This window comes from Argentina silus (assembly GCF_951799395.1).
Source record: "Argentina silus genome assembly, chromosome: X".
NCBI lineage: Eukaryota > Metazoa > Chordata > Actinopteri > Argentiniformes > Argentinidae > Argentina > Argentina silus.
Window position 1 is genome coordinate 32,188,292 of NC_139653.1, and position 72,089 is coordinate 32,260,380.

Consider the following 72,089-nt stretch of genomic DNA (forward strand, 5'->3'; position numbering starts at 1 on the left):
AAGTCATTAAGAGGCTGAAGTATCAGACAAATCAATCAGTAACAACCAATACCTTAGACTTACTAAAATCAACAGTTTGTAGCATCATCAAAAAGAAAGAAAGCACTGGTGATCTCAGCAATCACAAATGGGCTAGTAGGCCAAGGAAGACTTCTACAGTGGATGACCAAAGAATGCTGACCATAATTAAGAAAAAACCCAAAACAACTGTCCAACAGATCAGGAACACTCTCCAGTAGGTAGGCATGAATGTGTCAGAGACTACCATCCACAGAATATATCACCAGCCAAACTACAGAGGCTTCACTTCAAGGTGCAAACCACTATTTATCCTGGTCAGTTTACAGTTTGCTAAAAAAGTACCTAAAAAGCCTGCAGAGATGTGGAACAATCTTGTGGACAGAGTGATGTACGAGAGTGATTGCAAGAGTAACGTTTGGAGAAAAAGGATCTGCCAAAGATGTACAGCATATCACCTCATCTGTGAAACATGGTGGACGGGCTACTATGGTTTGGGCATGTATAGCTGCAAAAACAACAGTCTAGCTTGTCTTAATTGATGATGTTACTGCTGAGAGCAGCAGCAGAATGTATTCTGAGGTGTACAGAAACATCTTTTCTGCTTGAGTACAAGCAAATATCTTCCAAATTTATTGAATGGTGATTCATCATACAGTAAGACAATGACCCTGTCATAGTAACTAAGGAAATTTTTTTCTGGGCCAAAAAGCGGAAAGTTCTTGACTGGCCAAATCAACCCACTGAATTGAATTAAAACTGAGAATCTCTACTTAATGACCCCATAGTAGTTGTTTGATTTCAAATCCAAATTGTTGGAGTATAGAGCTAAAAGAAGACCTCTTTCCAATACTTATGGAGCAACCGGCAGATACTCCCTGTATTTGTTATTGTAAATAAATTCTGATGCACTGGTACATTAGACCTTCCGAGCAAAGTGTCTGTGAACGAGATTAATATCAGAAGTACCCTTATTACAGCCGGCTACAAATTGGAGTTGGTGACTAATGTTCACTTAAATGTATCTAAATATTTTTACTTTGTTGAATAACACCAGGCCGTAGGTCAAAACTCTGAAGGTGTGCTGTAGACCAAGGAAACAAACACTATCATTGTCAACTAGGCATGAATGATAAACTGTCCATTAATTTTGAACCTCGCTGGCTGGATGCCCAACCGTAGTCCAGTCCAACAAAACATTTTTTTAAGAGTTTCTGTTAACCCTAACCCTAACACCAAATTAAATTGTAGTGTATTGTATCCACGGCTTCCACTGATCTACTATTAACCTTTTTGTATTCCACCATTGGGCTATGACCAATTGTTCAACAGAAACCAACCCTTTAATAATTACGGTGGAGCGTATGGCACAGATGATACTGTTGTCTAACGACAGACTATTCATTCATAGATTTGAACACACAAACAATACATAAACAATCCATACAATCACAGACCGAAATACCAGGGGAAAGGCAATTCCCTGTACACGCATCTTTAAAAAAGCCTTTGTTTATTCATTTATTTTGGGATCGCAAGAGGCCTTTATTCCTTTTACCTTGGAACGGCGTCCTGTGCATGCACTCTTAACCTAGGACTAAAGGTCCAGAATCTGAGCGGTCATAATAATAAAACAAATTCTATGAAGGATACCGTCTACCCTATCTCAGACCAGAGTCACAGAACCCAGGAAAACTCACCAATGACACTCTCAATTCACTATCTGAGTGCTAAGTCCCTTACCTTTAGTTTTTGGCACTCATGAAGAGTTTGTTGAAGGTTTTCCTGAAGCGAGGTTTACCATTTATTACAGATCTGCAGGAGAGAGTCAAAAACGTCTGTCTGCACAGAGAACAAACTCTCTGTCAGAGTGCACAATCTCTCTCTGTCTAAAACTCTCTCAGATGAGGTGTTTTCGAGCAAACATTTCATTGGGACAGAAACACATGCACAGTTCAGTAACAAGAGGTCACCCTTTTGGTCAGGGTGGCCTTGCACCTAAATCAACGCGTCCACCAACAGATAGAACCCAGGGGACATATATAACCGGTGCCATACTGACTGGCTGTCTTGATTCAGCCTCAGTATAGACGGTGTGAAGGTCCTCCCCTCCAGTGAGGTCCATAACCTTGGAGTGATACTGGACAGTTAATTAACCCTCAAGGCACACATCAAGAAAATCACCCAAGTTTATTTTTTCTCTGCTCACCCAACCTGCTGCCAAACGTCTCATCCACACCTTCATTTCATCCCGTCTGGACGACTGCAATGCCCTCCTTGTGGGGGCATCTGCCAAATGCATCAACCGGCTTGATAACAAATTATGTGAAGCAATAATGACAAGAAATAGAAGGGTAAATACATCCCAGATACAAGTTATTTGTTGATAATATTGGATATTACTGTCCCATCATTGCCTTTATGCAATGGCATCAGTGTTTGTTCATATCCATTCCTGGTCCTTCTGCTCCAATACTTCAATAAAATACAAAAGGCTCGAATTTCTGAGAATTAATATGTGCCGGATTGGTATTGGGTATTGTGCGTGTGTTACAGTAAGCCTATGTTTTTGACAAACGTAATTTTTGTGTGGGGCATGGCTGAAGTTGGGAGAAGGTCACCCGTGCCCTTATCTCCCTATGTCCTCCTAAATACTAGCCTATTAGTGAGACACTTCCAGGTCTGGTCCTCATAAAACAAACCTTCCTGCCCTGCTATTCTGCCTTTTTTGGTGCAATGTTATTTTTCACAATTCCGATGTGAGTTTTGATAGCATTATCATCAATGAAGAGAAACAGATCTGCGTTTGGAGGAAATGTTTTAATTACTTGGCAGTATGTTTGCATTCTATTTGTAATTTTGAAATTCTAACAATGCTAAAATGTAAAAAAAATCAAACAGGCAGGATAACTGCTCACCATTGTTCCACTCACCCTAGATGGAGGGGTCTTTACAGGTAGGTACAGGTAGTACAGATTTACAGGTAGGCTATACTATGTGACATAGAATGATTTCACCCCTCTGGAGAGGGTCTTTCACTGGGATTTACACTTGATAGAAAAGTAGTCTATATACAGTAGGACATGAGAAGATAGCAGAGATGCCTGTTAATCTTGCATTGTGCGCAAAACTGACATTTTTGTAGATGTTTAATTCCCCCTTCACCTTTACCCACCCATTTGTTAACAATGGCCATGCTGTGAAGTTTCTTGAATGAATGACCCACTTCAGGTTCACCCCTGGTTGGCAATGGCATTATGATAAAAAAAATGTGTGGACAAAACAAGAAACACATTATTTTATTTGTTCCTTGTTTTAACGAAAAATCTTGATTTAGCCTACTGGTGATAGTTGTTCTTTATGGCAACTGAGGCATACCTGTGTCATTACAACAGAGATCCGAGCAAAACAAATCTCAGTTTTGGCATGTGTCTATTCACTTCAGTCAAAGTCACGGCTGATGTATGTTGATGGGGAGGGCAATCTTTTTCATTGCAATGAGTGTGAGAGAAAGAGGGGGAGAAAGAGATACAAAACAGGGGTGCATTTTATGGTGTGTTGGTGCACTCCTCCCAAATAGGCTACATTTCATCATTGTTAGCCTAACCTTCCTCTTGTGTTCGGGTCAAATCTAACCGATTTACAACTTTTCCTAAATATGAATATTATGTTTTTCATCTGATTGCCTCAAGACTTTATGTTTTCCTCCACACTAGGCATTTGAGTATATATACAATTTCTGATCACCACTTTAATTGAATTTTGAGTGGATTAGTCCACTTTGTCACACCTGTGGGGTTCCGGGTCTAAAATGACCACCCTAGGAAATGAATGGGTAATGAAATGTAAAAAAAACATACATACAATATGAAAAAATACATTGAAATGTAGATACATTTTCAGTGTCTGTTCTTTGTATATTCACTGCAGTTACTCATGTTAACCACTAGCTGAATACATTGTTTCACAGCTTAAAAAGGTGTTAAACTAAATTTGGTAATGATTTATGTTTTTTGTGTTTATATAAGAGCAGTTAAAACAGACTGCCCAAATTTGGCCGCGAACACTATAATAAGGGGGGGGATAATGAACACAGGAGAAAGGCTAATATGCCCCCTACATCCAGCATTGTTTCAGCTAAACATGCCAGAATATTGGTGCATACATTTATCGTCATAATTTCGACGGAGGATCTGGGAGTCCTGCAGGAAAATGTGGTCTACTGTAACTGCATTTCATGCACTTCTACATTGTTTTCAGCATCACTTCTAATTAACAGTTCGTATTGCTACCGAGCCAAAACAATGGTGGAAAAAACCCACTGAAAGGTCCTGCACATATCAGTGTTTCCCCTAGATTTTTTTTAGGCGGGGCACCCTATAGCCTATTTTTGAAATGCGCAAAATCAACAGAGAAACATTATATCGCTATGAGTTAATTCATATGCAATTTCTGATTTTCTGCTGATTCAATGGTAGGGGAAACACTGCCACATATATTCCATGTTTGACATAATGTTATGAAGTATCCATGAAGACATGATTTGTTCAAAACAAAGGTTTATCCAAGAATATAATTTCACATTTCTCCGACCAGACAATAATTTGTCCTTTTCCAAAAGCTCACAGGCTACTCCTCACATAATTCTTCCATACTGCCATTATTTTAAATTCAGAATGAAAAAAAATTAATTACATTAATACAAATTACATGAAAATATACAATTAATATCAGCTCACAAATTGGGCAAGAGAAGATACAGATATGAGCTACTTTTTCACAACAAGCCCTTCCATTAGAATTACTCAATGATGCCCCCTGGTGGTTGCATTGCCAAGGTGAAATACCTCAAATAAACTGTGTGGAAAAGGCCAGTTTACTGTTGCAGTACCTCTGCGATACCATCACTCAACCATGAACCATTTAAACACTGACCTACTGTACATGTCTGTTTTTCGCAGGCTGGGTGTGTGCTATGCGGGTTTCACATGTAATTGTGTATTGAGTAAACAACTGTTATTGTCTGTCTGTCTATGTTGCTACTGTAATAGCCATTACGATCAAAATGGGTAAGCCATTCACAACTGTATGATCAGTTTCTAATCATCATGATGAGGGTAAAGCAACGGTAATGCAAACAGACCATTTTCTTTGGGAGCAGGTGTTAACCACGTCTCAAGATGTGACTTGTTGTTGGCCATCAAAAAAAGGTGTGATAGTCATGAAAATGCTCTCAACGTTTTTCTATGACTGATTTTTAAATTGTAACAATGCTATTATGCTAAAAACAGACATTAAGGAAATGTCAGGTCAGGAGGCGGACATGTTCTCACAACAGCAGTTATTTTATTAAAAAGCTAATAATAAAGTGTCACACACTTCCTGGCCATATTAAGACTTTGATGACATGGTCCCAACTTGCCAAATCTGTCAAATTGCTCTTGAACCTACCCTCTATATTTGAGTTACAGTAAAAACACACACAGTGTTCCTGCACAGGTTTGAAGTTAAGTGCTGAAACCCTGCTGCATATTTGAAGGTTAGCAATGTTATGCCAATATAAGGCCGATAGTCAATTCAATTATTCAATAATGCTTCCACCCCTAATTAATTTACATATTGAGTGTTATCAACAACATTAAGGATTCTTTGACCTTCTTTTACACTCAATACAAATAGCTTCTCCGGGAAATGACATGGCTAAATGCAGTCCTATTTCCCTCTTGCATTTGCATTACTGACTCCTTGGAGGTGGAAATTTGGCCCCAGGGCTAAACCAGGGTACTTAAGCATTCACTAAACATGTGTATCATCGTTTATGGAGGTTGTCTTAATCATGTATTCTCACCCTTCAGAGATGACAACATAATGTCATCCTATTTCATCCAGTTTGAATTCAACTACTGTTTTTTTGTGAAATAATTATCAAACTTCTAATCTAAACCAGTAGGAATTAAATGAAAGGAAAAGGAAACTCCTTTTTCTGAGCAGTTCTATGGAGTTTTAAAGAGCTGAATTTTGATTACAAAGAAAGATTACAGATACCACACTGCTGATTATTTGGATGGGAGAAACTCTCTTTTGACAATGCTTGTCATCTTCTCCAAAGGCGTTTGAGGCTTCAAAAGCAGCACGAGAGGAGAGGGGAATGGAATCTCCAGAGTGACTAGAGATGTTGGATTTGATGTGCTATATAGTCTGGATATCTATCTCCTTATTATTCCTGCAGGCCCATCATTATCCCAACCATTCTCCCTCTATGAAATACACTCCATATGGCACCTTTGGCAGTGGGCATTATTTTGTGTCTCAACAGGCGGTCATGGGGAGAGAGGGTGCAGATTTGCGTGTGAGAAATGTGCTGATGCTTCACGCCTTGTAACAGCAAAGAGTCGGGTGTTATGCAAAAACCTGTCCCCCCCGATTCATTTTATTACGACCTACACTCCTTCCCATGCTCTTAATTATTTAAGTTAATTTAAGTAATTAAACACCTCCTGTGACCAAAGGGGGGCCCTCAAACATAATGTGATGTGAGGCTGGAGCACTCGTTGCTTGCTGCAGTTGGTGGCGTGGTGCTGATGCCAGGCATCTCTACTCAGCACTGCACCACTATGGCTGGCAACAGGGTGTATTGACTGTGCAGTCACAAAAGTCTAAGCAGTCGCAGCCTGTCTGAGTGGCAACATGCAGAAGTGATATTGTGATAACAAGCATATTGCAATATGGAAGAAAACTGTAAATAAACAAATTGTTCTGAGGCCTCTGCATCAACCCACAGGCATTCCTTTTAGATGGCCCTGAAATGGAATGACACCCACAACAGAACCAGTCTGGGGGGGGGGTCAGCTTACTTACCATGATATACTGTATGGAGATACTAAGGCTGTAGTACACACAGCACTTATGCATATCTGTCTGAAAATGACCCCCCATGAATATGGTACATACATGAATAATTACAGACATTTGCATTCACTGGACCAAAAGTGCAAGACTTGGCCGCTCTATGAAATTAAGTATGATTGATCCACACGCCTTCAGTGGCATATAGAACCATTCAAAAACCTCAGGCAGAGTGCAGAAGTTGTAAAATAAGAGGTGGAAAAAGAGGAGGTGAAGCTGTTGGCTAAGTGCTGAGAAGCACTTATAAAGGTACAGGCCATTAAACCAAAGTAGCACGCATTGAACAGGAAACCACTCGATGACATCACACACTGGAGAGGGATGGCTTAATTAAAGTTTAATCCGACAAATATTCATGTGCATTTAATGATCCTGAATCACTTCATTCTGCATGAATTATGAATATTAATGAATGAGAGGAGGGATGAATTGAGCAGGAGGCAAAGTCAGAATGATGAGGCAAGCCACCAGTGTATCACCACATGGCCAAGTCATTTTCCTTAGAAGGGTCAAGAGGGAGTACTAATGTGGAGGAACAAAAACCACACATGACGTCAGACCAGATGGGTGGCCTAGTTCTGGGTTGGTCATCGTCGCATTTCAGTTCTTTTAACATACATTCACTTTCATATTGCCCCAGAGCAACATTCCTCTTTTGTCACTTTCTTCACTTCAGCCCAAATTATGGGAGCTTTACAGACTACAAGATGCAAGGCAGAGACAGAAGGCAATGTGCCAGAGTTCTCTAGCAAAAGGGCAATTTCAATTCTCTAGCAAAAGGGCAATGGCAACATTTAAATTTGATATTCAATACACTTAAAGGTCTTCTTTATGATTATTAACATATAAAGATGCATGGTGCTTGCTATATATTATATCCATAAGGTGAATGCTTACAAGACTAACATTACACAGCCACAGCTGGGGTAGTTTTACTTTACACCAGAATTAGTCGCTAGCAATGAAGCAGCTGGTTGTTGTTTTTTAGTTGTACAGTCATGTAGGAAAATTGTATGGTACAGCAATGTCTAAATCCAAACAGTGTTTAAATGTATTTGAAAGAATGTTGATTCACTGTCTTGTGCCAACCTTTGAGAGACTATGGAAAATAACAGTGGGTCAAAGTTAAAACCAAACCAAATGTCGTAACACCATCATACCATGTTGGTTTATGGTTGTTATTTGATGGTTATCATCCAACGTTGCTGCATTTTTTATCATGGGTGAAAACTGCAGGTTTTCTGAAATCTGCATTTGATAGTCATCACAAAACATTGATACTGTTATGCAATATACACTCATTGGCTACTTTATTAGGTTACCTTGCTAGTACCGGGTTGGACCCCCTTTTGCCTTCAGAACTGCCTTAATTCTTTATGGCATAGATTCAACAAGGTGTTGGAAACATTCCTCAGAGATTTTGGTCCATATTGACATGATATCAACAGTGCTGCAGATTTGTCGGCTGCACATCCATGATGCGAATCTCCCGTTCCACCACATCCCAAAGGTGCTCTATTGGATTGAGATCTGGTAACTGTGGAGGCCATAGAGTACAGTGAACTCATTGTCATGTTCAAGAAACCAGTTTGAGATGATGTGAGCTTTGTGACATGGCGCATTATCCTGCTGGAAGTAGCCATCAGAAGATGGGTACACTGTGGTCATAAAGGGATGGACATGGTCAGCAACAATACTCAGGTAGGCTGTGGCATTTAAACAATGCTCAATTGGTACTAAGGGGCCCAAAGTGTGCCAAGAAAATATCCCCCACACCATTAGATATTGCGTTAACGAGCAGTTGAACAGGTGTACCTAATAAAGTGGCCGGTGAGTGTATATTGGTTAGCTAGGTAAGCGGTCCCTAGCCATGATATTAGCATAGACTAGTGGAGTAATACTACTTTGAAGATGGCAGCGGCTTGAACTGGTTTGCCAGACCACTCCTGTACATACCTGACCAATAATTGGTTTCATATGTTCCATATGACCTAACACAGACAATAGTAGGACATTTTGAACATTTGTAAGAAAAAAAGGTTTTCTTGCTGTAAAAGCCTTTTCAGCATGGTCTGAACTTCATCCTCTTTTACTACTATCTGTTTTTAATAAACATTCTGTTTTTTTATGTTTTCTTTCTCATTCTGTTTTTAAACTCAAGTGCATAAGAGTATCTAGCATCCTTATATTATCCCATTATTGATATAGGCTATGTATCATGTTAATTTAACTTCTCAACATTTTTTATCCTAATGCAGGTGTACACTCACTGAATACTTTATTAGGAACACCTGTACACCTTCTCATGGTGGAGATGGTGTAATGGTGTGGGGAATGTTTTCTTGGCACACTTTGGGCCCGTTAATACCAATCAATCACCTATTTGAGTATTGTTGCTGACTGTGTGCATCCCTTCATGCCCACAATTTACCCATCTTCTAATGGCTAATTCCAGCATGATAATGCACCATGTCACAAAGCAAAAATCGTCTCAAACTGGTTTCATGAACATAACAATGTTATAACAATCAGTATTCTTCAGTGGCCTTCCCAGTCACCGGATCTGAATTCAATAGAACACCTTTGGGATGTGGTAGAACGGGAGATTCACAGATTGAAAGTGTACCTGAAAAATCTGCAGGAATTGTGTGATGCAATCATGTCATCATGGACCAGAAACTCAAAGGAATGTTTCCAACCCCTTGTGGAATAAATGCCACAAAGAATTGAGGCTGTTTTGAGAGCAAAGGGATTTTTCAGTATTAGTGTAGTGTTCCTAATAAAGTGTTTGGTGAGCGTATATCTGTAGTCAATTAAAACAATGGTTAGGGTGTCTAGATAATAGTTCTTAGGCCAGTTCTCAGGCCAATTTACAGCAAAGTGCAGATGTGTGGTCTTCCCAAAATGTAGTCATGTGGGTTTAGTTCAAGATCTGCACCTACCTGGTGGCACAGGACGTAAGGCAATGCAATGCAATGTCTAATAAGAGGTTATATGTTCAAATCCCACTACCTATCTTCTGCCATAGACTGAAGACCCATCTCTTCAGGCTATGCATCTTAACTGTCAGAATGCATCTTAACTGTCCCTCCTAAAGAACCCTTAATCCCCACTACCGCTCTGTACAGTTCCTCTACTGTTAATAATAATAATAATAATATATAATAATCCTTCCTTCTTCTAGCATTGTGACTGCCAATGGCAACTGGTCCTAGCATAGATTTTTGCTTATGATGACTGACGTACATTTGATTCACTTATTTTAGACAAATGTACTTCTTGTAAGTCGCTTTGGATGAAAGCATCTACTAGATCGCAAAAATATAAATGTAAATGTAGGTCAAGACACATCAAAAAGTAAGTGCAGTGAATTAATTAAAATGCAACATGTAATCCTGATTGTAAAATGCTAAATGTAATTCTGATTGTAAACGATGTCAACATATCAATGACACCATTACTGAAGAAATACGCAGGGGGGAAACTAAAGAATGAATAAAATGTTTAGCCTAAGTATCCATTTGGCTAGGAGGTTCACATTACATCAATATTAGTTCATTTTCAACCTATGTGCCATCCTGAAGCAACATTAGATGATGAGCATCATATGGTTGGTTTAACGTTGAAAATCACATTACAATGCCTAATAAACTGGCAATTCCAACCAACATGTGACTGAACAACAACTATCAAATAACAATGTCAATTTTCAACATTGCAAAAGCTCCAGAGCTCAAGTGTTTGCATTATGACGTTTAAAAAACTTCAGTTAGTTTTTGATTGTTGAACGGTAACTCAAAGAAATATTCCCATGGGGGAAGTGGAGGTTTGGTGATCACGAGCGATGTGAATGAACAGGAAGTCACAGACTCTGTTTAAATGAAATCTGATGGCACACCCATACCCATCCCATGTGGAGGCTGGGAGGCAGCAGTTGGATCGGGTGAATTTTACCAGCCACGGATTCTATAGACAAATAGGGAGGACTTGAGGAGGTGTTTAAAATGGAGGCAGGATTTCAACTAGATTTTTGTTTCTAAGAGATAACAAAAACATAAGTTCCAGAAGAAACTTTGTGGGCTTGCAAAGTGTTATTTTGGTAGTGAAAAAGGTTTAAAGATGTTTTGATAAATAGATAGATTTGCTGGGTAGTGAGAGTCTTATTATGGTGGCAGATAAATTAGAGATAGTTGGTTGGATGTATAGAACGTTAGATTGAATGTTAGATAGATAGATAGATAGATAGATAGATAGATAGATAGATAGATAGATAGATAGATAGATAGATAGATAGATAGATAGGATGAAACAGGGGTACTTCAGTGGAATGGGTAGAGAGTTGGTTGGTTAACTGAATGAGAGTTTTTGGAGTTACAAAAAGCTTAATAGTTGTAAAGGTTTAATGGGTATCAGAAAGTTTTTATCAGGGTTGATGATGATTTTCTGGGTAGTTTAAAGAAAGTGAGAAAGGTTGGTTAATTTGATGGAGGAATGGATAGATGAAAGAGAGGATGGATAAATGAGAGAGGGGAGGTATAGAAAGATCAAAACAATTAAGAGGTTAATCAGTATAGGTTATACTGAGTCAAGGATGATGTCCAGGTAGTTGAAAGGTTAGATAGATATAAAGTTGGAAAGATAGAACGTTAGATAGATAGTATGTTTGAAGGGAGAACAATTCTGCCCCCCTTCCCCAGCTGGGACAGTTGGCTGTAATCTCTCTATGCTCTGGAAGGTGTCAAAATTGTGGTGTCATTTGTATATAATTGATAGGATGAATTCTGATTGGTCTCCTTGCAAACAGCTCCTAATTCAAATACTGTGGTTGTAGAGGGATATAAAAGCAGTATGTACGGCAAAGCTCTGTCTCTTTTCTTTGTCCTGTTGTGAGGTTCTCATCTGAGCTGAGAGTACAGTTGATAGACCATGTAGCCTGTCTTTTTCTTTCTCTACTCTCTCTCTCTATCATTTACCATTGAGTTGATTGTTTGAGTGGTTGAGAGTGGTACAGTTGGTTGGTGGAGTGGCTGAGAGTGGTTTTACTGGGGTAGAACTGGTAGCCAAGAGAATGCATTGTTGTGTAAGCATTCTAAGACTGTGTTCTGCAGGTCTCCTGCTGTTTTCATTCAAGAGTTGTGAAAGTTCCATAGCAGTTGCAGTAACAATGGGGCTCTCACACTGTTGGCCTAAATCAACATTAGACTATGTTAAAAGATATGAGTTTTTGAGTTACAAAAAACTGAAGTATTAATGAGTGTGAAAAATATAAATGTAAGCAGCTCAAGTTAGACCTCTCTGCACGTTTTAAAGTTTGGTTGGTGTGAATAGCTTAAAGGATGTAGGAGGAGTAGCATACCAAAAAATATAAATAATTGGAATAATAATAATAAGAAGAAGAAGAAGAAGAAGAAGAAGAAGAAGAAGAAGAAGAAGAAGTATGAGCAATAACAATAGTTGGACTTGCTGAAACAAGCCCACTAATAAGAAGAATAAATATGAGCAATAACAAAAGTTGGACTTGAAGCAAGCCCACTAATTAAATGCACACTGCTCACCTGCGAAAAGCCAGCATCGAAAAGAGGAGGATCGTCATGGGCGACATAGGTGGAGCAACAGCAAAAGGTTTAGAGGGCAACTCCTCTCCCCTCTTTTTAATTCCTTCGCCCCCAAAATCTCAAACGAGAAATTAGATATTGGCCGTGTCTGAAGGCTCATACTGGACTAAAAGTCCCTACTACATACTAACCATACATGTATGCGTTAAGCGACACATTTCAACATAATACACCTCATTCATACTGAGAAATCTGTAGCTCTGTGAGTTTCCACCTGTTATCTCGCACCTCCGAGTTCTGCGTATTCAAGTCGTTTTTACAACTCTCCAAAACTCAAATCTCATTCAAGAAAACAAACGACAGTGTGTATTCAACAGCTTAGATTTGTGTATTCAACATATTTCCACTTCACTTAGCGTAAGCTTCTGCCATGCTCGCGGTTACTTGTTGACATGACGTCAGAGAACTACAAGTCGGAAACTCTGAGCTCGAGGATGATACCCGAGTTTCCACTACGAATTGGAGGGCCGTTCAAATGGATTTCGTATGGAATCTTGTATTTCCGAATTTCTGACTTGAAATTAAATTCTGGGTGCAGTCAGTGAGGGTAAACCTCAAAAGTGCATCTGCCTCTTTCCATTGAAGTCTGTGCTCTTCATAAGTATACAGTCAGCATTCTCAGTCTCTGGGAAGAAAATCAGCAGATCAACACTGCCATCTACTGCTATACTTCAAAGAAGCAATGGGTGAACTCCCCTATTTATACTACTATATGCCATAACCTTGAATAATACTAACCCTAATCCTAATTATTTATATTATACTTTTTCAATTGGAATTATGACAATATTTATATTTATATGACGGTTCAATCAGAGACTCAAATTGTGGTACATGTATCATTCCTTAATGCAATAAAGGTCTTGTAGTGAACATAATAATCATTTATGTTAGTATGAAATAAAAATGCACAGGGCAGCCCTCTATTTATTTTTTCCTCTGAGCTTTTCTTTAAGTATCTCAATGGATTTACTGCTCTGTCTCACACACAAGCTCAGCAGGACTAGTACAGTATCTGTTTTGTTCTCCACTTTCCTTAATTTTCCACCTCCTTTACCTCGTTTCCACTGTGAGCAGGCTACATTGGTTCTGTGGTGCTCTCCTGAATTCCATCCAATGTTATAAAAAGGAAAAGGCATCAGGGAGATATATGGGCTAATGGCTATCCTGGGACCAAAAATAGATTCAAGTGCCTTAGTCATCAAAGACTATTGCACAGGTGGGGGTTTTATGTTTTACATTTTGTATTGCTGCCAAATGACAAAATAAACTAAATATAATATGTATAATAAATGTTTTGTGTGAAAGTGCCAATACATCAGGTGTTACTTACCATAAGCAAATGTGCATGTGATTCCCATAAAATGACAAACTGTAAGTTTTAGTTTTAAACTATAGATTTTATTGGTTCATTATGAATGATGACAATAGGATGCTGCCTTGTGAAAATTGCAGATTACAAGAAATGCGTATGTAATTCTTTCAGGACATTTGGATCAAAAGAGTCTCAATGACACCTTGGTACTCCAGGTAGGCTAAAGCAAACAAAAAAAAGTATTTAAAAGATTTCAAAACAGTACTTGAAACCAGGTCTGGACATAATACAAGCAGAACCACTTCTTAATTGATTATCAGAAATACATTATTATTCTCAGAAATCAGTACCAAAATGTACAGATCAGTACCACCAATAATCATCTGTTTGTACCCTGGGGAACAGAAATGTACCTTAACCGTCTGTACCCCCTTTTGTTAGGCTCCAGTTTGGGCCCAATAGGCTGACATGGCTACAATATGTGGGTGTTCTCCAAGGATGAAGGGCAAATCGTTAGACTTTTAATTAATCTAATTTATATAGCATGCAAGCCATCTGATTTCAGTGGAGGTCAAGCTTTTCGCACAGCTTGTTTGACCTCAACACTCAATGATGTTGCCATCACCAGGGGCACTTGAGTCAGTGATACAATCTCATGCACTGGGGCAAGTACTTGTCCAGGAAATTCTTATCAGCATGCACTGTCAAACTTCTAGGGGATGAGGGGACCTATGCACACAGTAGCCTCTGCGCAGCCAGTCGATCTGATTCATCAGCCCCTCTCCTCTAGAGCAGTAAGGGTATTTGCTACAGGAAATGTCACAGGTCCCCATAGAGGGAGTTATCACCAGCCAAGGCATTGGTTTCACACCATGCCCACTGGCAAGTCAGAGCAGGGAACAGTTATTTCTCACAGCATCAGGGAGGCTCACCTCAGGGAACCTTACATATCACAGTAGTAGGGCTAATTCTACCAATGAGGAAAGATGAAGATAGTAGACAGTAGGCCTAAAATAAAAATATTGCTCCTCATTGACCAATAGCCAAGTTGTTGAATAATTCAGGTTCTCAGTAATAATTGTCACTGTAGGATTTTAAGTCATTGGCCGTGTCTGAATGCTCCTACTGCAACCTATTTAGTAGGCGTTTGCAGAATACAAGTTTAGAATTAGATTAGTTGAGTATGTATAAAATGCCAAGATGTCATACTACATTTGCCTTTGAATGTATTATGAATTAACTGCACAATATTCAGGAAGTCCTTTCCAATTTTAGTCCTAGTAAATTCAATAAAGAGCCTCCAATATGATGCACATGCGATGAATACAAAGATTTGACTGTTCAAAACTGTTATTAATGCCATGTCAACCCTACAGGACAGCAAGCAAGGATATCATTTTTTCGTAAAAATGTTAACAGGAGACGTCATCACTGAACCTGAGGTGTTACTTTTTATAACGTAAAATAATTTGATTCCGGCCTAAAATAGCAATACAATGTTATTATTATAAATATTACAAATAAAGTAATATTAATTTGTAATAGTGTTGAGTTATATTCGTAATTTTGAACACGAGTGTTGAATATGTCACCACTTTCAGCCGCTAGTCGTCGCTGTTTTACACCTGTCATTCAACATATCCACTGTTATCAGCCTATCCACAATAAATGGGAGAAAAGAGAAGTCGGTGTCCTGAGCCTTCACTCCTGTACGGCTGGATGTATGCAGCTGATCACAACTTAATATTTTGGCCATGATTAAGCATGTTGGAGAGAGGGATGATGAACAAGTGGTAGTGCGTGCGGAGACAAATTTGGTCTTGCTATGTCACTCACGTACCCGAGTATGCATATTCAAAAAGATTATGCAGCTATGTTAAACACATTTCTGTAGTCTGCAATTAAGTGGTAGTTTTCGTTTTGTCTGCGCCTATTATGATGAGTCAAAGGAGACCAGGTTAAATATGGTAATTAAGCTGTAATTGTATATGTATTCCTTTTGACCAACAACTTATGTAGGTTATTTTCATATTTGTCATAAACGATATAAGGGGTCTTGAAATATATTGTAAGCCAAGTTCGCTTTTTTTATTTTATTTTTTAGCATTAATACGGTTATAGCTATATTACAGCAATATCTATGCAAACCGTAACCGAGTACTGCGTGAATTTTGATTGGGTGGAGATCAAACTACATACTAGCCCGTATCCTCAGCGCGAAAACTTGATGAGTCTGTATAGCTCGGATCATGTTAGTAGCGTGAATTCATAAAAGGAAATAGCAGTCCTCAGTTTATGCTATGAAGAAATAGCTGGCGCGAGCTCATGCTTTGCTGAATCTCCCGTGTCACAATGCCTCTCTGGTGGACTGAATTGCTGCTCTGATGGTGTTTGGAGGCGGTTATCTCAAAAGTCAATTAATTGATTTCCGTTCAAATATATCTAATGGATGCAGGAGAACTCTAAACTAATGTAATATTGGACGGTTTCTTTGGACCAATCAAAATATAACCCCAAAAAACTGACTATGGTGAATATCCTTCATAGAATCTTGGAAAAGTTCATTGGTTCTAATGGGAAAAAAACACAAATGCATGACATTTAAAGCTATTTATTAATAAATAAATAAATGAATGAATAAAAAAGCATTGTTTTAGCAGCACATAATTTTAAAGAAGACAAACTCTACTTTCCAATGAAAGCGTGTGAGGATAGCGTACTCTGTTAATCTCAATGGAAATAAACGCTGCAAAACCTTTGAACTGAATCCATATGCATTTTCTTGATATGCACGTTTTAGCTCAACTACAAGTAAGAAGGGGCTGTCTGTGTACTCTCAAATGATAGTGATAGGTCTTTAGTAGCTTCTGATAACATCCCGTCACTTTAAACAATAAAAGCAAGAGTGCCGAGATTGTTCGGTGCCACCAAGTGAAATGGAATTCTAAGTAACGTGAGGTATCAGAGGCTGCAGTGCGAGTTCTAATCAGTTAATTTGCTATTGACTCGCGATAGTGTTCTGACCTACTGCTGCGTTCCGTGGCAGTTGACCACCTGAGACCAAAATATAGGCAATATATTATATTGTCCTGCCTATAAATTGTTCATTAGAGCTCTTCGCTGGTTACTAACTCCAAACTTTTTTGTTGTACACTTCACACGTTCACACATATGTTGTCAGACTTGACTGTTCAGGACACAACACGTTATATTGGCCGGGGAGCATGCTTTGAACCAATCATTATAATACAGGTAAGAAATCCAGCTAAAGAGGAACAGAGAACAGAGACATGCACTACTGGTACCAAAAAATAAAAGAGGCGGAGCCGACTTTGGCTCTCTATGGAGCAGGTAAGGGCAACAGCATGGTTGAGTTACAGATGACGATCAGCTTTGGTATGATGTAGTATGTTAAAATGTGTCTGCTGCATACACGTTTAATAAACAGTATGGCCTAAATAGCACGTAATACGGTTATTATGCACTATATACTTTTAGTAAGTAGGCAGTATGAGCATTCAGACACTGCCCAATATAAGCAAAGGTAGGTATGTCCTATTTTTTCATAAACTGAAGGACATGTCGCAACACATAATGTTTACGACTCCAGCTGACTGTTCACGGCAAAACATTGCTTTGCGGTAGTCTCACGGGACATCTCTATAAGAACCGCAGGTTTAGTTTTTGTTAACAATACATTAAGTGTTTTACCGGTGTATCTTCAATTTGAACGAAATGGGAATAGCGGATGAAGCAGATCGGACTCTCTTTGTTGGAAATTTGGATCCAAAAGTAACAGAGGAACTATTGTTTGAGCTATTTTTACAGGTATGAATACTAGCTGGTTAACCTAGCTAGCTAGCTTGCTAGCTAATGACACATGCAACACACCAATCAATAATGGCAAGGGATGCGTGAAATGTCCACAGTTCAGTGTCAATAGCTATGCATATCAATGTATACCTAACGTTTCCTCATGCAGTGCTAGCTTGCTGTGTTACGCATCCAATACGACTCTCGCCACAAGTAGCTTCTTCGATAATAGCGCAGCGGACCCAGGCCAAACATCAAATTGATTATCAATATCATATATCATATATCAATATATATTATCAGTAGCTTGACACAGCTAGCTAGCCAACGTTATCATTATCATGACACAGCGGACTTTCTTCACAGATGTGATTGTTGTCTCTGTGTGATACAGGCAGGACCTCTTATCAGAGTGAAAATACCGAAGGACAATGATGGAAAACAGAAAGCCTTTGGGTTTATCTGTTTTAAGCATGAGGCGTCCGTACCTTATGGCATGAACCTCCTCAACGGGACAACACTGTTCGGAAGAACTCTCAAAGTACAGTTCAGAGCAGGTAACAGTTGGGAACAATACAACTAGCCTTACCTTAGCCCGATAGCATCTCCTCCATGTGGACAGATGGAGTCGGAGACTTTGTCATGTATCGAAATAAAAATGGCCCCGCCAAGCCACAGTTTGTAATACAGTCCTTCGTTCACCCACTCTGATTGTTCCTCTGGTGGTTTTGTTCTTTGACGGGTATAAAGCTTACTAAATGTGCCTTCCAAAAAAATAAATAAACGCACTTTTCAACTACTCGAGCGGTTTACGGAAGCGAGCTAAGGGAGTTAGCGTTAGGTCAAACTCGGAATTTGTTAGCTCGTCCCTTTACTTGCTGTTAAATTAGTTTACAAACTTTGGCTTGGCGGGGTAATTTTTATTTCTATACATGACAAAGTCTCTGACTATCTGTTCATATAGGACTGTATAGGGAAGGATGCTATCCGACTAGCCTTACCATTAGCCTTATCATTACCGTCAGAAAGATGTCATCAGTTAACTCGGTCTAGGACTTAACTTTTCATCCCCATTGATTTATTTTTCAGGAAGCAGTCACATAAACAGTACAGGGAACTCCCAGAATCCAAGCCCTGTGAATACTCCCAATCCACATGGGGGCAGGTAAAATGGCTCATTCAATTATATAGCTAGCTAAACTCCATGCCTAATTCTTAGAAAGAATGATTGACTTGTTACAATTCCTGCTTTAGCTTCCATGATGAAATAGTGAATGGGACTTATGTTATGTTCTTGTGATGTGTCAAGATGTTGCTCATTTGTCAGATTGCATCAATAGCTGCTTCATTCATTTGTAACTGACATGGAATGTATTGTCTCCTATATTTCCAGGTATGACAAGACACCAGACCAGATGGGATCTCCATCATTTTCACCCCCTCAGCACCTCCAGAGGTCCTTCTCCTCTCCTGATAGTCTGCAGAGACAAGCCTTGGTGAGCTTTCTGCCATCCACTCACAGAATCTTTTGCACCCCTTTCTGTTATCTAATAGTGACATGTATGCACATGGAAACATTATCAATGACTGTGGTAAGACATGACCATGCTATGTTGTTCAGTATTGGTAATGCACTTTTGTCCTCACAGATGAACAACATGTGGCAGCTCCAGGTCCAGCAGCTGCAGCAGCTTCAGCAGATGAGCGGAGGCTTGCCCATCGGACTCCAGCAGCAACCACCACGTGGAGGTGGAGGTGGAGGCCGTGGTGGCGGCTCCTGGCAGCAGGACAGTTTATCACAGAGGGGCCACAGGGAGGTTAACCAGCAGGACAGCAGCCACCACAGCAGGGACCAGCGCTACTCCGGTTCTGATGACTCAGGCTCCAACCGCCACCATCGTGGCCAGCGAGGTGACTATTATCACCATGACGACAAGAGTGGCGGCCGTAGCAGAGACCAATCTGACCGGTGGAAGGACGGTTCCAGAGATGGCCGATGGAGAAGATACTGAATCACTATGGGAATTTAAGAATACTTTTCACTTTTAAAAAAAAAAATATATATATATATAAATTGTTCAGTTCTTTTTTTTTTTTTATTCAGGATTTTCCACCAACCCATTGTGTAAACCCAGCTCTGAACAGATTTATCAGTTATGCTAGGAAAAGAAAACTATTAAATGCTCAGGAGATGTCTTTTTTTAAACACAACCAGTTAAACATTTGCAAAGGATGATACTCGTAATAATATTCTGGGCTGTGTCAGCATGACAAAGCTTTGATTACTTTTATAAATGTTTGGTATGGATTTGAAAAAGATTCAAGGCGTTTAAGAAATTAACACATTCATGTCAAGGATTGTTGCTCTACTATGCTAATTTCTTTTCTTATGGTATGGTGCTCCAATTTTTTTAGTGTTTGATTCCTCAGGTATTTTCAGTAAAAAAAAAAAGAAAAAAAAAGATAACTCAGTTATACTGATTGTTCAGGGATGACTGAATCCCACCAGCAACATTTCCTCTATAGGGCGACATGTCTATTTTCAGATTATTGTTACAGTGCTGAAAATTAGGAATATGATGATTTTTACATACTGTGTTTTTTTATTACAAATAATTTGAGAATGCCATACAATTGTAAGATATCTAACCAATTCCATGTACCTGTTGAATTACTACTTCCACATTACATAATTGCATAATTGTAGTTTTTGTGTCTGTTTGCATATATAGGGGGAAGCTTTATTGTCGCAATATAATTTAGTGACATTTTCAGATGCAGCATAGCACACACAATTGTTGCTTTTTGTAATACAGTTTTAGGGGTGAGACCAGTTCACATAGTATTGATTGCCCAGGGGATGGGAGTCTCAACTCGGCTTGACAGTGTATGATGTTCCACTGTGTACAATGGGCTTTCACACCGTGCCAAAATATTAGTCACAAAATATTGTCAAAACTGAAACCAATGAGAGTAGGATGTCCTCGACCACATTAGTTTTATTGATGCATTTTTTGCTTTTCCAAACAGACTTACTTCAGTATTCTTAGCAAGAGTGATAGCCTTCAAGCCTCAGTGTGTTCCGAGTGGTTATAAATGAACTGAGTACAATGTGCTTGAGCCCGCCGCTATATAAACGATCTCCCCATACACATCTTTACGGTTCCATCGCAAGACACTCCAGATGTCAATCATTCTCTCTCTCTCCATCTACCTTTCTAAAAATGGACCATGTGTAACCAATATGCATGTGGAGTGGGTTATGAGGTAATCTGCAGGTGGCGCCACACACACACCCCTTTATTTAATCAATTAAGAAGACAAAGATAACCAAGCCTGCTGCCTGCAGCATTATGTCCGTTTAAAATGTCTATATATGAGATACTTATCTATCACCACCTTTTACATCACACAACAGGGCTTTAAAGTTGAGCTCTTCACAATAAAGGCTTGGACAAACTTAGCCTAATCATGTAATTATAGATTTGGATATTTAGATAAACTTTACTAAAGCCTTATGTAGATTGTGATACAATGTTATTCTCAGAAATGTTACTTTTTCAGTAAGGACAGCAACAGAGTTAAATGTTATGTACGTAGTACAAACTGAAGAATGTAGGGTTGAACAGTTCAAAATATTGGTCACTTTTGGATATGATTATGAACCATTGATCAGCCATAGAATTAGTAACACTGGTTGTATTTCAACCCATGCATAGTATCCCATGTTACAATTAGCGCTGCTGCTGTGATGCTCCTTTGTCGTCTGTCCAGAGGGTTGATTACAACAAAGTTACTGCCGAAATCCCTTCATGTCCACATTGAGGTCATAATCTACCCTTCCGAAAGTGCTTAGGCCGCTAACAACGGCTCCCGTTATGTATCAACATGTACATCCCCAATAAAGCTCCGGGTTCTAAAAGTGGAGGTGCATTTGCACCCACTCCACTAAACCCTTTGTCTTGCTTTTAATCTAGCAAGTGTCAGATTCCATCCTGATGCTTGGAAGTGCTTCTAATGAAGAGTATCCTCGGTTCTATGTCAAAAGCCAGTACTGGGAAGGCTGTTATTACCCACCCTGGCTGTGGCATAACTGTTTTAATTGATTGATCTGCTTGGCGTCTCAGGCCCTAGAGCGGGTGGATTAGAGGGCCACTCAGTGGCTGCTCCTGTGTGGACTTATATAGAAGCATGTCCATAAAATGATCCACCAAACCCCCCCTTCCTTTCACCCCCTCTAGCCCAAGAGCCTGCTTCCATCAGACCCAGATCCTTGCACTCAGGTTGCAGGGTTCACTGGTGCCAGAGTACTCCCCCCCTCCCCTCTTTCATCCCTCTCCCATCAACCCCACACCCCCAACTCTGTTACACAGACAGCAGCAGCCTTTCACAGTTGTTTTCATCTTCTCTCTTTGATCAAGCCATCAAACTCAAAAGAGCCCATGCAAAAGAGCTTTCCCATGCAGAGCTACATATTTCCTCCCCATAATCCTTCACACTTTGAACATGGTGGCTGTAATCTACAACAGGGTCTCCAGTGAGTTATATTTACCTCTACTGCTTGGAAAAACAATTATCATTTCTGTACAGGCTGCCATTTCAAAGTGTAAACTTGACACTATGCTGTTTGAGGTTACCTCAGTGGTCTCTCAAAAATGAGCCATCTGAAATTAACAAATGATTATTTTAGGAGTGTGTTGGGAAAGCAATCCTAGAAATTAATTGGTACATGTTTTTATTCTAATTTTCATCTGTGAAAAATATTTCATATCATAGCCCAAAAAATGTGTAAATTAGAACCTGCACAAATCGAAAGGGATGACAAAAAAAATTGGTTAATTAAACTCTCTGTAGGAAGAAATACCTTGTTCAAATGAATAGAAAATGTGGAGCACAGCGGATGGTTCCCTGCCCAACCAAAACTAAGTCCCTGAAAGTGGAAAATACATGGAAAATATACAACCTGACACCAATGGGAGTTGCACTTGCCAACTGATGAGTGTGAGTGATCACTTAAATTTTCTGTATCTGCAACTGTTCTTTAAAATAAGGACTTACAATGGACTTTAAGATGTTCAATGTTAGCGCCTCCGGTCATTAGCATGATTATGTTGATTGTTGCGAAGCGTTTTGTTGAAGATGGATGACCATGAACTCTATTAACAAAATAGTAAAACTAGTCTGTTTAATTTGTACAATTTGTATCATGGAAATATGAATTATTTTTAGACAAGTTCTTACCAGTCCCCACAATTTCGGATTAAACCCGTTGTAGACTTATTATCTTGCATTTCTAGTTTAAATGTTTTCCCTCATAATTGGAAGTGTTGTGCTTGTGTATCCCAGACCGCTTTTATGCTTTCTAATTTGCTTTCGATGCATTTGTATTTGATTAATATAGGCCTATATGTGTTTTCCCACAGGCGGCACCAATGAAACAATTCCGATTGTTTAAGACTGTTTGATTAAAAGTTGAAACTCGAATAATTAAATGATATAATACAACTTAAAGTAGTTAAGTATTTTTGTGTTAAATTACCAACAAGTATTATGTTCTTTGTTTTAAGTAGTCATATGGACCTTGATGCCTATGCATTATTTTGGTTAGAGAATTGTAATTTTTGGCCAAATGTTAACTTTAGAATGACTTGGACGGAATGCAGCCTAATTTGCGTCGTTCTCACTCCGAAATTGAGATGGCACGCGCTTTTAGGTGGTTTTATTTTACGGTAGCCAGCAGGTATTTGACAACAGTTGGTTGTAATAAAGCCAGAAGAAAAATCGCGGGTTAATAATACATCTTTGAATGACGTCAGTTTCCTTGGCAAGTGAAAAGGAACATACTTAAACCGCATGGTGATGTTTGAAATACCGGGTAACGTTTAAAACATTTTAGGCTACTGGCATTGTAACCTAAATAATTCGATAACGGATAGGCCGTTTAGACCTATGTCAACAACCGCCAAGATAATAGGTCTAGTACAATAATAATAATAATAATAATAATAATAATAATAATAATAATAATAATAATAATAATAATAATAATAATAATAGCCTAACTGCAATAATAATAATAATGATCATAATGATCATAATGATCATAATAATAATAATAATAATAATAATAATAATCTCTGTGAATTACATTTACAAACATTGCATGACGCTGTGGTTTGTGTTGGTTAAAGCGATTTAGTCATCAAAATCAAAACAATGAATAACAAATTAAAAACAAACGTTCGTTTTTCAATTGAATTAATTCTTAATCCTTAATACTACCGAACAAAATGGATCCACCACTGAAAAGTAACAAATGCAAGGTGGCCTGATTGCAAAGTCTATACTCTATATTCACTGATTATCACAGTTAGTTCATGTAGCCTTAGGCCTACTTGAAGGCTACTCTCTCCCAACACAATCAATTAAGGTGAATGTGAATGCAGTAAAATGAATGTACTTATGCAAGCATGTTTACACCCAAACACAAAGAGAAAAACGCCACATGCCATGTAATTGTTATGAACATTTAAACTAAAAGAGAAGGCAAGTAATTCGCTAAACCACATAGCCTCTTGCATATTGTTGTATGGCGTGTAGGCAGGCTATGGGTCCAAATGAATCTCCCCATGGGATGATCAAGTTGACTAACTAGAACAGTCCTTATACAGTAGTAATAATACACGTGAATGATTATATAATATAATATATGTATAAAAACATAACCCCATCAGGATATTCTATTCTAGAAGATGTAACATATGATTATTACTTAGACTGGTTTAATATTAATTACACTGGTTAAACTTTATGAACTCCTTGTGCAACTATCACGAGGAAGGAAAAAGAGAGAGACCGGTTCCGGAGAAAGAAAGAGAGAGAGAGAGAGAGATGTTCACCACTAATCACCATAACTCTGTTTTGGCTATATTTATTAAAATATATGTCATGCGAATAAAGTTAATTGAATTGAAGAGAGAGAGAGCGAGAGAGCGAGAGAGCGAAAGAGAGAGAGAGAGAGAGAGAGAGAGAGAGAGTAAGAGAGAGAGAGAGAGAGAGAGAGAGAGAGAGAAGATGATTGACATCTGGAGTGTCCTGGGATGGAACCGTAAAGATGTGTATGGGGAGATCGTTTATATAGCGGCGGGCTCAAGCACATTGTACTCAGTTCATTTATAACCACTCGGAACACACTGAGGCTTGAAGGCTATCGCTCTTGCTAAGAATACTAAATAAGTCCGTTCGGAAAAGAAAAAAATGCATCAATAAAACGAATGTGGTCGAAGACATCCTACTCTCACTGGTTTCAGTTTTGACGATATCTTGTGACGAATATTTTGGCACGGTGTGAAAGCCCATTGTACACAGCGGAACATCATGCACTGTCAAGCCGAGTTGAGACTCTCTTCCCCCGGGCAGCTGAAAGCAGCCAGGCGGCGCTACAAAACTTTTATGATTGACGAAATACTTTCAAAGGAAACTTGTGATTACTTCGAGAAACTTTCTCTGTACTCAGTGTGCCCTTCTCTTGTCGTTCGGCCGAAACCTCTGCACTCATGTTCGGGTAAGTGAAAACACTAGATTGCAGATGAATATTCTCATGTATACATGTGACATGTTCATCGTAAGCCTATCATCTCCTATCATTGTATCAACAACATATCATTATCATTAAAGGATACAAGTTCATTTTTGTGCTTTTACACATGGACATTGGCCGTATTTTGGGAGGACTGCCATTGTTTGTATGCTCAGGTTCTGACTTGGACGTAATATGCATCCGTTACATGCCAATTATGTGTAGATTCAACGTGTCATTTGCTTTGATTGGGCATATTGAGGGAATTTAGTCGCTGATGACGATGCGTTGACACTTTAAATAAATTAGGTGCATTTGGGTCACATCGACAAGCTAATTGCATAGGAGTCATAATGATGTATTTACATATCCGCAATACCGATTAAAACTATAGGCCTATTACCAATCTATGTACCCACCTGAACTTCTATATTCATGATGCACCTGCATGATACTGTAGATATAGCAGTAGGGCAAGTGGTTAGCAGATTGAAATCTATTTTAATCATTATATATACATTCATGCTATACTACTAACACATAATTGAACAGACAATCTTTCATTCCAAATAAAACATCATACTCCAACTCTAACTACACTCATTATATATCACCATAGATTAATTAATTAATGTTCTCACAAGTTATCAGCAAATCCTTGCAACTAAGTTGATAGTTTTAAATAATAGTACATTCTTCAGTCATTACTGCCTACTATGTCATTATGATGATCTTTTCCGAATTTCTCTGAAAGTGTTGTGAATGGACTGAGCCCCAGAGTGATGCTTAAGGCCATTTGTGAGAGATGAAACATGACTCCTTATTAATTTACATTGACATGTCAAGTAAACATGCTCTCCCCTGACAAAAGAAACATAAACTCAGAAACACTTTCAGCAGCCCACACCTAGGCCCTGCACTCACTTCAAACAGCAGGCTTTTGGTTCCTAATAGAGCCGTAACCACTAGTCCACTTGTCCTCATTCATGAGGATTAATGTGGCCACTGTGCTAAACCCATAGGCCTTCCCTAATGAGTTTTGCTGCTGCTACACTACATTTGCTGATGCATAGGCAATGTCCTCTAGCTGAGACAGATGCTATGGGTGTATTCATTGAGGGTAACACAGCAGACAAAATGTGGACAGTCCCATGGTTTGGTTTGGATGAGAGCAAAGGTACGATAGTGAAGGGCATGGCCTGTTGCTCCATGCCAAGACATCCACAGTGACTGATATGTATACTATTATAAGTATTTGTTCTTTATTTGAAAGTGCTGTTCATATTATTTACTTATGAATCAAGCCTGGGCTTGATGCAAACTATACTTTTTCATCAATACACATTCATCAATGTGTATTGATGGCGGCGGGGACGACGACTGAGCATGCCTTTTCCTTATTCAAGGTCTGTTGATACCATCATTGGTTGTTTGGTTATTTGTCTGCCTGAGAATACAGTAGACTGAGAATAGGCATGTCAGTGGTGACAAGGCATGTCAGGCCCCTATGATGATGACCTACAGTACACCCAGAAATGTTTGTTTCTTAATATATTTATTGAAATTAGGATTTTGGGGTCAATGAGCACATTTTATTGCATCACTAATTAATTTCCTGTAAATTTGGGAAAAATGCTATTGATTTCAGTAATTAATAATCAAACCAAATGCATTTTGACAGAAACCATGCTTCCTTAACTGCATAATAAATTTTAAAACACATTTCCCAATCATTATTATCAATCTCAATGTAATTATAAATGCATAATTAATTTAACCTGAACCTAAATAACTGCTCATAATCTTTAAAGAAGCTTTAGATTGATAAATAAATATTAGGTGCAAAGACCATTGTGTTGCTGTTTTTTTTTTTTGCCAAAACATTGGTTAAATCAATTAATAGCATCGGAGCAAGAGTGTGCAGCTCTCTTTCTATCTTTGTAGTTGAGCAGGTATAACATTCTTCCCAAACATCTTGTTTTCATCTCTAAGATATCAACTCCTTTTTATTCCCATTAGAATGATCATGGTTTACTCTCTGTTATTAAGTCTTAAGTAATGTAGCATTTCTAAATCGATTCTTCATTGGGATGCCAATGAGTCCAACCAACATGACTACTGCACTCTCAAGTAATCATTATTATAATTGTCTAAACTTTTTGAAATAATACCCGCTGCAATTTGATGATGACAGTGATGAAGGTATATAAATAGATGGAGCGATTCCCTCGTCTCTCTGATGTGGGGCTTGGTGCGGACTAGAGGGCACTGTGAGGGTTTTGACAGCCCCGTGACGGATGGATAGAGTAACCACCCCACATATCAGTACCCACTGCCCACCACTTATTTGTAGCTGAGGGGGTGTGAGACACAGTATATTCCTGCACTTCAATGGCTTGTAACGCTCAATATAGAAGCTGGCAGGCTTATAGGCCCAGAGCCAGTGAAAGGCCATTGGCCTGTGGTCTCCATCAGTGAAAGTTGAGTCCCCGTTCTCACACTGTGGAGCTGCTTCGCCCAGCATGTACCAGTAGAGGCTGCTGTAGGATAGTGGGCTGGGGGGGGGGGGATACCACTCAAATATATCTCTCTGATCTGTTTGGTCTTGCACTAGGCTCGATCACTATACATGGTGATCTTCCTTCTCTAGTATCATCTATCTACTCACTCCCTAGATTTCACAACTGTCAATTTACCAATTCCTGCGCAACACCAAATGCCCTCATGACGGTGTGTGCAGTAAACCCAGTTGATGCTCCCTCTTTTTCTTTCCCCTGTAAAATTGAAGCAGCTATAGAGACAGACCTGACCTGGTGCAGATCATTACCTTGCTTAGGAGCAGTGAACAGTGTAATGGCAGGTTACAATATTTCATTTGGAGTCTCATCTCTCAGCAGCACCCAGGCCAAGGCTTTTAGTGACATTTCTGGAAGGAGGTGGAAGATAAAGATCAACTGTGGCGTAATCGTACATGACAGCATGATGAAAAATGGCTAAATAGGAGGGAGCACAACCCCAGGGGTACTGCAGCCCAGTCCTTCGCCACCGCTGAAGGCTTAGAGAATAAAGCAGCAAGAGCAAAGGGTTTTCATCCCATTTTAAGAGCTGATCCGCTTATAGACATTAAGACCTGCCATTGAGGACTATGATCATGTGTTACTGTTTGCACATACTGTATAGCTATTACACACAGAGTGGCCCTCCCTTGGGAAGAATTGGTCCTTCGTCGTGGATCGGCATTGTGCGAGACTTTCCCACCTGATGGGGCTAGGCTTCGGTGTGGACTGAGATTGTGCGTACCCCCCAGACAAAAACAGGACAATGATAAGGAGGAGGAGAGCAGGGTGGGAGTGGGATGCAAGAATTGGGAGATACAATGACTTGAGGTTGAGTGCTGTTTATATACTTTGTGGTGCTGATTATTTGACCATGTGCAAGTGTGCAGGGCTAATAAGATAAGCAGGTGCAGGTGCGTGGGGCGTTGCCTGAGTGCGTCATCTCATCATTCATAACTCTTCTTCCAAACCTTTGCTATAAACTCCATTTCACAGAACTGTGTTTCATGTAAAATACTTACTTAGTAACACTTAGTAATGTAATGACTTTGGATAGTCATACAGGTACAGGAAGTGTTGACTGCCAATAACTATGGGAAAAATCGTACCACAACAACTATACCTCAAGTAACCCAATCTGGGAACTATTCAGAACTGTCATGAGCAGGTGAATGACACCAATTAAAGGAGTGAGAGTTGAAGCAGTTTAAGAAGAAGCGTACCCTGTTGCCCATCCCATCCCTGCAGTCTTTCACTTGGGCTGGCTGAGCATGATGTCTGTTGAGTGAAAAAAAATATACATGTCTAATTAAACGCTTCTCAACCTGTCACCACATGATAAACCCAAAACAAAGCATATCACCTTAGGTTCATGTACAAATCAAGTGCCAAGACTTGAGTCATCATTTTTTAATCCAATTACACAATGAAAAAAGCTGCACAAATTTGAGTAAATATCAACGAGTCCAACAACGTGTTGCTGAAGACACCTGATTCATTTTCCATAGTAGCCAAGGTGCCATGATAAAATAAATTGTGCACTTCTAATTGTAACTATTTTATCAATGATGACAATAATGATTCCATCATCAATACCATTTGCTAAAAAGGCATGTGTAGCAAATGCTAAAAGTCTATTCTTGATCTATTCTTAGCAAATATTTCTTCTGTAATGACTACCATAAGCACTTGTGCCAGTCAGAACATTCCGATTGTGCTTGTCAAGAGTATCACTGTGCTTTAGTATGGACAGTGTTGCACTCCCCTGCTACACAAATGGTTTATTTGTAGACTATTGGCGGGACATTGGCACTTGTCAACAATGTGTCAGATCTCAGCTCAGAAAGCCGGGTCAGTTGTCAGTGGAAAATCACCATCAGGTCTGATGTTTCCTTTCTGACAACCATCCAAAAAACACGGCTGTCAGAACTCTCAAGACAACCTCAAGCTCTGCATTGACAGGAGATTTCCTGATGAATGTAAGAAAGACAGAGATGTTTTCTTATCTATCTCCTGATTCAACAAGACAAGATGCAGAATTACTGCCCTCTATATGTTCTGCCCTTAATTGTATATTTATAATTTTGCAATATGCTGAAATACCTCTCCATAAAGATTTACCCAAAAACATAGTTCCTGTTATATTGTAAAAACAATGCAACAACCCAAAAGCTTAAAGGAGATAGGAATTCAATCAGTCTAGAAAAATCACTTTCAATAGAGAACACAGAATTGAAGACAGACTAACTGTTAGAGAGAGAAAAAGAGAGGGAGAGAGAGAGAAGGGGGGGTGGGGGGAGAGGGGTGGGGGATGCATCATGTCCAGGCTCGTTGTGGTAGCAGCAGCAGTTCTTCTTAGAGGTGGAAGATTAGTGATGAGCTCAGCACTCTGCAATGATGTCATGCACATGGACGGGCCCAAGGCTGTGTCTGAGGGGGGAGAAGGGGTGGGAGGAGGGCGATATAATAAGGGCAGGCTGTAGCGTGCAGCCGCCTTCACGTACTCCCTCCATATTTTCCCCCCCTTATGCCTGAACACTTGCTCAGTTTCCTCCTAGCACAACCAACCAACCTGATCTCATGCCCATACATAAGAATGTTCCGATTGTTCATGCCTCAGATGGCGATTAGGTAGTATTAGGCATTAACTTCAAGTGGTTAAGGTTAGGGTAAGTTCTCAGGGGTAGGCATTAGCAAATATTAGCATAAGCAACAAGTTGTGTCCCAAGTGTGATTCAAACCAGGAATGTTCGGGCTGCAAGTCGAGCGGTTCAGATCTACCACAGTCAGTGAGGAACACACATAGTGTGTCTTGCATGCAAAGTGATGGCCGAATGTTCTCTCTACACTGTCATTGACTTTTATCACTCTCTTTATATTCTTCCTCTGCTCTCTCCTCTTTTCTGTCTGCTCTCTCCTGCTCCTCATCAGTCACTGCATTGGTGTCTATGTCATTCGTAGTTACTCGTAAATGATGATATGGGATCTGTTTTATATTCAAACCATAAGGTTTTTTTCCTCATAAGATATTATGTTCATGCTGGAGCGTCGTCCTTCTTCTTGGCTCCAGCATGTGGCCCCCCAGACAAGTGTTACTTTTTATTGATTCTGGCGTCTTGTTGCTTCTGTCTGCAATGATAAAGAGAGAGAGAGAGAGAGAGAGAGAGAGGATAGAGAAAGAGGAAGCAAGGGGGAGAAAGTTAAATGGGTAAAGGGCATAGTCACTTGTTTTTTTGGATTTACAGCCTTGTGTGTATAGTGTGTGTGTGTGTGTGTGTGTGTGTGTGTGTGTGTGTGTGTGCGTGTGTTTGGGATGGCTGCGAGACATCGTTTATCTGCCCCAGAAAAAAATAATTATTCAATTGGAGGGTTCAAAGGAGCAGAGTAAAACACACACTGCATCATCAGGATCTTGACCCTCATACATCACAGAGGTCAAAAGCAAAACACTTTTCAATGTCATAAAAAATAGCAATTAAACCCATTCTAAGCGATTATTATAGGGCGATAAAGCTACCATCCAAGGTGGTGAATAAAACCTCTACTAAAAATTAGTGTATTGTGAGGTGCAATTGTTTTTATTGCTTTATTGCTCCTCTGACTTTATCTTTGTTCCTCCAGGGTCCTCCTCACTGCGTGCCTACCCACTCCTCTCAGTCATCACACGGCAACCACCAAACCTGCCCCCTCACCTCGCCCAGCCCTCATCACCAGGTCGGGTGCCCCACCTGCTCTCCCCCCATCACCCCAGAACCTCCGAGCCCTCCCCCACTGAGACGCCAGTCAGCATCAGCAGCGAATCAGAGACGGAACATAGTGCCCCCCGGCTGAAGAAGCCCCGGCGCAGCCGTACCATCTTCACCGAGCTACAGCTCATGGGCCTGGAGAAGAAGTTCCAGAAGCAGAAGTACCTCTCCACCCCTGATAGGTCAGTAAATTAGATTATCTCCCTTGATAGGTCAGCATATTTGTAAATCTTGTCCTCTGATCGGTTACCAGGAAATAGCTTTACTTCTGACTTATAGGACTGCCTGTCACACTTCATGTTGTATTTCATCACACAAGTTTGTGAAAGTAACATGCAATTAAATTAACCAAAATGAAAACAAAACAAAGCAAAACAACAACAATAGCAACCACAAAAACAACATCAAAACAAATGCAAATGCTAACTAAAAGGTTGACTCAACGTTGTAACATTTTGATTTGTGTCCTCGGGAATGTCTCATGTAAGGTTAAGTTCCCTAAGCCAGGGCATTACCTCAACATTCTAGTTGAGACAAGAGTAACGTTTTAACTTTAAGCTCTTCAATAGTAAAAAGCCTCAACAAAGAAACACTGCTCTATTCAAGAAACCAGGGACATCTGCCAACACAAGCAATAGCAATGTATCACATTGATTTACTGCCAATTATGTAATATACAGTGCATTCGGAAAGTATTCAGACCCCTTCACTTTTTCCACATTTTGTTATGCTACAGCCTTATTCTAAAATGGATTAAATTCATTTTTTTCCTCATCAATCTACACACAATAGCCCATAATGACAAAGCCAAAACAGGTTTTTAGAAATGTTTGCTAATATATTAAAAATAAAAAACTGAAATATCACATTTACATAAGTATTCAGACCCTTTACTCAGTACTTTGTTGAAGCACCTTTGGCAGCAATTACAGCCTCAAGTCTTCTTGAGAATGATGCTACAAGCTCACCTGTATTTGGGGAGTTTCTCCCATTCTTCTCTGCAGATCCTCTCAAGCTTTGTCAGGTTAGATGTGGAGTGTTGGTGCACAGCTATTTTCAGGACTCTCCAGAGATGTTCGATCGGTTCAAGTCCGGGCTCTGGCTGGGCCACTCAAGGACATTCAGAGACTGGTCCTGAAGCCATTCCTGCGTTGGCTGTGTGCTTAGGGTCATTGTCCTGTTGGAAGGTGAATCTTCGCCCCAGTCTGAGGTCCTGAGCGCTCTGAAACAGGTTTTCATCAAGGATCTCTCAATACTTTGCTCCATTCATCTTTCCCTCAATCCCGACTAGTCTCCCAGTCCCTGCCGCTGAAAAACATCCCCACAGCATGATGCTGCCACCACCATACTTCACCGTAGGGATGGTATTGGCCAGGTGATGAGCGGTGCCTGGTTTCCTCCAGATGTGACGCTTGGTATTCAGGCCAAAGAGTTTCATCAGACCAGAGAATCTTGTTTCTCATGGTCTGAGAGTCCTTTAGGTGCCCTTTGGCAAACTCCAAGCGGGCTGTCATGTGCTTTTTTACTGAGGAGTGGCTTCCGTCTGGCCACTGTACCATAAAGGCCTGATTGGTGTAGTGTCCTTCTGGAAGGTTCTCCCATCTCCACAGAGGAACTCTGGAGCTCTGTTAGAATAACCATTGGGTTCTTGGTCACTTCCCTGGCCCTTCTCCCCCTATTGCTCAGTTTGGCCGGGTGGCCAGCTCTAGGAAGAGTCTTGGTAGTTCCAAACTTCTTCCATTTAAGAATGATGGAAGCTACTGTGCTCTTGGGGACCTTCAATACTGCAGAAATATTTTTGTACCCTTCCCCAGATCTGTGCCTCGACACAATCCTGTCTTGGAGGTGTACGGACAATTCCTTCGACCTCATGGCCTGGTTTTTGCTCAGACATGCACTGTCAACTGTGGGACCTTATATAGACAGGTGTGTGGCGTTCCAAATCATGTCCAATCAATTGAATTTACCACAGGTGGATTCCAATCAAGTTGTAGAAACATCTCAAGGGTGATCAATGGAAACAGGATGCACCTGAGCTCAATTTCGATTGTCATAACAAAGGGTCTGGATACTTGTAAATGTGATATTTCAGTTTTTTATTTTTAACAAATTAGCAAACATTTCTAAAAACCTGTTTTCACTTTGTCATTATGGGGTATTGTGTGTAGATTGATGAGGAAAACAATGAATTGAATCCATTTTAGAATAACAAAATGTGGAAAAGGTTAAGGGGTCTGAATACTTTCCGAATGCACTGTATGTGCAGGTGTACATAAATACATTTAGCCTTGTACAATGAGATGAGGTAATATCCATGTTAATATGTCTTAGGTTCCAGTCCCTGGGTCATTTTTGGGACCAGACTCCACTAGATTTGGCCTGTTGGCCATATTTCCATTATGACCCAAATTAATATTGAGCTGTAAACCTCAAACTTTCCCTCATTCGAACAACAAGGTTCGCAAACGGCTTTTACACCTCTGCATCAAATGATGAAACAACTTGTTCAGAATGAGTGGGTTGTAAAACCATTAATTATCACAAACTGTTTCAAACAGTAAAACATTTGTTCTGACTAGCATCACAGATAGTATTTCAGAAAATGCCTGCTTGCTGTCCCTTTCTTTACCCCTGAATAATCTCCAATAAAATAAAATAAAATAAAAACTTTATCACATGTCGGCCCGTTCAGGCCCTTCTAGCCATCAGCACCAAATACTGTATCATGTCAAAAATCGCATTCCGACACTCAGTTATGAACTAATTAAACAGAGAAAATCCCCTTTCAAACCCCACATCAAATGAGTGGCTCCCCAGTTTGGTTTGTTATGATGCAAATATAACTCAGTGTTTCCTTTTTTCTATCTTTGAGACACTGTGGTCTTTGACTGAGACAGTGTTTGAAGACTAGAGGTACAGTTCATAATAGCCCCAGAAAACCACAGTACAGACTGTAATGGATTCAATCATCAAGCAATAATGTTTTTATTAACTTAAGATTATTATAATCATGGCTGGAATTAATCATCATCATTATCATCAACAATTGAGCTGCGGCTAAATTCCCAACCTGATGCATGTTAGACTTGATCAGCAAAACAGAGGACCTTCAATAGACTCCAGCAGAGTCAATCATACTACATGGCTGTTGGTGTAAGTGTGTGGTTTCCCTCCATTGAAGACTAATGACCATAAATAACTGGGGTGCTTTCCTCTCCTGTAATTACTTTCCTTGCCTCCAGTCCTTGTACTGGGCGGCTTTGACAGTCAAGGATGATGGACAACTTGATTGCCTGTATTTCTGGCATAGTTATTTCAAAGTATGCATACACACACTGTCCCTCTTGCTCTCAATCACTGATCTACGGCTGTGTGGACTAAGGTTCTTCCATATAGTACTCCAGACTGTGGACAGATAGAGATAGTGAGAGGAGTGAAAAGGAGAGGAGAAAAAAGGAGGATGAAAGGACTGGATGATAGGGAAAGATCAGAGAGCGAGACCCCCCCCCCCCACACACACACACCCTCTATCTCTTGTTCTCTCTCTCCCCATCAAATGCAATTCTGTTCCTCTGGTTTGATGCAGGGGGGAGGTGGAAAATTCACTAATTTGAGTGTGAAAGACTTTAAAGGGAGATGTGGCGGAAATCTCATTTCAAAAACCTTATAAAGCCTCCTCCCTCTGCAGGCTGATCCCACTTTCACTTATCCCCCTTCCTTGGGTATCACATTACATGCCAACCAATAGCCTTATTAGTCATGGATAAGCACACATGTGGTGGAAAGGTCCAGGACTCCTCACCCCCTGAACATCCAGCTATGAATGCTATGATTAGATTACTGACCTCTGTAGTCCATACAGATGCTCAATATCGGCTCTTCCTCTGCAGGTGTGCAGTTTCTGTCTGAATAATGAAGGTCATGTCAAAGAGATTACTTTGATACACAATGCCAGAGTTGGGGTATTAAGTCATAATTAGCCATGATGGTAGCCTCCACACCACATTATGCATTTAGCTAATAAATTCAAACATTTATAACAGATTAGTCTATAGGTGATTGGGAATGCAGTGTATGCAATAGATGTACTGCTACATTACATTTTCTTTGAATAGTCCAGCTAAATCTATTTATTGACATTTCATTGTCTATATCCAAATGCTGTTTGCCCTGAATTCTGATCTGCTGAATGGTCAAACACGTATACTGAAATGGAGTGTGTATGTCTCTGTCTCCCTGCAGGCTAGACCTGGCCCAGTCTCTTGGCCTCACACAACTTCAGGTGAAGACATGGTACCAGAACAGACGCATGAAGTGGAAAAAAATGGTAAGAGCATGCGAGGAACAACGTGGACCCCAGGGAAACTATAGGTTAGGGTGATGGGAGGGGGACTGAGCTGGGGTTTGACTGATGATGACGAGGGCTGGGACCCCAAGCGCTAGTCAGGTCAACAGAGAACAAAAAGGCTCAAACCATTAAGTCGAAAGATTAATGAGTACAGGCAGCGCCACAGTCATATGTCTTCCCTTAATTACTATAATAACCAGTGTTGACTGTGAACAGCATTTATCACAAGTCCACTAAGCCTCTGTGCTTGTGTGTGTCCACTCCTTCAGGTGCTGAAGGGAGGGCAGGAGGCCCCCACCAAGCCCAAGGGCAGGCCCAAGAAGAATTCCATCCCCACCACTGAGGAGATTGAAGCGGAGGAACGGCTGGCCAGGCTGGCTGAGGAGGAGAGGATGAGGAGGGCTACTGAAGAAGCGCTGGCTCACATAGAAGCTCCCCAGTCGGAACCTCAGGACCTCACCACGGTTGGCTGGACAACAGAGACCCACAATCCCACAGTTGGTGCTGAGGATGCTTCTCGAGAGCAGCCACTTCCAATGCAATCAGAGCCTCAGACAGCCAGCTAAATAAGACAGCTGACATAATGTTATGAAACAACCGAAGACTGGTGCCGACTGGAAAACAGAAGCACTTAGTGCCTCAGGATCACTGAAAAAACCTGTGGTATTAATTAGAGTCTTGTCTTTTGATTGGAGTTGATAGGTACAGTAGCTTAGACATTTTCCCCATATCACTTTTGACATAATGCTAGAATAAAACTGTGTTTAGAGAGAGCTTACACGAAGTGTCAGGCACACAGAAAACACACTGTACACAAACCAGGAGGATACATAACCAAGTGGATTCTATCCAAGTGAGAGTTTATTTTGTGTCCCTTCTGTGAGGGACGATGTCACCTTGCCACCCTCAGACAAGGGGATTTGTTTGGTCACATGATATCCAGTTTGCCTGAGAATTGTAGCGATATATGTAAATCAATACTGTACTAAAATATCCAAACATGATCTCACTGTTATGGTGCCTTTATTTTGTCCCAGAGGGTATAACAAGCTTTAAACAGTCTTGAGACACCATGGTGAATATATATCAAATGCAAGTGTTCATTTATAGTGTTTTACTTTTGTTAAATACATATTTGCTTTGATAACATATTAATTAAGCATTGGTAAACAATTACCTTTTGCTGAATTACATTTGTCTTGGCAGTTGGAACTATTTTGTCTAACTGTAGAATAGTTTTACAGTGTTGTCTCTTTTATTTGGTGTGGGGGTCAATGAACTTTGTTGTGTTGTGTTCACAATAACTATCTTTCCATAACAGGATATTTCAATTAAATTCATATTTGGAAACATTGATAACATAAAGTAATGCACTGTAACTTACTGGAGTAATATTCTGTAAGGCAAAATCTATGTTCGATATTTGTAATATGTAAATTGTTCTATTTTTATTTTGAGAAAATAGAGTTTATCTAATCCATTATTATTCCTTGTTCCATTCTATTTTGACATGGGGAGGATGGGGGGTGGGGGGTATGGAGATAGATTACTGCCAATATTATTGTAAATAAATAGAATACAACTCATAAATGTGTATCATGATCAACAACAAAAAAGCACAAATATAATTTACAATCCACACACAAACACCTCTTGATTTGTATTTGTAAACCATTATTTTAATAAATGCAAAACGATTTGTAAATATGGCTAAATATTTGTGAATTAATGCTCTTACATTTGCAAACAAATGTCACAATATGTGAATAAAAACAAAAGCAGTGACAAACATCTTTCCAAAGTTAAAAGTATTGCTTTGTGTAGATATCCATTAACTTCAATACAACACTTTAGAACTGTCAAATATGCATTTGTGGATCAAATTACTGTGGATTTGATTTAATTTGTTTTATTTTGGCACTAACATTCCGCGTGTTAATAGAGAAATAATTCACAAATACATCTCAGTTGGCTATCTCCATTCAACTATGAACTATTTTCTCAACCCTGTTATTGCATCTGTTGTCATGGTTACATGACAACGACACACCAGTCATAGAAGATGCAGTTAGTTCGAAAATACTCAAATTCCCAAATTTTATTTCATCACATTCAAAATGTAAGTTTAGACATTTTCCGTGTTTAATTCGTGTTAAGCTGTTACCTTGTAAAAGTTCACTGTGGACTAATTTTATTGTACTGAATAAAGCTTTGCTTAGTCAAACATTTGTCAATTATCATCATTTCAAGCTAGCCACTTGTTGGCAATGCTGTAGAGCAATGGGAACTTACAATTTCGAAAGACAAACAAACATCTTTGTTAAAATGCCAGCTAGATTAATACCGCTCTTTTATCAACAATTTCTAGTCGATAAACAGGTATGTTTAGGTTGGAATAGAGCAGGAAAAGGGTAAATGAGGCAGCCTCATCACGTTTATTCATGCCTTGCACAATACACCGTGTTGCATGGTTATGTAAATGGTTAAGGTTTTAGGGTCTTTCCAAGGATCCTACTTGGCATCTACCTGTTGCATAGCTGTAGTTCTGTGTTTATGCATTTCACAAACAATGACAATGACCAAAATTGATGTTGCGCAAAAATGGAATGTTCATGATATCTTTGCAATTTGTGTCAAACAACAGCCGCCCTCTGAGTATAAACTGTAACACGAATCTATGGTATAAACCAGGTCAACAAGACAGGATGTTTTGCAGAAGCCTTTACGGCCTACAGCTTCCGCCAAGATGTTCTAGTTAAATGGAGATAGTCAACTAAGATAAAGCCAATGCATTTGTGGATCATTTCTCATAAAAAACAAAAGAAATATGTAAAAATGATGTAAACAAATGAAAACAAATCCACAATCCAGATGTAATTCATCCACAAATGCAGATTAGACAGTTAAAGTGTTATATTGATATGATTGGATACCTACACAAATCAATGCTTCTATTCATAACTTTGGAAAGCTGTTTGTCACTGCTTTTATTTTTATTCACACATTGTAACATTTGTTTACAATTGTAAGAGCATTTATTCACAAATTGTAATCCATATTTACAAATAATTTTGCTTGTATTAAAATAATGGTGCACAAATCCAAATCAAGATGTGTTTGTGTGTGCATAGAAAATTATATTTTTGCTTTCTGTTTTTTGTTTACGGATCATGGTACACATTAGTGAGCGGTACTATATTTATTTACAATAATATTGGCAGTAATCTATATGCAATGGGGGAGGGCTGATTTCACTGCCACGAGGGAAGCCTCTTAAGATGTCACAGGTTCTAGAAATGAATAAATCACAACCTGTGCCAAAGAAATGAGGAAACTGCCAAACATTTAAAATCTTTTAGAGATGATTTCAGCCCGCAGGCCCTTGCATGAGCACCTCATGCCTCATACTGTCTTCCACATAAAACTGTCTGCAACTGCTTGTCAACACTTAGATTTTCCACTTTGGACTTTTAAAGATTTATATATGCATAGACTTTGTAAAAAAAAGAAAAAAAAAAGAAAAGCTGAAAGCAATTTTTGTTTCATATAAAGTAGTACAGTATTGTTTTGGATGTAAATACTGCTTGTTTGGTAAGCTACTGAATTGTGTTAACACAAGGTCTGCTAATTGTTTTGTATTTAGTTTCACATTATATTATTTCTATCATATACAAGTGTGTGGTTTGTGTATTTAAGTACATTTAATAAAATGGAAATCATTTTCATAAGCATGTTCAGAGCCTTTGATTATTAAATGCTGTAGGGTTTCGCCAGAATGCTGCTCAAGTCAGACTTTAGAATCTAGTTACCACCCCTCCATGAGGAGCTCTCAGGATGGCCTACAAGAAACTTATACAAACTGGTCACCTCATGATGTCGCACAGAGAGGTACAGGAGATGACCGATACCCTATCTGGTCAGACCCATGTCATATAAAAAGCAATGACATTTCTAGTATTTGGAAATTGTGTTATTTATTGAACCACTCAAAGTTAATGCCTAATACTGCCTAATCAACATGCAATTCAAAGTTATTATTGATTAACTTCTTAAGTAAGTCACACAAATTCACTTACCCTCACATAGCATATCTCAGAGTCTTTTTTACATATCGTCCAAAAATCTCTCTAATGCCTCAACCAGGAGATGCAATTGGGAATGCGTACTATCGTGTATAGGTGCACAATTTTATTAGGAGACTTGTTTTTATTTTATTGTAACAGCACATTATTTCAGAGTTTTTAAGGTAAATTATTTTCAAGAACCTGTAATATTGCTGAAAGACCAATAAACAAACTTTTTCCAGACACAGATTAAATCCTACTTTAATACTACATTACATTTTAATCCAGACTGATGGTATGACTTCATAGACCTAATTTTAATTTTTTCTTGCCTGCGGCACATTTTTGTTAAAAACATTTGAGTAACCAGACCAGAACAAACCAGAATCATGTACTGGTAATCTAAGTACACTGCAATTTGAGGTGAGCAAAAACACAACTTAGTTATGAGTAGATTCTAATTATCCAGGGCATCTTCACCTCTAAATCATTGGGCAGTTGACTGGCATCGAAATATGATTCAGAGTTATACTCTATCATCTTTTCATTCCTTGGCTAAGAATGATGACTCCCCAGAACAATGACTACTGCATAGTTTGGCTCTGGTTGTAGATATACAGCCTTATTTTACACTCCATGTCCTGGCCCAAACAAAATGAGCTGCCATTAGTTATCTCTCCGACAATGGTTGTTAATATTGACAGTTGTGTCATAATTCTGAACATTCACCCCATGCCTACCCACCCCAGTCCATTAATTAGACTCATATTTTTGTAGCTTCAATACAGTGTATATACTAGAGTTCAGTAATGGATGCCCCCTCCTATTGCCTTTCACCTTGACCTTCCTTAGACTTGCACACCCACACAGACCAAAATCTCACCCCCTTCCTCAACTTCCTGTCTTTAGGGCTCCACTGACAGTCCAAGAAAAGGCCTAGAGGTTTCTGCCTCTTAACACACACTCATAGAAAGCATCCTCAGTATGTTTACACAAGGTGTTTGAGCACATTGCACCTCACTCAGTACTAACCTGCACTGTTTGTTTTAGAAATCATCCGGTATCATACACTACAAATACTCTTTACACTGTAACTTCCTTTCTTGGGGTCACAGAGGAGTCTTTTGGTGCACTATAAGGCCAACATTGGTTTGCGGAAAAGATAAAGATGATAAGTGCCACAACACAGAGTGTGTAAATGCTTTGTTCTCTGAGAATGATTTATTTTGAACTGAAGTGAACTGTTCAAACGAATATTTGGTTAACCTCCTTGTGAAACAAACTATTAAACCATATTACAGTACCTATTATTGCATATAGACAAACTAAAATAAAGTAAAACTCATGATGAAATGCAGCATTAAGCATTTTTAACAGCATGGTTTATTTGCTTAAAGTAATGTACACAATTGTTTCATCCAGGTGATGAATACTGTAGTGTGCATGCATTGTGTATGCATTGCCTCCCGGCCTCACCTTCTGGTGTATGCAAGGGATCTGTCAAACCTATGACAAGTCTTTTGTGTCAACTCAGCTGTAGCCTTTTGCTCCATGTTAGCTGAAGGTTTCATGTCAATGTAGATGCATTCCATATCAGAATTCATAAGATTCCTTGTAAATTGTAAATCTCTGATCACAAAGACTAAGTCGGTTTCATAGATGCAGATTGTCACAATAGTGACAAAGTGACAATAGATAGTGTACATTGTCATTTGTTTTGCCATATATCTATCTATTATTACGAATTTGCCATGCTACTCACCAGGTTGATGTTGAATGAGACACAACCAACCCACATGGTTAAATGAAGGCTAGAAAAATAAAGCTGTTGGACCAGGCACAGTGTATCAGCTTTAATTGCAGGACAGAGGGCAAATGTCCCTATTAAAGCCTTGTGAAAACAGAGTCTCTGGTTGGCAGGCCTGTTGATATTGTATGAGCTGTGAGCGGCAGGTCTGCACAGGCACCAAGCACCTCTGGGTAATTGTTGTGTGGCGAGGTAAGGGAGGGTTACAGAAACAGCCTGCAGTAAAACACCAGTGGTCTAATTGGAGAGCCTGTAATTTTCTTACAGGTCCAAGTTCAGATGCAGGTCACAGCAGAGGAGTAACGTCAATCCCCCTCCCCCCCACCCAGTAAAACATCCATCGCACACCTTCACCTGTCAGCTTAACTCACTCTCAAGCAATTAGCATGGTAGATGCGGAAGGGGGGAGCTGCTCTCAGTATTTTACCCCTTCTCTGTTATGACAGGGGAAGCAATTTCTAAATACCAAGAGTAGGAGCCACAGGAGACTTACTAATGTCAATAAAGGGAGATCCTCCCCACAACATGCACAATGCCCCTATTGTTTTCAACCGCAGTAGAGGAGGACTGTCATTACTGTGAACATGAACGTAAACGTTCATACAGATAGCATTGTACAATGGTCCACCTCACATTGCAATGTTTATGTGTGTTGTGGATGTAATTGTCCCTTAAACTTATATCATACTGTATTCCATATGATGAATGCCTTGATAAAAAAGATGCCAGATAGATATGCTGTTATACACTTTTGCATGCAATCTACATTATCCCGTCATCATGTTAAGTATTATTATGACCAGTTCCAATTGGCTCAATTGGCTTGGTTAGGATATTTTTTTTAATTTGCATAATATATGTCCTGTCTTCATCATTTGAACCCAAAAATCTAAAGAGACATTCATGTTGATTTGAGGAGAACCAATGAATTTGATTGTCTTTGCATCCCTTCCTGTCATTAACCAATCAGCTTTCATCAATGAGGATCAGCCTCTTTACAACAACACCTTGGTAAGGGCAAATCTAATATCCCGCCATCCTCACAGCCTGACTTGATGGTCTCTTGTTCAGCTAATGTATTTACTGTGCTAATCACAGGGCTGTCTGCCTCTCTGTCGTCTTGTGCTAGCTAATGCCCTGGTCAACATTTACTGTCTGTGAGACAGCACTGCCTTCCTCTTTCAGACTCTCAAGCTCATAAATCAGCTTGTTTTCACTGCATGGATATCAAAGGGCTTGTTAGGGAAGTCCATGATAACCGGCTTGGGGGTATCCGCCAAGGCAAGGGTAATAGATCTGTCGGCTCTATAGTAACTAGTGTCCCAATTGTTCCACTCACCCCCATTTCCCCCTGGCCAGCCACAACGTTAATGACTCGCATATCAAACATATGGCAACCTGCAACATGAAGACAAACAATCATGATACAGTGGTGAACCTACTGTAGAACAACACTATAAGGGTACAGGGGCTAAAATGGAGTACATTGAATACAGTCAATGTCCTCTGGTACATTCACATAAAATCCACTATCCATCCCTGTGCATCTTTTTTGACCATGGCCTGGTCTGGCCTTTCGGAACTCCCCTCATTGGCTGGTTTATTCAGGAGTGTTTTCCCTTCCATAATATAGGAAGCTCAAATAGAGCAAGGGGGAGATGGCTTTCATGACAATACTTAGCTCCATCAACATGGGCTGTGCATGTCAGACCATGCCAACATACACTGACTGCAGAGGCTTTGCCCCAACCCTCTCACTCCTCATTCCTCTCTCCCTTTCTTCCCACCACCTCCTTCCCTTTGCCAGGCTTTCACTCAGGGTTTTCCCTAATGATAAAGAGCAGCTCCTAATGCACTTAATTTAGACAACATGAAAACCAAGCTCAATAGGCTTGTAATCCACATTTTACACTGAATCTTGGGTTTATAAGGGAAGCTGTGCTCAAAGCCAAGGAAATGTCTCAGCGAGAGGGGAAAAAGTGCAACACCCTTGACTGTGTAATGCAGGATCAACTAAGTTTCAGGATTGCTGTGCAATTACGTATGTTGAAAGCCCATTTCATAGTTCCTGTGCCCAATAGAAATGAAATGTGCAGATTTTTCATGTGCCTTGCTGGTTTGAAGATGACGTACCATTCAAATGGCTGCCTTCACATTCAATCACTTTTAATCTGGCTCTGTTTGTTTGCTTCTCAGAGGGAGCAAAGATAACTTCCCCAAAAAAAACAGTTTCCTTTCCGTCAATTTCTTTAAACAAGCTCTTCTTTATTTTCAGACATGAATCTTGTGCTAGGACACTTTCCTGTGTTGACAGAATATATTTCCCCCTGCTAGGGGTGGACTTTCCACAGGGAAATGTGTGTATAAAAGGACTTAATGTCAGCCGGCATGTGTTGTGTTGGGCATTAATGAGCTCAGGTGAGCGATGTGCCTTCTCTTGATATTTCCACTGGAAAAAAAGGGATTTTTTGATTGGCAGCTTTAAGGAGCTTCTATTTTCACTGCATATTTACCCTCTCCTCTGTCGACTGCTCTGACAGAGACACCTGTCAAACTGTTTCTGAAGGACTCCTTCCATACTGCCTTGGCTGATGTCAGAGTGCAGCCAGGGGTCAGTGATGAACCATAGGGGCGGTGCCTGGTGCTGGGACTGACAGCTCACAAGCAGACAGACTCTCTGTTGAATGGAGGGCTTATGATCACATTGAGGTAGAAGAGTGGTAGAGGAGATGCGCCCAACACATCAGCTCATCAACAAAACCCAGAGATGCCTCCTGCATGCATCACTTAGCACCAAAACAAACAGAGGGTTAACCGCAAATACTCAAAACACACACAAGCACCTGCAGGTGAGCCAGAGTGCAGGAGTGATTCATCCACAGTATGTGCATGTTCCTGCAAAACTCAAACACGAGTTTCTGTACGACCGCCATAAATGACACATGTGGATTATTACCACAGAAGTTGGTCGATGTGCTTTCTTTCTGTTAGAAAAACATAGAATGATTTAACATTATATACTGCATTTGACTGTCCTCCAGATCACTATAATTACCCGCATCATATATTTTTAAGGGACCCTTGGCTCAGGCAGTGGATGCTGTGGCACTATTTCTCCATTTTTAACGAGTCCAGAGGTAGGAGTAATTCAAACTGCCATGCTCCAGTACAGCAAGAGGCCAGGTGAGGAGGAAAAGCAGAAAAAAAAAACATTAAAAAAAACATTAAAATACAATTTAGTTTTACAAGCACTAGTTTTGATTGGAAAGTTATTGCAAACTTTATGAAACTGCAGCTGCTTTGAGTTATATGAAGGAAAATGTATGTAAAATGTATGTAAGTCTTGTCAAAGAAGAAGGTCCAAAACAGTTTTGAGCCTTCATTTTGAGGAAATAACAAAGCTGTAGAACAATGTGACACAATTGTATATAGAGGTCTATGAACTGTATCTGTGTAGATATTTTAACTCCATGCCCTGCACTCCCCAAACAAAACCTCCATTATCTTGCACAGGGCTCACTCAGGTGAGTCAAATCCTCTTGAGTAGCTGTCATAACCATCAGGAACCACAGTCCCATGAAGAGAGAGCCTGCCAGTACGCCCAGCCCTCTCCACACCCCAGCCCTCTCTGCCTGTTGTGGTGCTGGTTGCTATAAACATTTGAGTAATTTGCATTAAGTATGCGATACTGTAATGTTTCCTTCAAGATGTTATCTGCTTGGGTCTGGCACGCTGCCCTGTATTCAGGGCACACAGGGAGGCAGCGGCGGCTGAGATCTCATGTGTCCATGGCTTTGACAAGGTGAGCGCTTGTTGCCTGGAGGACTCACACAGGCAGGCAGCATTGCTGGCTGGTGAAGTAGAAGGAAAAGGCTTTAAGCCATCAGTGAATGTGGACGATTTCATAAGCACTTAAAGGTGATGAAACAAAGGGGCATGACAGATGTAAGATGTGAGAATAGGTGTGTTTAAATGAGTGAGTGTGTGTCACTTCTTCAACTGACAACATGACTCTTACCCATGAACATTAAAAGTACATACTGATGGAAATGGATGGATTAAGAATAAAATGCTGCTACTTAGTAAAGGGAACTACTCTGAAATGGTAGCAAAAAAAAAAGAGAAAACAACGAACCAATAAATCAATCTGTTAAATGTTGAAATGTCAGGTGCACTGACTGTACCAAAGATCAAAGCATTATCATTAACCCACGCAAATGTGAAAATGCATAATGACATACACTCTAGACACAGTCACAAAATGCATTAGAGAATGATGATGTTTTTCTTTCCTGTGGTGTGGGTGGTAATGATTTGATTTCCCTAATACGTAGGGACGAAGTGCTTCCTGATTAGGGAAAAAAAGATGGGACCATTGGAAAAAAAAGACTAACAAAATGTCCACCCTTATTCACAGCTGAACTGGCTGAACATTCTACCATAGACAACTAGTGTGGGTTGCTAATAAACAGGCTTTTAAAATCAGGGCAGATGATAATGGCAACCCGCTAGCAATGTTTTTCAAAGAATCCCCAAATTAATCATGTTGTTTTGGTGCATAGATTGGTGTGCAGCGGTTTACAAGGCTTTTTACATGGGTTTCAATTGAGCACTTCCACTTTTCCTGTTTGAAAATGTGAACATTCTAAATGGACGGGTTAAAGACAGATCGAACAAGGGAACTCGTGTGCTTGATGTGGCCCCATGGTCATCAAATGGAAAGAAAAAAATGAATGGAAAGAAATGTCACTGTGCTATTTTTCTTCCTCTAAAGGAACAGGCCCTCCAGGGATTTTCTTAGGGGTTGGGGGTTATTTGAACTGGATCTGCTGTTGATTGAAATGAATAGGCCCAATATCACAACTCTTTACAACTCGATCCCAGTGACAGATGGAGGAGTCATATGAGAGGACACTTTCTCTAATCCTCAGACCTCTCATGTGCACTGGCATTCTGGGATATTTGAGCAACAGAAAAGAGGATGGGAGAGTGACCCCTTCAATGTGCCCTATTGCAGGGACTACAAAGACTGTCTACTTTGGGACCCCCTGATTTTATGGTGGACAGAGAGACAACAGAGAGGTGTGGAAGGGTGTTTGTTTAGTTTTACTGCTCATCCAACAGTTGAACCAGTGGGGTGTGGGGATTGGGAGGTCAAACATGCAGGTGTTGCCTCTCTAAACCTGGCTTTGACCCCTCCTCACCTTTGTACGGGACCAGGGTCCTGTTTCAGTGATGCCCAAAGAAAAACAACTGCATTTCATCTTATTGAAAATCTTTTACTTTTTCATTGATCTTTATTACTTCACTAGTTTGGTTAATCTCTAGAGATGTGTGGGTGTGTGAGAGGTACTTGGATGCTACTATGGGAGGGCCAGCCTCCTTGGGAAGAGTCAGTCATTGATCATGGTGTGGAGCAAAGTTATGTATAAACCTCCAAAGTTATCCAGACAATTGACCCATTTCAAGCTTGGTCGCAAGCTGTATATGGGTGTAGAGCCTTGTCCGTGAGTGCAAAGTGCATGTTTAAGTTTGCGCCAGGGGAGGCTGGCGGAGGCAGAAACTGGAGGACAGGCCTACCGAGGCATGGGACAGAATGAGGAGCGGCACCAAACATGTGTGCTTGACGCCATTCCTCCCCCACACACCACGATGAGCCCGCTGCCATCCTCCAACCCCCACCAGCTCCCCTGTTGTGTGTGTGAGTCAATCAAGAAAATGGAGGATGAAGTGTGGGTATGAGCATTGTGCGCAAGTTGAGCGTAACATGCAGGTCAGGTGTGTCTCAGATGGTTTGAACTCGTAGGCCATCGAGGCACAGTAGAGAGTGCATGTGGGCAGCATCGACTGGGATGCATCTTGGACAGAGTCAAGGTGTGTGAGAGTAGGAACCTGCCTTGGCTGCCATAGTGTGTTTTGGTGGAGCCTGTCTTGGAGAAGGTTGAGGGGCGTGAGAGAGAGGGTAGGCCATCTAGGCTTGGTAGCAAGAGTGGGTGGGCAGATTCGGCTGGGACCCGTCTTGGACCAAGTCAAGGTGTGTGTAGCAGGGGCCAAGTCTTTACGTGCAAGTGTGTGTGCAGCTTGCAAGCTTGATTTCAGTTGCAAGCATGTGTAAGAACTAAGGTTGTAGCAAGGAGCTGTCAGAAGGTGAAGAATTACCAAGGACTGCATAGTGTTTGTGGGTACTGTTCGGTAAAGAAAGAATTGAGCAGGTGTATAGGCTAGGATACACACCTGTGAATGATTGGTGCCAAACCCATAGTGAGCAGTGGTTGCAGTAGCACTGATATGGGTAATGGATGGTTTGCATCAAAGATGAAGAGAGGCAGGGATGATGAGATGCTGTGAAGCTATAGTGGTCAATTTGATAGATAATCAATAGGATAACTGTGGGGTTCTGATGGGAGTTGCCGACCGAGTCAAAAGTCAGAACATCCCCAAAATACAGCATAAGAGCCTGACAGCCATTGTTTGCAAGATTGGGGCATGAACATGTTGCAGGTTGCATGTGATGATAAGGATAGGAGATTACTCCAAAGTGGAAGTGGTGGGGGTGAGCATGGATTAAGGAGACCTGGCTAGTGGCCGATGACATGGGACGCCTAGACCCATTGCAGCATGGCAAGGGGCATGCAGAATGGCTATGTGGCAGACACCAGAGTAGGTGGGCAGGATGGAGCCGATCCTGATTGGGTAAAATGCTTAGCTTTGGCCTTGAGTGAAAGACTTTAGAAGCATGGGAGGTCTGTGAATGTCCGTGACAGAGAATGCAACAGATGCCTGCTGCCAGCAAGTGCAATTCAAAGGAGCAGGGGCTCGCGAATGTCTGGTGAAGGGATTGCAAGAATGGTAAGCTGGAGTGAACCAACCAAGAGGTTGTCCATGGCACCCCCACAGGTAGAGTTGGACCTCAATCATGGATTGAGGTTGTGCGTGAGTCTCCCATCTGGAGAGGACAGCGCTCAGCATAGGACCGAGGTTATGCACAACCACCCCTCCAACATAGAGGCAAGGAAGGAGGAGCGTGAGAGCAGGAGGATAATGAGTATATTCAGCATGATGAACGATGGAACTACATCCTGAAAGTTTCTATGTAGAAAGAAAGGCACAAATCGAGGGGAGTGAGAATTCAGTAAGCCAGGGCAGCATGGCGGCAGTGGGAGAGGGATGGGGAAGAATAGGGGCAGACCTGACACAACCAAGAAACATGTGAGGGGGGTGGCACAAGAGTGGATGCAGGGTGCAATCTTCATCCACAAGGGCCCGGCAAGAGCCATAGATGGGTCGGAGGAGCAACGAAACAAGGGAGGTGTGAGAGCAAGATGATAGAGCACAGGAGGGACCGAAGCAGGAAGAGTATGCTGGGTCCAGGAGAACAGGAGATGGCAGGGGAGGATGAGACACATGCGCAGAAGGAGGAGGACCCATCTGAAACCACGAGAGGGCCTCAGAAAGCATGGGGGGGGGGGTGAGGTGGACGGCTCATGAACAGGGAATATGAGTGGGAAGAGGAAGCTGAGAGCGTTGACTCCACTTGGGAAATCCCATGTAGCAGCGACTACAGAGGGCCTGAGAACCAAGGGTGCAGATGAGGGAGAGGGACACGCTTATGGGGAGAGAACAGAGGCAGGATGAGGATGCAGGGAACAGTCATGTGAGATCCAGGTAGGATGTAGGGGCATGTTCAGGGGAGGAACCAAGGACAATTCAGGACGAGGTTACTATGAGCATCACCATCACCCAGGTGACAGTCAGCAGCCATGAGAGAGCCACGGAGAACGCAGAGATGCATGGAGGGGACAAGCTCAGCAGGGGAGAGTAGCAGAAGAGTTTGCAGCCATGAGAGGGCCGCAGTGAACAGAAGCGAGGGACAAGCTCAAGAGGGGAGAGAACAAGCGCAGGATGGGGAGCAACAGTTAGCAACTGCGAGAAGGTCGCAGAGGGGGCAAGATTGACATGAATAAAAAAAATGCTAAGATAATTTAAAGATGTATTAATTAATATAATGCTTAATGAAGGATACCTTGTAATACTAGTACAATTTGGTAGGTTACTGAGAATAACACTGGTGCAGCACTTTAGCCAGACATTGCTGTCAAATGTGCGCTGTGGATATTACAAGGCCATCTCCTCTACACACTGACTCCAACGGAATTCAAACACCATACCTCTCCATGTCCTGGTGTTAAATCACTAGCTTTGTGTAAACGTGAGGTACTCCTACCCATCAGCAGCCCAGTCTGGGGTGAAGTGAGAAGGAAGCACTGTCATAAATCTGAGGGCTGCTGTGACACACAGGAGGGGATGTGTGGTGCTTTAATAACAGCCATTTAGGGCTCCCCTTGCCATACCAATCCCCTGTTGACTTAAGGCATGCTGTCAGGGGATTGCTATGGCATTAATAAAGACAAGCTCCGGAGATACTGTAGGTAGCAAGCACTCCTCCTGTGTAATTTTGAGGTTTGTGGTTGAGGTTATATGGGTGTAGGGACATGGGCCTCTAATCATGGACACTGACCTTTTAGAAGGCTCTTTCACCTTCCAATGTAGTAACATGAATTAATGCATGTAACCCCTTGATTAACATTGCATTAATGCATGCACAGTAGAAAGCATATGTACCATATGCTTAGAAGTTAGCTTTAACGTTGTGAAGGTCAAACCTTTATTTATGGTTAAAAAGAATTTGTGATGAGTGAAAATAATATCATAAAGTGTAACATGAATGCCTTGCATCCTTTTTAATCTGTACATCAGCCATACATTTTCTATTTTGAGTACTGCCCTCTCTATAACCTTATTGGCACACTAGGGGATTGTTCGTTTATGGCCTTGGAGGCAAACTAATGGTTGCTGACTTTATCAACACAAGCTCTATGCAAGTCAAACACAAGACAATGGCAAATATACCTGTCAACTAGAATTCCCATGAACAAAGCAAGGCACTGTTCCCCATGACTGACAAAATCTTTGACAGATAAATTATTTACTTTTTGCTAATACTGTGGAAGGGCAAGTAACATGAAGACACAAGAGAGAGGATACACATTTACCCTCACACACATTTCTGTGTGTATTGTGCAGTCTGCAGTGTCTACTTCACTGTACACTGTTGTGTGTGCAGGGTTACACAAATAGAGCAGCTGCCAAGAGAAGTAGTGAATGATGTTCCTGTATGTTTCCTACTCACTTCCATCCAATGACCATGTCATATATAGTGATGTTTTGCCTGTTGTTAAGAACATTACTTTTTTAAACCTCACCTTGATGAGATTATGAATTATTTATATAACCTTGATTCAGCCAGATGAAGAAACATAATAGCCATTTAAACAAAAAACCCAATGGATGTATTATTGACAAAAGTGTATATTTTTCTTTGTCATTGTGGGTAAGGGTTAGAAAAGCTCTTTGTTCTACACTCCTGACTATGCCAGGTTGGTCAAGGGATCCAGCTGCAGACATGAATCAATGATCCCAAATAATGTCTATGCAATTACGCAAACCATTCAGAGGAAAATAACTGAGTTATTGAGAACAAAGGTCTCTTTGCATCTCTGGAACAGCGTGCATAAATGATTGTCTCTTAATTGGATTAAAACCTCAAAGTCGGCTCAAGACCTCCCACACCCATCTCATGGAAAAAACAACTTGTTCATTGTAGATCTTCATCTCATCTCAAGGTTTTCAGTTTCTCAATAGTTATTAGACAAGGATCCTTGTTACAAATTCTTTATTTTATTGAGGCAATAAATCTATCATCTCCACCGCACAGCGGGAAATAAAATCTTTTTTTTTCCTTGGCAGAAATGTTCCATATAAATAAACAACGGGTATCTTCTTCATCATCCTCCACAATTACTTTTTTTCCCCTCTCTCCTCTTCTCCTTTTTCCTCAGGTGAAAGGAAACTGTTGGCACATGCAAAGATTGCTCAGTCAGTCATGATGTATTCACCATTCTGACAGTAATCTTGGCTGAGCTGTCAATGTGTGTGTGTGTGTGTGTGTGTGTGTGTGTGTGTGTGCGTGCGTGCGTGCGTGCGCGTGTGTGTGTGTGTGTGTGTGTGTGAGAGAGAGAGAGAGAGAGAGAGAGTGAGCGAGTGAGTTTGTGCACACATTTGTGTTGACAGCAACCTGCTGGGTGAGCTAAAGCAACTTGCACTGATGACACTGTGACAGCCAAGTGCATCCTGTCCCTCAGACTGCAGTCACCTTTAACTATTTCCTGCCACTTAGCAAAGCAAGTCAAACCTAATGTACACATTGTCCAGCAGAGAGACATACAAGGGAGGCTTGTCTTAGTTCATACGGGAAAAGAAAGATTGCATCTACTGTAAATGTATTTAATCAAACCATGGAAAACCATGGTGTGTAATAATAGGTAGTTAATAGGTGGTTTCACTGCGCATGGTGATACTGTTTCAACTAATCATCAAACCTGCTTCAGATACACATTTTATGTAAGTCAAAACAGTACATGAATAAAGAAAATATCTGCACACCTGATATTAACGGAGTAGAGACAAAAAGGAAACTGTAAAGAAAAATTCCATGGCAACACTGCTTAGTTGGAAAATTCATGTCATGCAAGCAGTTCCTCAGTGGTCCTCTGTGGCTCAGTTGGTAGAGCATGGCACTAACCATGCTTAGGTTGTGGGTTTGATTCCTGCTGGGACCATATATACTGAAATGTATGCACTCACTGCAATGTAAGTCGCTTTGGGTTAGGTTTAGCGTCAGCTAAATGGCATACAGTTCAACTTCACTATAAAAATTGCACACCAAGTCAAGCCGGTCAACAGTAGCAATGCTACAACACCAGTTGTTTTTTCAGCAGAAGCCTAGGCTATGGTTTCTGGATGTAGAAAAAAGAAGACAAAAGAAGTGTCTGCTTTTCTTGCGGGCCAATTTAGTTCTTTTAAACTCCCACACACCCATGGAGGTTTCCACTAGCTCATCTGAAGAACCCTATCCTCCCTGAATTACAGGGAGATTAGGCTGGATTACGCTGCCTCTGAGAATCCCAGCAAGAGACCGGCTATTATATCCATCAGAGGAGACAGTGGACAGCACCTGTTGCCACACAGTTGCCCAGAAAGGCCAGTTTAGCCCTCAAACTGGGCTAGCTCAACAGGCTAGTGTACTGTATTTGAGCTTCAGAAAAATCAAAATGATTTACTATAATGTATAGTTTTTCTTTCCTTATTTTGCTTGAAAATAAGTACCAAATGTGAAATGTGCTTTGAATTTCACAACATTACCTCATACCTGGCTAAATGTGTATTTAGCATTCATCATAAAATATAGTAATAGGTGCTTAATTATCTCTGCAAGAATTTCACAATGTGCAGTGTGCACAGTAATTCAGTTATGTGTAATTACCTTGAAAATAGTGCAATAAAAACAGCAATTTCAAAAAACAGTGTCATAGTAATTAAATAATGAACAAAAAGAAAATACCTGACGAATAGCACAAGTTAATATTCATTTTCAGTGGAAGCTACCACTGACGCAAGGAAGAATAATCATTCATAAGGTAAGTGCCCCTCTTAAATTATCCATGTGCAGAGGCATATACATAATCTGAAACAGCATGTCCCATCTGTCTCAAAAGTGTACTTTTTTGGAAAAATAAAATAAACTCATAAAAAAAAGAAGATTGTACAATATTCACCTTAAAGGTCCAGGATGTAGATTTGAGCTTTGAAAACAGTGCTAAATGGTCATGATAAATCGATAGCGATCAAGGAATGAGACTGCATGAAAAATAATGTTTATTGGAGAGCATTGTTTTGGTCCAGACAAGGCACTATCTAAAATCTGGTGTCATGGACGACCTTCAAGTAGCATATTAAAGTATGACAGAAATTGTTATTTCGGGGATACTCACTGTGAAACTCACCATAATGTCTAATGTCACTTCTCAATTTACACTCAAATCAGTGTCACATCAGGGATGGTTCATTTTAAATTATAAATATGTACTGTATATGTTTCCTTACCCTGAAAGTAACACAAGAACAAACTGCAATACACACATTGGGGTTGTTCACACTGCACTTTCACTTACCGCTAGCTTTTGCATGTTCTAACCAAAATGGAAGTCAATGTACCGGATATTTGCATGTTTTAAATGTCATGCCAAAATCACCCAGAAGTCTCCAGAAGTTTGAGTCACTTTTGAATTACTGATTTCGGCATACAATTGACAGCACACTCAAGTACATTGATTTCCATTGGTTTTAGGTTAGAATGCTAAAAGAAACTCAAATATTCACTCTGTCCTTGTACATCCTTGTAGATCAAATACTGTATGTCATTTTGTTATTTGGGAGTACCCCTTTAAGGTAATACATCATGTAGAGGGATGATAGATCTGGTCATTCTCATCACTTATTCCAAACAGAGAATCAAAAAATGAACACATTCTCTTGGTCCACAATAGACATTACTCAACCTTTCAATGACCACAACTTGCAAAACCCTTCACTCCATAGATGTCTAATACCTCAGTCATGCCATGGTTATGCAATAATGGTTTAGCAATAATTTATTGCGGTTGAATCTGATTGCTACGGAAAACAAGTCTGTCAAAGGCAACAGCCTGTTTTTGATTTGTAGCAATGAAAGGACATGATAAGGATAAGAGTATTATCACACTGTTTTTGCCATTGTAAAAATGATTAATTACAAGGTACAAAGTAACTGAAATACTGCAAGTAGCAAAATATAGCCATTGAAATATAGCCACAGTTCCATTTGTAATATGTGCATTTAAGCTACTTGCTAAACATGCTATGTTCATGTCTACAAGTAATGCTCTGAGAGTAGACAAGACTTTGTTTCTACCAAAAGGAGAGGTAACACATAGGACCGTCCTTTAAAAAAACTATGAGGCAATAAATAAAACAACAGGATTGACAACCCTTGTTAGAGGGAAAACAAGACAGGTACATGAAAAAGAAAACAATCTGTGGTTGCTATGTAACAGGCAAACAAATAGAGTGGATTTGTGTAAATCAGCCCAGAGGGACAAGAGCAGAGTCACTGGAGCATAGAAAGCCAGTTTCACAGGCCTTTCCAAATACCAGCATCTAATCATTTCCCATTTTTTCTTCGTCCATCCACGCTGAGGTTACTGTTCGGCGGATGAACCCATGACTGTAAATGTAAGTTAAGGAATGCATAGGCATACATACATTATTTGGAAACATAAACACCATTTATGAGTTTATTTATCTAAGTTATCACCTGCAGTCGCCTTCTCTGCACAAATCATCTCTGTTACATGACTAGTGTCTATGGAGAGGTTGAAGGGAAATTAGGATGAGGTACCAGCAATTTAACCTGCCAGTCGTTATTGCTGAAATACAATTACCAATGGTCTATTACCCCATCCCCAGTTGCTTGAAACGAATATGGTTCATTTATGGTTTTGAAAGGTTAACTGCATCATTTCACCTCTGGAAGGTAAAGATTCCAGAACAAATTGAGATGGTCTTGTTCTTTACTTCTGGCAGCAGAAAATATGAACATTGATCATGAGTTTCTTGCTTGCAGTGTGTAATTTTCTTTCCGCTTAAGTTCTTGCAGATGACAGACATGCTAAAAAGGGAGACAATTGAATGTGCAGCACTAGTATCTGCCCTTACCATGGCCTTTCATCACTGCTCGGCTGAGGTGATACTTGCGTTTGGGTTTCGATGCAGTTCCACTCGACCGGGTAGACCAGGGACATTCCTGAGATGTGAAGGTATACACTTACACACACACCCTGTCACACACTTAAGTCATTATGCAAAGGGCCAGTATCCTGTAATGTGTTTCTATGCATGACACATTTAGCGTCGGAATGTGTATGCAAGACCACAGAGACATCACTGAGGCTTAGGTGTATGTGTTTCAGCACCTCTGGCTTGTCTTCTGTTTGACAGGTGTAATGAGCTGACCATACACACCTCAGCTCTCGCAGTGCATCACAGTCACAAGTGCCTCCAAGTCATACAGCCAAAGTTTAAAAAATAACATGGTGTGAAACATTATACAAAGAATCTCAAGTAAAAAGATTTAATAAGACTGTCGCTTAATGATTTTTTTGTTGACTGCTATGTAGTAGCAATCCCCAAAGTAATCATGCACCGGAACAAGACATTGGATTCATTATGCACAGACATTTTTTGTCTGGCACGTCCCCCTCAAGTACTTTAGTAGCCCACACCCTGTATTTTGCACAGACTCTATAGCTTATGATGGATAGGCCGATTTGTGTATATCGGTGTACAGTATGTTTTTATTGTTACCTTTTATCTGGTCTGAGGTATTTTCATTAATATAGAATGAGGTCTTTGCACATTGTCAGAAAAATTATCTTAATGTTACTTACAACGGTGCTCGTCCTCAATTTAGAGCAATAACTTGAGAGCGAAAACAGGACTCCTTCATAATAGGTTGAACTTATATTTCTTTTAATTGGATCATAACATAACAAAAGCAGAAATCTGTATGAACTTCTGCTTTGCAACAAATTGCCTCTCTGAAGACATTACAGTTTTCTGAATCTGAATGGGCCCATTCATGGACCCATTCATTCACAACTTTCAGGAAATGCAAGACCCACATAATTAACTGAGATTGTGAGATTATTTAGGTGCACAAGGAAATTAAACCAAGCATTACAAGGAAACCCATGAATGAATTTGGCATGAAGCATCTCCACATATCCTTTATATTTATAGGATGGTGTATGAATAGACTTATCATGGGTCCTCACAAAAACAGCAACTTTATACACAGCTTAAATTTACCAGAAACATTCTCCTTGTTCCAAATGATCAAACAATATTTCTTATACTTGAACACTAAGAAAGGGGGAAGATGCATAGTTTACTCCAGCTCCGTCCGTCATGCTGTTGGTTGGACGTCGTCAGCACAGCTGCTGGTAATGTCACTCGGCACCATCGTGGCCAGGGTGTGGAGCGGCGTGAGCTAATGGGCCCCACGTTACTTCATCACACAGCTAAGTGGTGCTCCATTTAAGAGGGGCTGAAATGACTGCAAAGGCACTAATAAACCTATTCAGCAGAGAAGGTGTCCCCCGAGGTTCGTTCTCCACTCATGAATACTTGAAAATGCTCCCCAACAGGCCCAGGTGTATCCTTCAACTCTAATTTTCACTTCTTAATCACCTGTTTATGCACTGGGACTCTTTCAAAGCATGCCAACTTTTGCAGGTGCATGGATATTTATGTTACATATGCTCTAAGACCAAAGGTGTATTTCTTCTGAGAAAGCTTTAGGATGAAACAGCTCCTGATAGGACAATTATAAGCATTGCCTGAGGTTACAAAGATGGTAATTATGGAGTTTGCAGAAAGGTATTGTTTGTAATGAAGTCAATAGAAGCTCTAATTTCCCAGACTGAAGTACATTTTTGCATGTCAGTCATGTAACAATTACAAAAGTGCTCTGCAATCCATTTGATTGTCTTTGGCTTTTGACGACATGACAAGTTGTATGCTGCCTTGTCTCCACCTAACTCTTGGATATCAAGCGTTATGAAACATGCATCTTTTATATCCTAACATTTATCGCAATACAACTCTATATTTAGTTTGTTCAGATGGATTTGTTCAAGACCAACTGACAGAGGGTGAAATCGACATCCCCCCAAGGTTTACCTCACACACACTGAGAAGTGTGTCTGTGGACCTGGGACAAACACAATAAGACCCATAAACCATACAGAGACAGCTACATTTGTGTAAAGCTTCATGGGGATAGAGACACCTGTCTGCACGTAACATGATATTTATTTTTCTAAGAGAGCATCAATCACACCATAATGAGATGATATAGTGTATATGTAATGTCATCTGGAGCACAGAATAAAATCCCTTGTCACTGCACCTACCAAACTTCTCACAGCCTGTTTTTGCAACCTGAGATTCCCCTTGAATGGATCCCAAGTCTATAAATTAAAAACAATTACACCATTGCATAAAAAAACACAATGTTTATGCATCTGCGAGAGACATCTACATTTTGTCAAACCTGTCAACACATAATAGATGGTCAAAGGCCTTTGCCTTTACAGGCAGACTGTAACCTCTGACATCAGAGACAACCCATGACAAGCCCTGCTGCTTGGTGAGCAAATGTGCTGTCAAAAAGAGCTTCTTCGCTCAGCATGTGTTTACTCAAAATAGAGGTATGGTAATTATTCAGTATGTCTCCTCTTCAAAATACTATTATTACAAATTGATCTTAAAGAGTGTACTTTTATTTTTGTAAAGGAATGACTCAGAACAAGTCTGTCTTGCTTCATTGCTTTTGTCTAGATTGTACAGTTGCAGTGTATGTTGCAGTGTGTTTTCATAATACCGTAGCAAATGGAGGAACATAGGGGTGATAGGTGGTTGATGTGGCAAACAAGGCCACGCTTCCTATTGGGGTTTCATCAATAGGTTCCCGTCATTGGCCCCATCATTGTATTCTCAGTTCATGTTGTGTTCCCATTGTTGTTCCGAATGTTGTTTGGAATATCACTAGAATATATAATTGGATAAATGTGCTTCCAGACCTTTACATAACACTAAGAATTTTCCATTTTGGGTGTATGAAATGCTAACTATTATGCTAACATCCACTGAGATCAACTGGTATCATATCTTGGCATGATGATATCTTGCCATGGTGACATGAAAACTACATATAATCAGCGCAACATTTAAATGTGCATGAGAATCCTATTATAACTTGCCATGTGTACCAAGTGTATGAAAAACACATGCTGCTCATATGAATTCAAACTACTTTTGAACGGGATGCAATGGAGAGGCGACAACGTTTTACCCAATTAGATGTAATATATAATAATAATAGTATAATGTGACTGTGATTTTTTGGGAAATACACAGCTTTGCTCTGGGTATTCATAGAAGATTAGAAAACTGTGTCATATATGTGATGGGCAAAGAGTAAAGACACAAGGCAATGTGTCATAAAGTCTAGATTGTTTTCCATGTCCTTGATAAAACAAATGAGATCACTCATTTGAAATCTGGATGGCTCCCCAGGAATGGACATGCACAAGCTCCTATCCCAATAGTTGAATCAGAAGTTATCTTTATTTTATAATGGGCATGATTTTTTCCCCCTGCTGAATGTATTTTCCCCAGTCAATGTGATGGCATTTCCTTCCCAACGAATACACAAGATCAGATACTTTGCTATTAATACATGTCACTCATTTTCTCTCAGAAGTGTGAGAAATAGCTCCAACGAAAATGACAGGAGAGGATTAAGAGCAGTTGCTAAGGAACCAATAATATTAGAGAATCATAATAATGAAAACTGCCTTGGGCAAACAATTTCAACAAACTACTGCCTGAAGGTGTCAACAGCTCCCTCACCTGAAGTAGAAAAAAGTGACTTGCTTAATTAATGGTTCAAGCCTGAAAGGCTGAAACCTAGAGGATACAAATGTAACGCAGTTTCTCTGATGGGGAGGGAGGGTCTCTCCACCACTGTAACACCATTAGGCACATCGTGTAAACAAACACGCATCTGCGCCGATGCAGAGAAGGATCCAGAGTGCTATGGTTGGTTGATATGTGACTACACATATCAATCAATCATCTATGTAAGTGAGGACCCTCAAGCCATTTTCCTGAAGGAAGGCTATGGCTGCATCAACATACTTTGTGAATGTCAGTGGGGTCAGAAACAGACCGAATTATATGGTTAGATATTCGTAAGTCGCGCCCTGGAAGGCAAACCTCAGAAATCACCTGTGTGCAGGATAAACTTTCACATGGAAATACACATCTTGAAGTCTACCATGGTAAACCATTTGTTGGGCCAAATAGATGGGCTGTTAACTTTCCAGTGGAACAGTTAAGCTAGGTAGCTAGGTTACACTTTGGAACACTGCAGACAGGCTTGCAAATAAGCAAGTAAAGAGTGAAAATAATGAAATGGGTGTGCTGAGCTTTTATAAGCTGTGCTATGGCAGGGTCAGCCAAGCAAAACGCTCCTGGCCTATTCCTTCCATTGAATAGGGTTTCAGCAAATGTCACATAGTGAGATTTTGAACCAAGTCAACTGAAAGCGAACCATTGGTTCTGTAACCTACTCTTGCAAATCACGTTGGCAAAGTAGACTAATGCAAATTGTTTCAAGAATAATGCCTCTGCTTAGTTTACAAGCTTAGTCTGCTTAATGCCTCTGCTTAAATTACTAACTTTGATTATATTCACAGGAGTAATTATAGAATTTTGGTACATTTATTTTAATGTGTTTTTGGGGAAGCTTAGCTTACCCTAGCCTATGCTAGTAAACAGAAGTTAGTCTCCTTTACCAATGTAATTTGCAAGATAGGCTACTACAGAACCAATGGTAATTTCTAAATTAAGACATGTATTGCAGAGGGGAGTGAGGGTGTCTGCAATTATAATCTATGGTTTTTGGGGTTGGAACCTTGCTGTTTTCGGGGTTGGTATTGAGAAAGGGTACCCTGCCATTGTATATTTCAAATTATATTTCATTACATCTCATTATTGCTTAAGATTGTTGTTCTGTGATACTTGTTATCAAACATTTAGTAGGCTACGTTAGGCTAAGTTACACCAATTATGTCTGTCAATATGTTATATTCAATATGTAAGTTCTTTAAAATACAAAATGTGGTATTCCAATAATTCTTTACTCCTCACTAAACACAACCAGAGCATTAATGTTTGCATCGTATTGATCAAATGTAATGATTACACTGGACTATTTCTCTGGACGATTTTCATTAGTAATGAGGGCTTGACAATTTCTAGGGTTATGATGTATGCAGTGATCTAAACTTGACAGTTAATATCCAAGCCCATGCAATTCAATTCACATGACAGTTACATGGGCATCACTCTGAAGACCTGTAACAACTTTGGTAGCGATCCGTCAAAAAATTTACAGAATACACGCAAATCAAAATTCACAATTCTGTGAAAAACCTTTAAAAATCGTCTCAGTCTAATTGACTTGAAATTAGCAAGTCAATGATTTACCTAGTGTTTGGTATATTCATGATGCTGAGCTAGCAAAGTGTGCCAAGAAAATATCCCCTACACCATTACACCACCACCACCAACCTTTGAGTTACTGTTGCCTTTCTATCATCTCGAACCAGTCTGGCCATTCTCCTCTGACCTCTGGCATCAACGAGGCATTTTTGCCCAGAGAACTGCCGCTCACTGGATATTTTGTCTTTTTCGGACCATTCTCTGTAAAGAAGAAAATATCGTCCACACCATTACACCACCAACACAGCCTGAACCGTTGATACAAGGCAGGATGGATCCATGCTTTCATGTTGCTTACGCCAAATTCTGACCCTACCATCTGAATGTCGCAGCAGAAATCGACACTCATCACACCAGGCAACGTTTTTCCAATATTCTACTGTCCAATTTTGGTGAGCCCGTGCGAATTGTAGCCTCAGTTTCCTGTTCTTAGCTGACAGGAGTGGCACCCGGTGTGGTCTTCTGCTGCTCTAGCCCATCTGCTTCAAGGTTCAACGTGTTGTGCATTCAGAGATGGTCTTCTGCATACCTTGATTGTAACAAGTGGTTATTTGAGTTACTGTTGCCTTTCTATCATCTCGAACCAGTCTGGCCATTCTCCTCTGACCTCTGGCATCAACAAGGCATTTTCGCCCAGAGAACTGCTGCTCACTGAATATTTTCTCTTTTTCGGACCATTCTCTGTAAACCCTAGAGATGGTTGTGCGTGAAAATCCCAGTAGATCAGCAGTTTCTGAAATACTCAGAACAGCCCGTCTGGCACCAACAACCATGCCACGTTCAAAGTCACTTAAATCACCTTTATTCCCCATTCTGATGCTCGGTTTGAACTTCAGCAGGTCATCTTGACCAAGTCTACATGCCTAAATGCATTGAGTTGCTTCCATGTGATTGGCTGATTAGATATTTGCGTTAACGAGCAGTTGAACAGGTGTACCTAATAAAGTGGCCGGTGAGTGTATATATATATATATATATATATATAGTAATGACCCTGTGTAAGGCCTGTTAGCAGCTCTTCCAAGGGTGTAGCTAGCATGGCTAGTTTGTAAGCGAAAGATTGCGAGTTCGATACCTGCTTAGGGCAAGCTGCTCTACCCTGCCATTCACTACACTGGTGTCAGAAGTGGGATGGCACCTGTGACGCCATCGGAGAGGCATGTCCACGTGAGGGACTCGGTATACTGAAGCGTGAGGGCCTGCTCTCCCAAACGGAGGAGATAGTGTAACAACCTTGTGTAAGGCCTGTTAGCAGCACCGCCAAGGGAGTTAACTCTCTTGGTGTTGTTACCCGCTCGATACCCGCTTAGGGCAAGCTGCTCTACCCCGCCGTTCGCTACAATATGTATTTTTTTACACCCTCAAAGTACCACCTGTGGTCTGGCCAGACCCCTGTTGGTACTTTTAGGATGGTGCTGAATGAGGACAAAACTAAATGTATGTTTTTCTCTAGATCATGTAATATTGATTACAATGATCTGCATATGTTTACCCTGAAATTAAACAAGTCCGACATTATAGGTAACTGGGCATTTGGATTGATAATACATTTTTTAAAATGCATGAAAAGTGATCAATAGTTTTGTAAGTCCTTTTGTACGTCCTGCTGCACCTTGAGAATAAGATTGTCCAGGTGACACTCCTCCCTGCCATGACAATGGTGACACAGTTTACATGCACGTGCCTCAGTTTTCAAACCGTTAGACTTGTTTTATCGCTCTACGGTTCATCTCTATGGATTTGTCATGCACCCACCATTGTCTTTCATCAGTCTGTGGGTTGAGAGTCTTTGACTTCAAAAAGGGCTTATCAGTGGATTTTATTTGTATATAAAGCAGTTATTTTAAAACTAAATGTTTACCTTATGTTGCCACTTTCATGGCGACCTAGTGGTAATCAGACACCCTGTCAGAACTTTCTACTTTTTAGGGTTAGGGTGTCTACATAATTGGGAATTTTTTTTTTAGTTTTTGTGCTCCTCGGACATAGAACACAGGATACTTTACAAATGGACAATCTGGTGCAGTGCTGTGTCTTTAAATTGAGGTGGTCTTATAAACTGTTGTAGGAACACATGTGCCTCATGGACCCATAATTTAGGCCATGATGGATTTTCCGCCATCTTTGATTTCGTGAAAAATGTAAAAAAAATATTAAACAAAGCACAAGTCAGTTTCATGTCAGATTGTCATGAAAATCGCTACACATGCTCAAGGCACTTGTCTCTAACTAAAAAGCAAAAAGCTAAGCGATCCGTAAAACAATGGCTATAGTAGATGCTAATCAAATTACACATTATAGCTGTATTAAAACATTTCTAAAGCCAGGTCACTTTGTAAAAGTTGTCATGGGCATCAAGGGCATATCCCTGAAAACCTGTACCAACTTTGGTATTGTTCACATGTACAAAAAATAATGCAATGGGACGGGTGGGATTTGGGTAATATCACAAAGTGTCCAGAAGAGGGAGGCAAAGACGATGTGTTGCCTGTAGACATTGGTCACTTTGTTCAATTAACCTGAAACTTGTCATTGAAATTGATCTTACTTGTGACCAGTGTCAATATACCCCTTCCATGCCCATTACTCTTACCAAAACCCAAAATGTGTCTGCTTCCTAGCTTATTGCTTACATGGCTTGAACCATGTTTCATTGCTGCTTGTAGCTATATTTAATATTTAGTATTTTGACAATGCTTGATAAGCCTCTTAAGGACTGTAGCCTACCACTTAATGTATAACAATTATACATGGGTGACATCATATAACTTACAAAAATGATATCACATACTCCTTCAGACAACATCTTAAAGGGGCAATCTGGGATTCAAACAATAACAAAGCATTCTCCCCGCCACTTTATTTAGTAAAAATGTTAGTCTTTTCAGTCTCCTCCATCTCCCCTCAAGGATGATCATTACAATGACTTCTTTCCTAAAGATAATGTAAAATTATCATCAATACAAAAAAATATGTGTGAAGGTAAAATTACAGAAGATTAACTTCTTAAGGCAATTGAATCTTTTCAGACGGGAAAAAAAGCCTGGTCTTGATAGCATACCATCAAGAATCTTGGGGTGATCCTTGCCAACCACTTATCCTGTGCGGCGAACATCACAGCGACAGCACTCTTCTGTAGTTTCTTCCTCTACAACATCAGAAGGATACATCCATTCCTCACAAGAGAAGCAGAAGAACTCTTGGTCCAGGCACTTGTGATCTCCCACCTTGACTACTGCAACACACTCTTGCGCCGGGCTCCCTGCCTCCGCCATCAGACCTCTGCAGCTCATCCAGGATGCTGCTTCCCATCTGGTGTTCAATCTCCCCAAATTCTTCCATATCACCCTCCTCCTTTGCACCCTTCACTGGCTCCCGGTAGCAGCTTGCATCAGATTCAAGACCCTGGTGCTTGCCTATCGGGCAGGAAAGGGAACAGCCTCTCCCTACTTGCAAGCAATGGTCAGCCCCCAGACTCCTGCCCTATCACTCCGTTCTTCCACCACAGCTGGCCACCTGGGACCGCTGCCTCTACGAGGATGCAGCGGTTGCGCTGTTCGGTCACGACTTTTCACTGTCGTGGCGCTCCGGTGGTGGAACGAGTTTCCCACTGCTGTCAGGACTGCAGAGTCACTACCTATCTTCCGCCATAGACTGAAGACCCATCTCTTCTATCTTGACTGTCCCTCCTAAAGACCTCTTCATCCCCACTACCCCCTGTACAGTTTCTCTACTGTAAATGATAATAACAATTTTAAAGAAAAGAAAGTAATCCTTCCTTCTTCTAGCATTGTGACTGCCAATGGCCCCTGGTCCTAGCATAGATTTGTTTTTCTTATGATGACTGATATATAGATGATTCACTTACTTTAGACAAATGCAAGTTGCTTTGAATGAAGGTCTGCTAAATGTCTAAAATGTAAAAAAAAAATCCAATCCAATAATATGATCAAGGAGTTATATGTTGAGGGCTTCAAAGTGTCAATGTATGCGGACGATTCAAGATTCAAGAGTCCTCAACCCAGATCACTGCTAAGTCTTATTAAGGACATCTCTAGTGTCTCTGGATTAATTGTGAACCTAATTGTGGAAAATGTACTATACTCTGTATTGGACCACTGAAAAATAGAACATTTTCATTACCATGTAGTTCACCAATAAAATGGGCTGATGGAGCAGTAGAAATACTTGGTAATCACATCTCCAAAGACATAAGTGACCATAAATGACTACCATAAATTTAAATAAAAAGTTAACTAAAATAGACAAGATCTTGCAACCTACCAATCTGTGGAAAAATCAGTCGGACTACTTAAGGCTACCAAGATCGCAAAAAGGAATTACAGAGGCAAGAATCACTGTATGAGGGCGCTGATGTGAGAGGTATATGGTATGGACTACAGACGATTACAGACTACAAACAGAAATCTGACAACTTATATAATGATGCTGCGCTACCTGACGAGCTTAATACGTTCTATGCTTGGTTCGACGGCAACAACACTGAACCCCCCATCAAGGCTCTCGCTGCTCGCAAAGACAGTGTGTTAGCAATCAACGTGGCTGACGTGTGGAAGGCTTTTAAGCACATCACCCACAAAGCAGTCGGACCAGAGTACATTCTATTTACATTTTACATTTACATTTATGGCATTTAAGCAGACGCCTTTATCCAAAGCGACTTACAACAATACATAAGTGAATCATCTATCCAACAGTCATCATGAGACAAAGTAATCAATGCTCACACCAGGGGCCATTGGCAGTCGTAGCAGGGGTGAAGAGGTCACAGGGTTGGGGTTAGGGTTAGTATAGGGGGGGTAGTGAGAGTGAAGCGGTCTTTAGGAGGGACTGTTGAGATGTAGCCTGAAAAGATGGGTTTTCAATCTACGGCGGATGATCCGAAGTGACTCTGCAGTCCTGACAGTAGTGGGAAGCTCATTCCACCAGCGGGGCGCCAGGCCAGTGAAAAGCTGTGACCGAGTAATGCGGCTGCTGCAACCACGTAGAGGCAGCGGTGCCAGGTAGCCAGCCGAGGTGGAAGAGCGGAGTGATCGGGCAGGGGTTTGGGGGCTGACCATTGCTTGCAAGTAGGGTGGGGCTGTTCCCTTTGCTGCCCGGTAGGCGAGCACCTGGGTCATGAATCTGATGCGAGCTGCTACCGGGAGCCAGTGAAGGGTGCAGAGGAGGGGAGTGACAGGGGAGAATTTGGGGAGATTGAACACCAGATGGGCGGTAGCATTCTGGATGAGCTGCAGAGGCCTGATGGTGGAGACGGGGAGATCGGCCAAGAGTACGTTGCAGTAGTCAAAACTGTTTGGACCAAAGGTTGTGCTGCTTCTCTGGTGAGGAATGGATGTGTCCTTCTGATGTTGTAGAGGAAGAATCTACAGGAACGTGCTGTCCTGTGATGTTCGCCACACAGGATAAGTGGTTGTCAAGGATCACCCCAAGGTTCTTGGCTGTATGGGAGGAGGTCACAGTACAGTTCTCTACTGTGAGGGAGAAGTCTTGGCGAGGACAGGCTTTTTTTTCCCTGGGAGGAAGAGCAGCTCACTCTTGTTAAGGTTAAGCTTGAGGTGGTGGGCTGACATCCAAGCAGAAATGTCTGCACAACATGCAGAGACACATGTTGCCACCTGTGAGTCAGAAGGGGGGAAAGAGAGAAAGAGTTGAGTGTCATCTGCGTAGCAGTGGTAGGAGAAACCAAGCCAAGAGATTTGGTATAGAGGGAGAACAGTAAGGGCCCTAGAGCCTGGGGGACCCCAGTGGTGAGGGCTCATGGAGAGGACAGCGATTTAGCCAGGTAGTATGCAAACCAGGAGAGTGCAGAGCCGGAGATGGCCAATTCTGAGAGGGTGGAGAAAAGGATTGGGTGGTTTACTGTGTCGAATGAAGTGGACAGGTCCAGAAGAATGAGAACAGAGGAGAGGGAGGAAGCTTGAGCAGAGTGGAGGGCCTCTGTGACAGCAAGGAGAGCAGTCTCAGTAGATTGGTGAGGGACAGTGAGGTTGTTCTGAAGGAGGTAGTGCGACAGTTGGTTAGAGACAGCACGTTCAAGGGTTTTAGATAAGAAGGAGAGAAGGGATACCGTTCTGTAGTTATGGACAGCAGACGGGTCAAGAGTTGGTTTCTTGAGAAGAGGCTTGACTCTGGCTGTCTTGAAGGCCGCTGGGACAGATCCTGAAGATAGAGAGGAATTGATTAAGGTGGCAAGGAACGGAAGGAGGTCTTTGTAGATGGATTGGAGAAAGGGGGAGGGGATAGGATCGAGGGGGCAGGTGGTTGCCCGCTTGGATGTGACCAGTTTTAGAACATCATCAGGGGAGAGGGGGGAAAAATCTGATAAACCAGAGACTGGGTGTAACACAGTGGGTTTGGGAGGAGAAGTAGCAGTGTTGGTGAGAGGTAAAGGGAAATAGCTGCTAATGTCATCAACCTTCTTTTCAAAGTAGGTGACAAAGTCATCCGCAGACAAGGAGGAGGGAGGAGGGGGAGGAGGTGGTTTGAGGAGTGAGGTAAATGTGGAGATCAGTTTCCTTGGGTCAGAGACAGAGGGTTGAATTTTAGAATGGTAGTAAGAAGCTTTAGCTGATGCAGATGAGGTGTAGTTGAGGAGGAGAGAGAAATAAGGTTCTAGGTCATCAGGGACGCCAGTTTTTCTCCATTTCCTCTCAGCTGCCCGGAGCCCTATTCTACAAGCTTGTAGTGTTTCAGACAGCCAGGGAGCGCGTGAAGAGGATTGTGCCGCCTTGAGGTCTATGGATAGAGAGAGTTGAAGGATGAGGAAAGAGTGGACAGGAGGGTGGAGGAGGCTGTATCAGTGGATAGAAGGATTCAACAGAGGGTCGGGCGGATAAGACAGAGGAAGAGATAGTGGTGAGTGAGAGGGTATGCAGGTTATCACGAGAGGATACAGTGTGGGTAGAGACTGACTGTGAGGGGGAGGATTGTGTCACATTATGTCACATGAACAACTTTTAAATATACAACAATATGGGACTGTGTGCTAAATCCAGCCTTGGAAGAGGAAAATTGGAAAAGGAGAAGGCAAGGTTTAGTTTGTCTGCCCCATATTAAAAATCACAAATGAAAACAGATATTTGATGTTCCTATCCCATGGCATCAGGTTTATGAATCAATATATAAAACAACATTGACTCATCACTTCGCTTTTTTCAATTTAAAATATTGTATACAATTATTGTGACCAAAAAATGCTCACCATATGTGGCATTGAACAATCACTATTATGCAGATTTTGTTGTGAGGAAACTGAATCAATCAAACATCTGTTTTGGTATTGACTCCATGTGTCTGACTTTTGGTATAAGGATCAGGAATGGCTGGAAAAAAACAATATTCATCTAAAAATAACCTTACAAAACGCACTATTGGGTGACTGATGGACAATCAATAATCAATATAATCATACTCTTAGCAAAAAGATTAATTTGTAGTTAAACATTTGTGCAGGCTCAAATAGTTGAAAGTTTCAGGAATGTTATGGAAAATACATTGATAGAACTGTTTTCAGGTTATACACTTTCATATGACTGATACAACTTGTGTAAATACTGTGATTACATTTTCTCTTGCCACACCTCTAAAGTTCTATAGCCATTGTTCTGAGAAGCACTGTATAATTTAACATATGAACAACGGTGATTTCGGAGGGAGTGGGGAGGGAGCGCAGTAATGGGGGAACAGACATATCTTGCCGATAGGTGTGAAATGTTGAACGCCGATTGATCAGTAAGAGAGCGCCGATTGATCAGTAAGAGAGTCTCCCCATTGTTCATTCTCTCCCGCCCTCTCTCACATAAACACAAGCCCATCAGCCGATAGCCTTGGCGGCGCCTACCATTATGTTTAAACTGTATAAAAGACAACCCTGATAATCGTCTCTTCAGACTTGTGCTGAACGGACCCCCAGATCTACGCTGGGCTGCTGTTACGCTCTTGTCTCAATAAATACCGGACTCAGATATTGCGGCTACTCAGGAATTGTTTCTTGATTCTTACCTCCGAAGAGCTGAAGTACAGAGTGGTAAATCCTAGACTTCCACCACAGGAACTATGTGAGACATCACAGCACAATTGAGTGCAAGTACCTAGTACTTGATGATACTTAATGATAACTATCATTTTCTTTTCATGTCCTCCAATTATGGGAGGGTTAGGGCAAGGGAAAAGGGACTAGAAATCATGCAAACAATGCTATCGGATAGAACTTAAATTCTATTCACTCATTGCAAAGCTGATATATCCCCCAAAAAATAAGAAAAAAAGAGGCATGGGGCTGGAGAAATGTAGCTCAAATCTCAATATGTAGACGCAGCTATGGATGCAATGATTGACCATCAATGAGATCAAAAGATAGTATTTACCATGTTTTGAAGCTACAGTATACAGTGTTTATGTACAATAACTTTGTTAACAAACAATGGAGTAAAACAAGTTTATATTTTGGGCTCAGATGGGGTGAAACAGATTAACTAAGCTAATGAGGCATTTACTGTATAAGTTACATTCTTCAATTATCAATGCCTATATTTCAATAATTTAAGTCTAAAAATGGATGTACCAATCCCAGATTGTCCCTTTAACATCATGTTCTTATATTATCATGTATTAGGTACCAGTATTACCATTTTAGCATTTTGTCGTAATTGTTTTTTATATCCACTGAACACCCAAACATTATTTCCTGAGGAAAATAATTGTATTGTCATTAGTGAACAATGCATCATCACCTAAACAAACAATTCACAATTTGCTTGTGCAAGTATGGAGATGATAGTACAAACATTGACAACAAAGTATACAGCCCCAGATGATAATGCTTACAGTAGTGTTATTTTGATAAACCAACTGCAGACAGATTAATGCCAGGGTATCTCACTGTACAAACACAGGGGAGCGAAAAGAGTTAACCTCACTCAGCAGGACCATAATTCTGGCATTCATTAATCACAGGGCCCGCTATGTTCTATCCAGCTGTGACAACAGCATTGCCCAGAGCCAAATGCTAAAATAAGGAGAAACTACTGTCTTGACCATTTTCTGCAATAATAATTATGTTTGGTCTACACACAACTTGCAAAAACTGGCTGGATATTTGCACTGATACTGTAAGTCTTACATTGCCCAGGAATTTTAACGCAGAGTGTTGGTGTAAAGCTGACATATGAAAGGGCAGAAATAGCATGGCTAATGGAAGAAATAACAAAACAAAATGTCTGCAGTGCCAACATGCCATTATGACCCTCCAAAATAATGAATGATGAACACAACATCAGGGATAAATAGATTTTGAAAGAGGAGATGGGAACAACAGAGATGTTGATGGAGAGCCAGGTAAAGTTTCCTTAGGTTTCAGCTCAAGAGTCCATCCAGTGTTTACAGTGAACACAGTGCACCTGAGGGCCTCCCGTTGTTTATCTCAGTGGGTGTAGAATTCAGCAGTCTCTGAGACAAACAGTTCCATTCATCTCAATGGCTGTCAGCACACTCCTGTATCAAGCTGGAGCAGGAGCAAGAATCACACCCCACGTCCGCAAACGTTTTGTTAGGTTTCCGTGGAGACACCTGTGACAATCGTGTGAAATATGCTCTCAGTCACACTCTATATGAAACTCTGTAACTCTAATTCTCAGTTATCTGTATTACTTTTGTTTTGAGGTTGACTCACTCTGAGATTTGAGTCATGAGTAAACATTTCTACCCTTCATGTAATAATCTTCTTTGTCATAGTTCAGTGCACCAGGCGATAGTTTCCAACAAGGTGATAACTCTGGAATTGTTGTCTGCTTTATTGTTTGTTTGTTTAGGGTGGATAAGTAGTTTATTTTTCTCATTGGCTCTGCAAATCCTCTGGTACAGAAATAATGATCATACAATGTCAATCTATGAGTGACAGCTGTCTACACACCCTTTGTGAACACTAAACTGCTTATAAAAGGTAATTTGATTTAAAGTGGTGCCGGAAATCCTTAATTTTAATTAAAGGACTGAGATAATACAATTTATAATGGTTGTGATTTGAGTACCCTATAATTTAAATTATTGTATAAACACATTAAGCTTCACGTTTGAAATGGAAGCACTGATTCTATAATTGTTTAAAAAATAATTTGTAGCAAAGCTCTGGATTCAACCATATCAGTTTAAAGCCACAAGCTCAATTGAACACTAAACCACTATCAACGTCAATCCCTCTCTGTTCAGGGACCTGGTAAGTGTAAGCAAAGACCATCTATCTGCCCAAGGGCAAACATTTAGGGAAGAGGAAGTAAGAAAATAACCTATTCATAACCGTTAAAAATAGACCCCTTCCTGCAGGCCTAGTTGCTGATAGACTTATTCCCTTTGACTGATAAGGAGAAGAACATCTTTCGGCGGGTATTTACCTGTAGGGCTTACTAGAGAGACACACAATTCACCATTCAGGGGGGAATCTGGTGTTACACATGTCTATCCGTCTCTCAAGTGGCATACACAAGTTGAGTTGAGACAGTCGACAAACTGTTAAGTTTGTCAAAGAGAGAAAGGCAAATATACAGTATGTGTTATTTTGAATAGTGAAACAACTACACCCACACAGGGCAAAACGAAGTGAGCAAAAGAAAAAAAGCCAGAACAAGAGTTGGTAGGCAGCCAAGCCATGTCTGGCAGCCATCCAGGAGAGATGATGTAATAGAGGTTTAAGTAGTTCTGTTGCTTTGGCAGTTGGAGAAAAGCTTTTTTGGGTTGCCCGTGCAGCAGGTGAAACATAACAATTGCTGGATTCATTTCACCCTCTCAGCCCCACAAGGACGGTTTGTCTCAGAGTCATCACGATGAAGGTGGACTACAGAGAGGGCTGCAGCTCCTTCCACTCCCCTTCTGCTACTCCCCTCTACCAGTACAGTGGTAGTGGTAGTGGCGAGGCAGCAACAGGCAGAGAGCTCTGCATTCAGTCAGTCTGAGACACCCAACCAGCATCTTACTGTGGTGGGACAGGATAAAAGATGAGCCATAAACACCCCAACTATTGGAGAGAGAAATGCTTTCAACCCTAGAACCGATAAACAAATGTTCTGGCAGAATTTATAGATTTATTGATAAACTGTAAAGCTGTAATACACTCACCAGCCACTTTATTAAGTATACCTTGCTAGTACCGGTTTGGACCCACTTTTGCCTTCAGAACTACCTTAATTTTTTGTGGCATAGATTCAACAAGGTGCTGGTAACATTCCTCAGAGATTTTG

General features: G+C 40.6%; 2 protein-coding genes across 2 annotated transcripts; both read left to right on the forward strand.

The window, feature by feature from the left end:
* Positions 1-17,506: 17,506 nt before the first annotated feature.
* On the forward strand, positions 17,507-20,367 carry rbm7 (RNA binding motif protein 7). The gene is made up of 5 exons (XM_083696341.1): positions 17,507-17,682; positions 18,062-18,224; positions 18,757-18,832; positions 19,061-19,163; positions 19,317-20,367. The coding sequence occupies exons 1-5, from the start codon at positions 17,590-17,592 to the stop codon at positions 19,677-19,679; spliced, it is 798 nt and encodes a 265-aa protein (XP_083552467.1). The 5' UTR covers positions 17,507-17,589; the 3' UTR covers positions 19,680-20,367.
* Positions 20,368-24,858: 4,491 nt separating this feature from the next.
* Positions 24,859-39,424, forward strand: barx2 (BARX homeobox 2). Its single transcript, XM_083695425.1, has 4 exons — positions 24,859-25,231; positions 31,423-31,729; positions 35,790-35,874; positions 36,165-39,424. Exons 1-4 carry the CDS (start codon positions 25,045-25,047, stop codon positions 36,459-36,461), a joined length of 876 nt encoding a protein of 291 aa, XP_083551551.1. The 5' UTR covers positions 24,859-25,044; the 3' UTR covers positions 36,462-39,424.
* The last annotated feature ends 32,665 nt before the right edge of the window (positions 39,425-72,089 follow it).

Bases quoted from the DNA above. Each gene is read 5' to 3' on its own strand.
- rbm7 (XM_083696341.1), top strand. From the start codon at position 17,590: ATGGGAATAGCGGATGAAGCAGATCGGACTCTCTTTGTTGGAAATTTG. The intron at 17,683-18,061 runs GTATGAATACTA...TGTGTGATACAG, and splicing joins TGTTTGAGCTATTTTTACAG to GCAGGACCTCTTATCAGAGT. The intron at 18,833-19,060 runs GTAAAATGGCTC...CTATATTTCCAG, and splicing joins CCCAATCCACATGGGGGCAG to GTATGACAAGACACCAGACC.
- barx2 (XM_083695425.1), top strand. From the start codon at position 25,045: ATGCACTGTCAAGCCGAGTTGAGACTCTCTTCCCCCGGGCAGCTGAAA. The intron at 31,730-35,789 runs GTCAGTAAATTA...GTCTCCCTGCAG, and splicing joins TACCTCTCCACCCCTGATAG to GCTAGACCTGGCCCAGTCTC. The intron at 35,875-36,164 runs GTAAGAGCATGC...CCACTCCTTCAG, and splicing joins GCATGAAGTGGAAAAAAATG to GTGCTGAAGGGAGGGCAGGA.